Below are 72,089 nucleotides of genomic sequence, written 5' to 3' on the forward strand. Positions count from 1 at the left end.
GAGAGCCTGGTCTTTCAGAAAGATATACTGACACTTCCAAGACGTCTGGAGAGAAGCGTGTGGAGTAATACTCTTGGCAGCAACACAAGTGATTGTATCAAATAGAAATTTGTAGCTTAATTGATACTAGTTGCTACAAGCCGTACTAACAAAAGGAGGCGATCAAGTGTTGACATCAATCTGAATCTGTTTCTTTAAACCCATGTAAACAGATTCCTAAGATTATTATTATTCATTTTTTCATAAATGACTTCACCCCAATGGGGTTTGATCTGGATACCAACTTAAAGGGCACACTTAGCTGTAAACTAAATTATACGACTGAATGGTGATGAAACACATTCATTCTGGTGTTAATATTGACATTTCCTTCCAAAATTATATAAATATAAAGTATTTCATGGGTAAAAAATGGCAAAACAACACTGTTTTAATGTTTTTATGTGTGTGGGATTTGGTGGCATGTAGTGGTGAAGTTTCAGATTGCAACCAACTGAAACTTCTTCTGTGTGAAAATCGAGGAGGAGAATATGGAAGATGTGAAAACACGCATGTTCGTATCTAGAGCATCTGGTATGTCCGTTCTGGGCTACTGTAGAAATGTGTGTAAATATATCCAGGTAGATATAACACATTTGCAGCGTGCACATTTGCATATTTTCAGTGTTTTGCAAAGAATTCTGTCACGGCTCATTGACCAGGTGAATCCAGGTGAAGGCTGTAACACGGTGTTGCTTTCAGGAATTAAATCATCAATCAAACTACAACCAGCACACAGAGGAGACTGGAAATAGAGGAAAGGTGTAAGTCTAGAGAAATAGATTGTGTAAAACAAGGGTGCAAACTAAGTTTAGCTGGTATGGGCAGGAAGAGAAAAGGTTTAGTGATGAAGAGGGATGGAGTTTAAAAAATACTCCACTTCAGATGAGCATCTTTTCTCAGTCACTTGTGTAACATCAACTTTAAAAAGTGCTGATAAGTGTTTTAAGAGCAGTGAAAAGGTTCTTAAAACAGTTTGAATGTACAAAAACAACATGCACTCTAACTAACAGCAATACAAGGATACTCTCAATTTGGCCAAACTGCTGAAACTCTTCGATCCAGTCAAACTAACACTGCTATATTATAATCTTCACACGTGGCATCGGCCTATATTTTACGTTAGCCATCTGTGTGTACAGGTACATGTTGTCCTCACAGAAACACACACACAAACACACACACACACACACACACACACACACACACACACACACACACACACACACACACACACACACACACACACACACACACACACACACACACACACACACACACACACACACACACACACACACACACACGATGAAGGGATCACCTTCAGAGGTCATGACTGTCCCACATCGTGCGACTGCTGGATTAGGGAAAAGGGCAACATTTCCCTAATGGCCTAATGTTGTTTTTGGCTGTCACACACACACACACACACACACACACACACACACACACACACACACGGGTAGTGACACCTGCAGTCTCACATGCACCGCACCCCCTGCCTTGTCCCTGTGTGGTTCTACTGGTACAGTGAGGCACTAACAGAATAAGGAGCACCATTAAAGGGTCAGAACACCCAAATTACAAGAGAAACCTACATTGTCATGTGGCTCTCGTGACCATGCAGTTTTATTTGCACGACGGGAACTAAACTCTGCAAGAGTCGAAACTATTTTCTCTCCACTGGAGGTACACAGAGCAACTAGGCCCACCAATCTTTATACATGTGTGTGTGTGTGTCAATACCTCCAGGCTGGTTCAGTCAAACCCTGGACTGGAATTCAAGACAACCACAGAGGGGGGATTTCCACGTGCCTCCAAGTCGTCTTGTTCGGAACACAGAGCCGTGCGTCATCCCGCGGCCGCATCCGCCTCACTTCCTCGTGGCTACGGGGCAAGAAACGCTTCAGCTGGCAGTGAAGTAATCCCTGACTCACACTTCAGGTAAAAGCTTAAATTGATTTATATCGTTACGAAGCGTCGCTTTGAAGTGAACGCCTGGGCTTCAGTGCCATCCAGTGGTGGTCGCAATTAAAGGGAGGGTTCACGTGTACGCTTTAAACAGAACTCACATGCCCATGAGGACATTGAAAGCACTTTTGAGATGTCACACAGCAGGGTAAACACAGGTGTAATTGATAAAAATCAATTATGGTTCCATTCTATCGAGCAGCGTCACAACGTTTCAGTGAGCCAGCATGCACACTACCACGGCCCTGGGCCACCTAAATGGAACAAGGCCTTAATTAATGCAATTAATTGCACCGGTGTTTAGCCTGCAACGACCTGTTGCTCCTCCAGTTTTAATGCCAGCGACAAGAGACACAATAACATTTGTTACTATTGCTGCATCGCAGCTCAGCTAAACTGTCTGTGAAAGCTTTGGATGATACACTTGATTTGAACTCATGTGTATGAACCATGTTCCTATTGTGTAGGAAACATGGTTCATACACAATTCTACCAATACATTTGTATTTGAGAAGTTTTTCTTTGACCGTCCGTGAAAAATAAGAATAAAAGGTCGGTGTCTGACGTTTCCCCCTCGAAGAGATCAACCAAACATCAAGTGATGTCACTGATGAACAATAACAGCAAACGATGCTTTCAATGGACATGTGGTTTTGCAAGTTTTGTCTGACAACAAATTGGAGGAAAAAGGATATTGTTGGATTTTGATAATGAGGGAAACGTGTCCAACATCCTGGACTTTAATGTCTTTAATGTCTTCCTCAATGACCCGATGGCAGCCGATAATCCTGTGAACACAATGAGAACACATTCTGCATCGCCAAACATCTCAAAGCTAAATGATACATGTCGCAAAATATACTCGCAACTCATCCAACAATGTTCTTGCAACTTTGGGCAATGTCAGAAGGCAATGTTGCCCAGGATGCTTTTTGACATTTTGTTTTAATGCTGCAGTCACACAGTCCTCATCACATGTTTATCCACCACCAAGATGCAGCCGACAAACACCAGAACACTCACATGTCATCTCGCAATATCGATAATCATACAAAATAAAAAAAAATTTCTCTTGATTATTATTTCAGTAATCCTTTTGCCTGAACACATTCTAAATGTTACAAAAGTCAAATTATCCAGAGGACTAATATTTTGCTCTGGTTTACCTGTAAAAAAAAAACCTTAAAATGTGTGACACGAAACCAGCTGATTTACTTTATTCAGGTAAATGATACATATAGATTAAAAACAACAACAACGGATGGATATGTTCATCTCAACAAACCATGAATGAATATCCACCATGAGCAGTCATGCGTAAACTAATCAATAAAGTTTGACTAAATGGACAAAATGCACTTTCTTTCAACAGGTGTTGAGTCAGCCCCGCCACCGTCTACTCATACCAATATGTCGGTGTTTTACCATTTTGTTTGCATTGACATATGCAGTAAACACGTACGAGCCTGGTTTGTGGTCAATTCAAGTTGAAGATGCCTTTCATCGCATGCTGATGTTCTACTTTAGGTTGTTCAGGTCAGACAAAAGGCAATAGAACACACAGAAGGGTCATTCATTGGATGGAAACAGAACTTCTTTAGTCTGATACTACAGTAGACACTCACTTAAAAGCCAAATTCCAACCACATTTCTATGAAATGACTAAAACCAATGAGCCCTAAACACACATCAGGCTATCAACAAAGATCTCAATGTTTTGTTTCGCAAACAGGACGGTATTTTGAACATTTAAAAAAAAGGAGGTTTATACTCATTAAACACTTCTATACCAAACTAGAACACAACATTTCAAACAAAGATCCCGATAACAGAGCTGCAAAACCAGCTGTTAGCGAGGGCGGATTAAGCGCACACGTACAAATAATAGAATTGTTCAGCTGCCGTACGATGAAATAAAAGCAAGAGATTCGCCAACAGAAAATAAAGCAGGTTAAAGTTTGATACAAGGAAAGTATAAGATTAAAAAAAAATTAATGTTAAAGGACTCAATCATGAGAAGTCGGCATCCTGCTCCTACTGAAACCTCGCTACAAAAGGGACAATAAAGATATTACAAATGTAATATTTAGGTAAATTATCAGGGTGACTTTAACAACCTAAATTAGTTGAAGAAGTTAAGCTTAGAGTCAAAGAATTTAAACTATCCTTTGCAGACAACAGGAGGGCTGAACCGAGCAATTTCATTGGTTAAAGATGGCGTCTAACAGCCAACATTCGGCTCATAAATACAGAATCACGACCGGATACACGATCGTAAACACGTAAGCACAGAGCCATTGTATGCTTATTGTCATCAGAGCACTGATATACAAGAGTGCTAACTATTATGGGGTTGAGTTCTTTATGGGGTTTCTGTAAAGGCGACGGGATCTTCTGGCATACACCTTATGATTATGTTGTAATAAATAAGACGCTCTGTGTTCATAGTCTTGAAACCGGGCATTAGAGTGCATTGAAACACATTAAAAACGGTGTTAATGTCACAACATACTCAACATGCACTGAATGTTACTTTACAAGGAACACATTGTAGTCGGGGCAGCTGTGCTGGTTTTATAGAGCCCATAATATTCTTCTGAATGTTTTTCTGTACTGCTCTTATAATTGTTTTTTGCAACAGATGATTTTGTAATCACTGTAATAAAAACTCAGGTTTTCACAGACGTTAATGGGTTTGATATGAATTCACGCTGCACAAAAATATGCGAAATAAGTCGAGTCAGCAGGTTCGTCACATCTGCAGGTTGAGATGACCCCGAATATAAAACTCATCTACTTCAACGTTTAGAAAGAGTATTAAAGATTAAAATAAAAACAATAAAATAAAATAACACTGTTGGGTGTGTCTCCAATAAAAATATGATAAAACTCAATAGATTGACAGGAGAAGACGTGTGACAGTATCCCTGCACGTATGTGTGGATGTAACCGTTTCTAGATCAACAGTTGAATTCTTGGGGTTGTTGGTTAAGAAAAAAACTTGACTTACTCTGATGAATTCCTGTGCAGCATGTATAGAGCAATTATGGCAAACAAATTCATACTACAATCTGTGAGCGGCTTTTTTTTTTCACAAACTAAAAAACGCTGAGTAAAGCAACCTAAAAACCTAAAAAAACAACGCAACACTTTGGAGGGAAAACATGTCGTCATCAGCTGTCTTTGTATATTCTGCTCAAATTCACAAAAGAAGGGGGGTCTCTGATTTACCTCAGTTTACAGTAGAGATATTTAAAGGCACATTCTGCAATATCTCCTATTGCATTGTTGACTAAGGACACACAGTGTCATGGATGCGAAGCACCTGAAACCAGGCTCGGCCAATACCATCAAACTGCTGAGCATGCGGCGACTATATCTTCTGTAATATGACGGTTACTCCACCAGCAGTTCGTTTTTACAGCGGATGCTTGAAGATGTCTATTTTACATCGTGTGTAAGATTTGAAATGTGGTCAAAAGAAGATACTGATATAAAAAAAAACTGATTTTAGCAACGACTAACTCGTTTGCTCTGAGAACTTGTTTTGTTGCCAATTTACATATCTGTTAAGTTCCTGCAGCTATATAAAAAATCTGCAGGTGCGACATTTATTGCCTGCAGGTGGCGCAGCGTTAAGGTTGCAACAGCTATTTCTGTACCAGACATCTGCGGGTCCTAATTGGTGGTGCCATCACCTCGCTGCCCTGTAGGTGGTGCAGACTGGCATGCGATGAAGGTGGACGGCATCCCACTGGTGGAAAACTCTGCTAAACGGGAATGAGTGACTTTGTGAGTGGATTACGAACAAGCTCCAGGAGGTGCTTCGCATCGAAGAAAAAAAACAAAAACAATGACACCTGCATCAGTAATGGCTTTACCCATTTTTTTCAGCACTCGGCCCTCCTGTTCACTCCAAGATAGCAACGATGACACAATAAGGCCAAGTAGGAAATCTCGCTGACTGTGCCTTTAAATGTCTTGCAGGACGCAAAACGTACACGGTTTGTTACTTCTTCTCAATCTTCAGTGTTTGTACAAAACCCCAAAGGTCCTTCACCACCTGAGGAAGGTACGGAGAGAGAGAGAGGGAGGGAGGGAGGGAGAGAGGGATAACAGCAGAAGAGAGGAAAGAAAAGAGACATGAAATTATAAATCTCCCAAATGAAGTGCTATAACAGCATTGGACATATGACTCACTTCTACTACAGCATGCTTTTGTGCGTCTCGCCTGTGGGAACGCTGAGTGTAGACGGGGCTGTTGGGGAACGACGAGGGGTTGGGTGGGGGCAGCAGTACATACCAGAGTGTATGACTAGGTGCTCCAGGTCTGACAGATCTCAGACCTTGGCTGATGAAACCAAAGCACTTCCACAGATGTTTCTACACACTGGGATCAACAAGCTCCCCCCCCCCCCCCCTCTACTCTTTTCCCTGTCCACCCAGCCCTAGTGCCGGGCTGAAGAGCTCTCACCTGCTCTCACAACTGTACAGTTAAAACGCTTGAACCCTGCAAAGCGATCACAGAATAGTGTTAAAATAGAACTTTATAAGAGACTTCTTACAAATACAGACAGCACAGCTCTACCATGTGACACCCTGCCTGGAATCACTTAGTCTGTTGCGATAATCTAAAAGGGTTCTGAGTGATTAATTCGTGCTCCACCAAACAAAGTGCAGGGTGCTGTTGTTTTTCTTCTGAAATGACAAGCAGCATTAGAAAAGATTTAAGTCCTGCATTTAGAAAGAGGTTTGGTCAAAGGCCTTGAATGTGAAAGAGACTGGTACCATCCACATACCACCAGTCCCTTCATTAAGGCTACAAAAGACACTCACGCCAGTAAATCACAGAGAAAAGAGTTCGCCTTTGGCAGGTGTACTCCCATTCCATCTCGAAAGAGCCCGCTGACACAGAATGAATATAATTCAAAGTGAACACGCTGTGCTGGAGAGACGTTTGAGGCCGAGTGGACAGAGTGCGGTATGAGGACAGCGTGAACAATAACGCATTCCTCCGAATCTATCACGGCAAAAAAGCTCTTAAAGCTCCAAAACGACGGTTGAAGTAAACGTACTGCTAAATGCATAGATCGCCCAAAAAAAAACAACCTAGAAATTGATAAAACTGCATTTTGAAAACATTAAAAATCTTCTTAGATGTCTCGTAATCAGGGCTCTGAAAGCCATGTGCATTCAATAAATATGTAGGCTGCATGCTACTTCAAACAGCTCATGATTACTTACTTTTTTGTCTGAGATTTTGAAAGAACTCTTCACGTAATTCTCAAACTTCTGCTCGGTCTTCGGTAGTGGTTTTCCCTAATGAACAGGAAAAAAAAAAAAGCCCGTTAAATCATCAGCTTACCCGCGCGACACACATTCAATTAAGACCGGTCATTTACAAAAGCGGATGACAGCCGTACCTCTTTGGCTGCCGTTGACAACTTGCTCTTAATCTCGGTCAGAGAGGGAGACTTAGACGGGCCGGCCTGGGGTTTGTCTCTTCCTGGGGCGGGTGTCTTAAAAAAAAATACACAAGATAAGAAACACTGATCGATACGTCAAATAGAGAGAGATTTATAGACATGTAGATCAAAAGAAACTTCATATTTTCTCTGTGTTCTCATTTGAACTTATTGCTGACGGGTCCGTTTGCTGACCAACAGGCCGGTCTGGACTACAGCCCTACCATGACCCGTTCAGTCTGGGTCTGTGTTTACGGGCTTGGCGTGGGCAACCAGCTGGAAGAGGATGAAAGCACGAGAACGGACAACAAATTCTAGCCTAATTACAACATTTTTTTTTTTTTCTTTTTAACAAATACATGAGGTACAAATTATGGTTTTATTGTTTGCAAGCAGGAGAGGGCAAGCCCCGACTCTCCAATGAGTAATAGAGATTGTTTGTCAAAAGTGTTTTTCCCTTGATGTCGAATCCTAACGACTGGACTAAAAGGAATAAATGTGCAATTCATGTTGAGCTGGTTTTTTTAAAATTTAAGTTATGCTCAAATTAACGACTTCCACAGGAAAAGATTACACTTCAACACTTCACAACGTTGACGGACGGTCAACACTAAAACAACGCGTCGCGAGCGACTCGTCTTCATCATTTCTAACATTCTAGCTGCTAGCGTGAGCGCTGAACCAGCCGGCCCACAGGTGTGTTCAGACCTGGGCAGCCGAGGCCCCAGAGGTCCTCAATTAGGAAGTGTCTGAATGTGACACAACAACAACACAGACACACACACAGACACACACACACACACACACACAGACACACAGCCATACGCCGGGCCTGCGTGTTACACAAGCCACGGAGCTTGTCCCTACATGTAAAGCCGGAGTGGAATCCAGTGAAATTGCAGGTTTCATTGATAGCCAGAGACGCATTTGAAAGAGGAACAGAGCCGACTTTAAAGCAACTCTTTTGCCCGAGAGCCGAGAAACAGAAGAAGAAAAACGCACAAGCAAAACGGAGAGCTGTCCAGTTATTGATTATCTTTTTGGTTGCTGATTGTTTATAGTTCAGAACATTTTACGCCGCAGTTTAGGAGCTCAGTGGGTGGAGAACGGCACAGATACTTTTAGGGTAAAGGTCACGCATTGTAAGAAGGTTTAAATATCATTTATTTGTATCAGATTTGTACTTACTGGGTCCACCTTATATATTATTATTTGAGTCAGAACCAAAGTATATTGAAAGCAAATAGCTGTTTATCTTCAGCAGATTTAGGCTGCCATAAACACTGACTTGTCATAAATGTAAGATGTCGGCAGAGTGGCGGTCAGTAAAGAATGAGTGAAATCAAAAAGCAGATTTCTTAATCTCCCACTTGAACTGGTTGTTTGGATGAAAGCAATCAACAAGTCATGTGTTACTACTTCTTACTTCAAACACCTTGAGTAACTTCAGGCTTTAAAAAAAAAAACAGGGAAAGACTTGAAATAGTTAAAATCAGGTGGAAAGTTCTGGAGAAAATAAATTCTCTCGCTCTCTCGTTAGGAAAAGAGAAGAAAAAGCACTCATCTGTCCCTGTCCCCAAGAGAGCAGCGTTTTATAGCACAGATCAAAAGGTATAAAGGGAAGAAACCCTGACGCACACATACCACACTACAAAAGAAACTTATGCTGCTGGCTCCCGGCCAGACAAATGTACTACGTATTTATTATTTATGGGAAGCTCTCGACTTCCAAGGGACAGCTGCGGACCTGAAACAGCTGATAAACACAAGCACAAGCGTTTTCATCTGGACCAGACACTGATTACAGATGCCACGAGACATGGAACTTAATCACAAGCACACTATCATTTGATGCAGTGGCTCGTCTTCAGTCCAGTGCGAACACATGGGTGGGACACCTTTTGCTCATCGGGTCTGTCCAGAGAACGACACTTGTCGCTCTGTCGGAAAGAGAGCTTTGGAGGCCCGTTGTGACTTGTGCATGTAAATAAAGGAGATGACAGTTTTCATGTTTCATTGTTAGAACCCCGGCATCCTTACACTCACGGGAAAAGTCAATAAACACCAAGAACATAGGCACCTGCTGCAACACATGACAATCAGTCGCTAAAAACAATGACTCACACCCTTTTGGGATCAGCCTGACACAAGTGGTATACACTTTACGACTGTGACGTGTGCTTGAAGGCATCGTCTACTCCCAACCCATCAATCAGAAGACACCAGCTGCGAGATAAAGTGACTTCAGATCAGTTAGCCGGTTCTCACGTCGAGCCTGTTACACGAGAAGGTGCAGCTACACGCTGGGCCGCAAAGAGGTGAGAACTGCGGTCCTGGCAGCAGATCTGACAAGCCGGTCTAATGACCAGTCACCTGCGTTTAGCAAAGACAAAAAAAAACAAAAACAGACATCCACGCCCGCTTCCTCGCTCCTCAGGGGCATCTGGAAGCGCAAGCTGCACCAGACATCAAACGCCGGTAATGGGGAGCAATTGGGAGAAGGTGTGTCCAGGAAGTGAGGGGTGTGAAGAGGTTGGAGAGAGGGAACAGTTGTTGTGGAGAGGTGGAGATGGGATGGGGCGGGGGGGGGGGGGGGGGGGGGGGGGGGTTCAATTGAACCCCCACGGGCCAGAGGGTTAAACTGGCGGGATGGTTTCGGCAGACCGGCTGCCCGTCGGCTAATCCCCCGGAGCATTTCAAGAGCCACTGTGTTGTGTCTGGACAACGGCCACTACAGAATTAGCTGCACTCTGCCGCACACACCAAAAAAAAAAAAAAACCCTGGGGGCCCTAGGGTTCCCTAGGGGGGCATCGCTTCATCGCCTCAGAAATTCAGCAATCCAGAAGCTCAGTGTTCAACATGATAAAAATCACAGAAGCTGTCTATCAAAAAACGTCAAGACAGGAAATGACAATGTTCTAACGGGTGTGAGATCACCGCACGTGTTTTTTTAATCAGACAAGCGTCCGACATGTAACGCCTTATCTGACTCCGTCCGAGTCGTTTTTTTTTAATCACAGTAACATAACTCGTGAAATGTGTAAACTTGCAGAGGCGCTTGCCAATTTGTTTTCCCCTCCTGTGTTACATGTGCAACGGGGAGTTGGAAGGGGCATCAAAGGGGGCTGCAACTCAAGACGTCGGGGTCAGGCCGAGGGGTCACGGGTTTAAACCCTGCCCCGGGAAACCCGTTTGGAGGTCAGGTGTGTTTGCTTAAAGAGAGCCAGAGATCAAGCTGTGGGTTTTGAGAGGCGGCCGTCCGAGACATTCCATCCAAGAAATTAACTATCAGGTTGAGCTAATTGCAATGTGCATTTATCACATTCCTCGGCTGTGGAATGGGAAGGGGTTGTTTTTTGGGGCATGTTTTAATTGTGAAAGCCAATAAATGCAGACAATTACACCCTTTGTCTTCTCAGGCTCAGGTTTGACCAGAATTAATTCAACACAAAAAGGATTTTTTTTTGTTTTTTTTTAAGTGCTCTACATTGTGTCGTGCATTTTGCCTGCAGGCCGTATCAGGATTTCACTTCACACATACTGTCAGAAGTGAGAGGTCCACGTCTGTTTGCAAAGAAGTACGAGGCTTTACATGTGTAGCTCTCCACTGGTTTATTCTGTGAAGGAGTATCTATTCTCTGCTCGACAGGACACAAAACGTGAGGTAACACCGTATCCGTCCATCAAAGCTGCTCCTTTATAATCCAGTATACGCCTTCTTCTTTGTCTGTTCTTCTTTAAAACTCCACCATTACTTTACATAATTTTGAGAGCGACATGACGTCATTTATTACGTTGTTTACATACAAACAATAACAGGTTGGTTTTCACCCGTGCTACAGTATAAAGGCCGTCAATCAACGAATTAAATAAGCACGAGTGATCAACGCTGAGCAGCCGTTCCTACCTTAACCTGTGGTTTGGCGGCTGACCCTGACGGTTTCCCTGCGGGGCCGTTTTGTTTCACCGGAGTCTTGTTGGACTTCTTGGCCGGAAACGGTGAGCTCTGAGAAAAACGAAGAACACAACCACGACGTGTAAAGAAGACGTCTCCAGTACGACACCCCTGTGTTATCAGGAAACTGCTCATTACACCTGTAAATACATGTGTTTATGTGAAAAAGGATAAACAAGAAAACACGCACACCTTTCTTGCATTAAAAGCTACTTTTTACTTTCAGACATGTTATGTTGAATAATAAAATGATTGTTGGTAGTTGTGTCATGTTGTTATGAAAACTCCCATATCAAAGCTGTAATGGCCAAGCCTCTTTTTTCGCTGACTAATTATATTTGGCATGTAACATAATGTGAACCACATTTGTAGAATTTGCAATTGTGGTTAATTTTCTTCAGTCTTTTGCCATGAGGTATTTATCATAACGTCATGATAATATCAACGCTGCACATGTGAACTAAAAGCATTTTAACCCATGAAGACAAAAGCGCACATTCAACAAAAAGCAACAAGTAGAACATCATGATGCCCCCCCCCCCCCCCCCCTCCATTGGTCAGCACTGTTGCCGCCGTTTGCACTGTTGGTTTGGTCTGTTAGCACCGCTAGCTGCTAGCCCCCGGCTAAGTAATCGATCATAAGATATGCTCTGAATTTTGAATTTAGCACCTTTAAGATTTAATAGTTTGTCTGATTAAGTATCTCAGTAAAAAGGTTTGTGCAATAAAAACAGAACTGTGACCACATCAGACTGAAATCATCTCCCCGGTATATGAAATGACGAGGGAAGCACGAGACGCACTCGGTGATTTGTCACCGATCAGATCCTCGTCACTGCTCTCCACACACTGGAGGCCTTCCTGTCAGGTTACCGTTGCTCTCAGTCACCTGTGTAATTACCTTGTAATAGCCGAGGCAAGTACCTGCATTTCCTGAGCACCAACCCTTCCCTTGGAATGGGCTACAAGTGTAATTGCCTGTGTTGACATAACTGCTACAAGGCAATTACACATGTTATTTCCTAGAGCCGTGCCTGGTAGTAGAAGATGCTGTGAGGAGGCTCCAGCGTGGATGCCAAACTTCTTTTTGCAAATCAGAGGGATGTGAGTCGAGTTTTTAGATATGATCGTCTCCTTGGGTTTTAGTCTCTCCCTTCTGTGTTCACTATAATTCACCAGATCACTTGTGCTTCGACCACAAAGTGAAGCGCATCACTGAAAGACTGTTGTTGAGGTAGGAACAGAGTCCTTGTGCTGTTCGTGTGATGTTTGGATGGAGAAGTTAAGAAGTAGAAAGCTTTGCCACAAACGCTGCACAACTGTCGTAGTGAGGACCTGCGTATTTGACTCCTTTGACAAAAAAACCACATTGAAACAATTAGCAAAAAAAAAAAACAGCTTCAGTAACTCACTCATTATCCCACTTAAGAGTCCTCGTCTTGTTCTCTGTGAGACTGGTTGGAGGCTACATGACTCAAAGAATGCTGAGCACAAGGCGCAGCGGTCCGGACGCTCATGTTGAGTCTTCTTCGATATAAGTTAACTCAATTTATTTTATTTTTCTTGGGCTGCTCTGTTGTCAAAATTAAGATAATCATCTCAATTGAGGATGTGAGATTTAGTCATCATGGCAATGCCGTCAAATTGCAATTGGAACATCTAAATACAAAGGCACACACGGGACACACGCCTCAGGCTCCTTAATTTATAACACACACATCCAAAGTGGTCCAGAACACATCTGCATGAACAGGTTCGCTCTTCACACAATGGAAGTAAACATCAGCATCATGTGACCAACAGAAATCAACACAAGCACACTTTCAGTTGAGTGCAGTTGAACTTAAAATTGAGCTTCAATGTTTGTCGATACCAGTGTCGCTGTAATACTGTACAAAAAACGACATCAGTCAAACTGGAAGTTCAAAAATTAGGTACTACACTGGATTAAGAATCTGACCAAACATTTGATCCCAACTGTCCATACACAACGTTGTGGTTGGTACTTAAAACAGTAATGTAATGTGTAACCACATAAAAAAGGTATAAAAAAAAAATCTACATAGACATATTGCTGATTTAGCAGTCCAAACCATAATAATTGCTCCCAGCCCTACTTTCTTGCGTTGAGTTCTTTCACGACTAAAGCATGAGACGGGGATAACTACGGAGCTAAAGAGAGGACGGGTGAAGAAAAGGATCACAGTCATGGGGGGGGGGGGGTTAGGTATTGGACGAGAAGACAACAGAATAAATCAACAGGTGACAGAAACGCTCAGCTGTCATCTGACCCCGAGGCGAGGATCGGCGCTCACGTCGCAGGTATGCGCATCTGCCCGGCTTTGATCTCTTGCCTGGCACAGTTTGCACTCGGATAGCGTGTTTTAAAACACAACAAAAAAAAAAAAAAAAGAAATCACAAACAGACACCGACGTAAAAAAAAGCCAGGCAGATACACACATGCACCCACACACTTGCAAATGATTGCGGTAACACGCACAACAAGTGTTCAAAGGGAAAAGGCCAGGTGCAGCGCTGAAATGGCACGAGAGACGATAAAAAGGAGCAATCATATTAACAGTGGGATGACAGAGGGACGAAGATATGCAGTGTTGCAGAAAAATGGGGGAAGAGGTTTCCCATAACTGGTGTGTGTGTGTGTGTGTGTGTCTGCTTGCTTCTCTGCATATGTATTGTAGATATATCCTGTTAATGTTTGTAGACCGTGTGCATTTTTGCAAGTATGCAAGTGTGCTTACACATTTACAGTAAGTGTACATGTCTACAGTGTGTGTACACACTTCTGTGTGCGTGTGCGTGTGTGTGTGTACAGGATAACATAGTGCCGTCTTGTTGGTGAGACGGTGAGAATTCAAGCAGATTACAGAGGAGAAATCCGATCATTACGCCACACAGACCCTGTGTTTTACTCGGGGAAAACAGGTGGGTACATGAGCCAACAGGATGGAAAAAGTTCCATGTTGCGTCTCATACAAAAAGGTGGACGGTCAGTGAGTGCACGAATGGGAAGGGCCTGCTGGAATGACATGCTACTATAGGATACGGTCTGTGGGAGTTTACGCGGTGTGGTAGAAACACAAGGGGAGCGGGCCGACGGCAGCGACGCACACAAATTCCTTTTACACAAAAACATCAGCTGAGGGGAAGACCTTGAATACTCTGACACCTGGTGGACGACTGGGGACTGGAGACACTCCAAACTAACTTCATCTGCTGTAAAGATTAGAGTTTAGAGACCTGATCGTGACATGTAGTTTGGTTTGAACCGAACTGAAAAGCCTCCTCAAAAGTTCCACAGTGATTAACGGACGTTTATTCAGGATTGACCTCAGAATCATGATTCTTTTATCTGTAAAGCACTTTGAACAGTGCCGGACTAATAAACTCTCCTTGCCTAATGTTGACATAAAGAAATGACAAAAGACCACGCTTACTTTTTTGAGCTCTTTTCCGGCATTCTTCTGAGGCTTCTCATCATTTTCGTCACTTATGTCATCTTCGTCATCACTAAAAGCAACGAGGAAGAGGAACATGAACTCTGGTAAAAGGCAATATGACAAATTATAGAAACAAAGTGGAGAATAAAGTGATTCCTGATATTATTTGTGCATAAAACTTTAATTTTAGGGAGATAAATGTATTCTTTTAAGGTTTGCACCATGACAGGATAAAAAATCAGTATTAAAAGACATACTCGTCATCATCATCGTCACTGTCCTCTTCATCATCGTCAGAATCCATCTTTAGTTTCTTCTACAAGGAAAATGAATCATTGGCAACAACATTAGCGTAACAAACAAGCACCAAACTTATTCAATCTTATCATGTAAACTTAAATAAAGTTTAAAAATAGAGATTTTACTAAAGCAGCTCTGTGGCTGAATGAAAACACTGAGTCAGCTACCAAAGGAGGCTTCTTCCCCGACATCAGGCTCGCTGGCCGCTTCACCGGTGAGCTGTTGTTCTCCTCCTCTTCATCGTCTGAACCCTTCACGCCTACAAAGCAAACGCTGGTTACTCGTCATGAATTCTGTTTCACTCAGATTTACCTGCAGCCCTGTTATGGACTCAAACATCACTGGAAACAGAGAATCACACTTCGTCCACAGCAAAAATGCTAAAATTCTAACAATTAGAAATGCTACTTTCGACTGATATAGTGTGAAGTAGGTAAGTACTTCTTTATTATGATGTGAACTGTTAACCGAGTCATATTTCGTCTGTAATTCCAGAGGAAGAAAAGTCAGCAGAAGCAACTAGCAGCTCAACACTCACTGACAAAATGCTGCCCGCTGATGTGAACCGGTCCAGAGCCGGACTGCAGACGGAAGGTAACTGGAGGTGTGATCTCAAACCCACCTAAACTCATCTGGACAAGAAGAAGACCACAGTCACAACAACAAAACATGCAATTTAATCACCGTTAATATACTATGTACACCCTTTTTCTTTTTAGCTTTCGTCATTTCATTCAGCTTAAAAAGGTTGAAAGCTATTTCACTTTTACTATTAGGAGTTAACAAAAGAAAACTAGATTAACTCCTGTTATAGATGAAACATATCGCCTAATAATTCTTCACATAGACACCATTGAGTAGCCCCTCAAACACTTCACAAAATGATGCCAGCCACGGCGTTCACTCACAGACGGCAGGACGGACGGTTTCAGGACGACCAGCGGCACTTTGGTAGATTTCCCATCATACGTGAGGCCCTCGATTTCCACCATGTGGAACTTATCCTCCGCCTCGGCTCCCAGACACACCTGGAACAGCAGCACAGATGACTCGTACAACACCTCCATGTCTGACATTTTTTTCGGGACCTTTTCCAGTAAAGGTCCCGAACATTTTGTGGGGACACGTTGTTATAAACGAGCACCCAGATTGTATCAGTACGGCTCTAATTTTATGGTTAACGGGTTTCTTGCTTTTCTCTGTTTCTCATACATTTGGCCTATTTTATTAATTTTTATTTGTTTTAGATTTGACAAAATTATTGATAAAGTATAAAATAGAAATAGATTGCTGTGTGAAATCATGGAAATAACCAAAATAACATGTGTAACTACAGTCACATGGACATCAAAACAAAGACACATTAACTCTGTGTGTGTACAAAACATTAAACTATTCTATCAGAGATTTAAAAAGCACTTTTTCAGGCTTTATGACTCTGCATAGTAATGAAAAACATCCTTTTCTATTAGTGGAAAGACAATAAAACTGCATAACTAGCAGCTCATTTGGTTTAACTGCTGCCACAAGTCAAGAAAGACGGATACCAAAATGACTAACACATGAATAATGTACCACAAATCTGTAATTACTATGTGTAAACAACAAGTCTTCCTTACTGCTTTGAGTGACAGCTGTTGCTCCGTATCATCGTCGTCTACGTCAACTTTGAACTCCCGTTTGTCCGATTTCAGGGTACAACCTGGAGAAAACGACACGAGCAACGTGTAACTAGCCTTGCGTTTGCACAAATGCATTCAAATAGTTTGCACACAACACATGCTGGGATTCACTCCTTTTCTATAGCTGTTGTATCTCCACGCTGTGCTCGGCTAGCTAACAAAAGAGCTGAATTGGCGCGAGCAGAGGGGCTATTTTTAGCGTAACTTCCTCCAGCTAAAAGTGGATAAATGGCTAATTGTGCGTGATAACATGGAAGAAACGCTGTTTGTGTGACCGATATTTTTTATATAGGTTTGCCAGAATAAGCGAGCTCACCAAACAAGTACATTTGTGGTCTGCTCAAATCTGAGATATCGTCCTCCATCTTTGTTGTGGGTGGTTACACTTCCGTAAACTGGTGTGACGGACACGTCGCCTAGCCAATGGGAGAGCAGAACGTGATTGTTATTTGTAAACGCTGGAGCCAATAGAATTACAGACGGGGCGGGACAAATTACATTGTGTGTTCTCATGGTTGAACACTAGATAGAGCTCTCGTAATAAAGATTGAGTAAATAACCTATTAACAAAAAAATGATGACTACAATAATCAGGGAGGTTTGAGGTCATTCATTATCTGTTAACAGAGGCTATTACAATATTATATATTTTTAGATATGTGGTAGTTAGGTGCTTACTCATTCAAAAGTGTGCAAGGAAAAGGAATAGTAATCCTCTTCATGAGGGTCAACAAGAAGGTGGCAGAGAAGGCAAATAATGTTCAAATGTTTGATTATCAACAGGCTATTACATTTGATTTAAGTAGATATATTTGTACTTTGAACGACCCCCAATTTTCTCAACATCCGCACGGTCTTTATACAGTAGTTTGTATTTTCCTAATTTGTAATGGCTTCCTCAAATAAGCTTTACAGCTTTTATATTAAGATTGGGATATTCTCCCTTATGTCTATCACTTAATGCGCTGTTTGGACTAAATAGAAGAGGCCTTTGGTCAGTAATATTAAAAGGGCAGCCCAGGGGGCAGTTGCAGCCTTAAAAGAGTCTTCTGTGGTTGTTGAAAATATTGATAATAAAAACGGAGAGCCATTGCAGTCTCAGATATTACAGAGAAGAGAAATTAACCAAGTATGAAACTCACCAAACCGCACACAGAATAATTTTTAATAATTGTAATTGTTTGTTTTAGGGGGGAAAGCCCCAAACAACTTGTACATGAATACATTTCTCTTTTTGGTTTGTGATTTTGTGTTTTGGAAATGATATCCTCTTTTAAGTAGTATAATAACAATCCAATGATTAAATATATATGTGGCTAAAAGACTGAGGATGTCAGTTATACCATTACTTTTTTGTAAAGACAATATTTTTGTCACTCTGGATTCCTTGTCGTACTCTCAATATACTCGTAGTTCAGCACTGACAGATTTTTTTTGTGCAGCCTTTCACCTTCACTCCCTGACTACTTCACTTTGAAAAAAGTCTGTTGCATGAGACACCATCTCAGGAAACGCTCGTGGCATCTAGAACAAAACATCTGAAATTGTGCAACAGCAGCTGAGTTGCTTAATTGTGAAACGTCTTTCTCGGCCAGTATTGAGCAGGTGTGGAGTCAATGATCCGCAGTGCCAGTATAAGGCACCCTTAAGGAATGAGTTGTCTTCATGCATGCCTGAAAGCTCGAGAAGACTTTAATGTGTCACAGACTGCCAGGATACGTCCGCAGATCCGTTCTCATGGCAGATATGATGTTGTTGCTCTTGGACTTGGCCCATTTACTTTAGTGCAGATTCCTGAATCTGAAGGGATATGAGAAGTTCAATTATGTACTGTTACACATTCATCTTCTATCACCACAGAGCCTGTTTATGTGTTTTTATATTCTGTTCCTTCACTCACTGTCAGTGTCAGAGTGAAATGACTCATCATAATTGCCTCACCACTACTTTCTACATTCTAAAAATGTTAATAGGAAGATGTTCATATCTCTGTGCACCTTCAGTCCCTCCATGTTCTATTGTATACAAACACGCATCACTGTCTGTACATGTTCATGTGAGTGCATTTTGTGAGTGTGTGAACGTGTGTGTGTGTGTGACTGAAAGAGTGTGAGAGAGGGTCATGTCGGCAGGTCGAGTTAGCTCTGAAGTCTCTGTCATGCTGTCAGACTGCAGAGAGAGTTTCTCATTCTTCACTCCACTCGAGGATTTTCCTGCTACAGCAGCTTTAATAATCATCACATCAAACCGTGCATCCAGAATATGATGACTTACAGTACAAACCCATGTGAAGGTTTCGTCAAACGTCCCCTAATTGTTCTTCTATTTACATACTTGGTATGTTTGTATATTTAAAAAAATAAAAAGGAAAACAGAAACAAAAAGTGAACCAGTTACCAGTTGAACAAAACAAAATTTTGATCTTCATTTGTGTCCATTTGAAGATTGTCACAACTCTGGTTTCACCCACATGTAAAAGCCCTGTTTGTACTGCAAGAGCACTTCACACCTGACCAAACATCAGAGGGGAACTGTGCGGATGCTTCCACGTCATACCGGAGGCCTGCTCTTGTAGGATTGTAGATTCTGAGGCAACAACACAATACTTGTCCCTCTACAGCAGAATTCCTCTGTCATATGCAATCGCTGTTTTCCAAGTAACTCCTGTAATGAACCATGGCAGCGTTTTAAAGACAACAACCTTTCGACAATAAAGCCTCACATGTCAACGCATCAGCATCGATCTAAAAGAGTTTGGCAGCGTGAGGCTGCCGTTGCTTACTTCTAAAATCTGGTGGCTTCTGCAGCTGTCATGGCCTGAAAACGGTTGTTAGGAAAGTGGACCGATATTATTATATATGGTATCAAGTAGGAAAAAACAAAGACTTTTAATAACAGGCTTGGGCTCGTAGTCAGTGGTGGAATAGATATTCAGATGCTTTACTTCACTAAAAGTACTATTACCACACCGCAAAAATACTCCACGTAAAAAGCCTGCATTCAGAATAAAATAAAACTATCATCAACATCTAGTTAGTGCAGTAAAATGTAAGGCCGTGCAAATGATTTACTGTTGGCCAGTTTAATCTATAGCAATGCTTTATATTCTATAACATCGTGATATGTTTTTAGCGTCGCTGTCCTGTGAGAACCACGTGTCTCTCAGTCAACTTTTCATGAGCTCAGAAAAACAGCCCCGTTGTCAGCTTTGTGACGATTCATTTTTCCAGCTCATCCAACATGGTTTTTAAATAGTTTATTTGGATTTTCTTCTCAACACATAAAGGACAAGGACATACATGGTTTTCACTGGACAGGAAGGGGATGAAAAACTGCAAACTGCAAAGTAACTAAAGCTGTCGGACAAACTGGAGTAAAAAAAAGTACAACTTTCCCTCTGTTGAGTAGCGGAGTGGAAGTATGAAGCTGCATTAAAGGGAAAGTAGAGTGCAATTACCTTGACTGTGTACTTAAGTACGGTACTTGAGTAAATGTACTTAGTATTTACCAGCAGTATTAGTCATGTGTTTTACAATTGTGGAGGTGTTGAAGATAATAATCCTTTGGCCATCGAGTCCCAGTTAAACAAACATGTTAAATCAACCAGACTAATCTTTATTTAAACAGTATTCTTGTGCTCTTTGCTTTATATGAAGTAAGAAATGTGTCACTGAAATCACTCTTCATCTGGATTTTGTCCTGGGATGAAATCTTACTGCTACTTTGTTCCAAGTACGCATGAGTTTACTGAGTTTGTTCTGGTTTGACTTGCTTTTGTATAAACAATCTCTCATATGGTTATGTTGACTGTTTGAAGCTGTTGTCGCATTTGTGTTGGGTAATCTGTGGGAATGCAGCACATGACACATTATTGCACACCTTGTTTGTTCCTATTAGTATCGAATACACTGCAAAGTGACCATTTAATATGAAATATGACATTAGCTGGAGGCCTAAACCAGAGTAAATGAAACCTGCCTGTGCTCCGCTCTCCGTGAACATTGAAGTCTTATATGTCAACTGATTTTTCTCAAGAATGGAAACAACTGATAGGAGCAGGCGGAGCGTGTCACGGAGCACAACACAGCGAGCGCTGGTGAATAGTTTTTGTTGGTGGCCCGGTTCAAAACACAGCGCTTGATAGGAAGTCTGATATACCCTGAGCCTCTCTTGTTCATCTTGTGTGGTGACATTTTATTGGATAAGGACAGGGCCTTTTGGCGGTGAGAGAGGGGGGGGGGGGGGGGGGGGGGGGGGGGGGGGTGAGAGAACAAAAAGCCATGACAAGAGAGGAGAAAAAAAATAATCTTTAAGCACCTGTAGTGAAACACAATGCACGCTTTTGAAAACAGTAAAGGGGAGGAATTTTTCTAAAATGGGCCAAGTCACGTCTTCAAGGCATCCGAGACAGAGAGATGAAAGCAGCAATGAGCGGAGGAAATGGGGGTTGAGGAGGCGTCACCTGGAGAACTGCCTGCTATTGACAGGATCCCAACCAGGCGAGACGCCCCAAAAACTGACTGAACACAGGCGCTGTGTTTTAGAGAAGGCGGAGGGGTTGTCGGGGGTGGCTGCAGCTGCAGACAGCTGTTTCCAACCAGATCTGATGTGAGCAACAACTTGGATGCTCGTGCACCCGGATGCTGTTTGGAAACAAGATGTTTACCCTGGAGTCTGCAAACCTAAGCACGTCATAAAGGTGAAATGTATTTGTCATCAGCATTAACGAAAGGCTGACAACACGCTCACGATCCAATGAAAAGCAGCAGTTCGATGTTCGAGGAGAGGAGGTGGGCCCAGAGCGAGGCCCGATTTACTGTGACGTTCATGGTGGCTAAGGCTCATTTACGAGCAAGCAACGTGAATGATGTGTCTTCCTGTGCTCGTAGATAGGTCGTTTTTGTTATGACTTGGCCGATAAGCATTTTTCCTGATAGGGTGGATGCGGTGATAACAAATGTTTACGGCTGTCTGGTGTCTATGTGCCCATGATTCACCTGGACAACAATGGAAGGCAATACCAAAAATGGAGTGGGCGCTCCCATCCAAAAATGGGTGTTTTTTTTCTATTTCTAAAGAGAAGGCTGGTGTCATTTAGGATTATTTTATACTGTATGTACACATTTAGTTTACATTTTTTCCCAGCATTTAAAAAAGAAAAAAAGAAAGTTCTACAACCAGCTCAAAAGAAACTCCTGTCTCAACAGAAATATACAGATGTGATGATAAAGTTCGTCATGTGACAGTTACAGAGGGATTGTTTCCATTCCTCCTGTAGGCGTCAGCTGATTGACTGGAAACAGAGCTTATTGTGAGCTTCTTGCTTTCTATGACTAATAATCTGACTCAATTGTTTTTCACACGGTCCAAGAACGAGGGCAGCGATAGACGGCACGATGAGGAAGAAAGTCAGCCCACGATAAGTGGATATATAGCTTGAGCCATGTGCTGACCGTGTGCAAAATCCGACAGGAAAAGTAACAAGTTGAGGCACAACCATGACAAAACAAACTCAAAGTGAGCCATCCTTTACTAAAAATCACAGGAACAAAACAAAAACATAAATAAAAACCAGGCCGCTGCATTTAAAGCGTTCCCTTGGCAGCTGCACAACGTGCACTTTACTCTCATTCTAATTTGAGCAGGCATCAGTCCTCAAACCTTTTATTTATCATGGGAGGGTTTTGCTGAGCGCGCTTGCTGTTCTTTTCGGCAACGCACCTCCTTCACACTCACACCTGGGAGCTGTAGTCATCAGTTTTTATGGATGAAAAAAGGTATTGCGCTGTCCTTCTGATACATTTCGGTGGTATCTTACCTTTGGGTGGTTTGAAACTTTAATGTGTAATCATAGCTAAATCCCATGAGGCTAACTAGCCAGCTAAAAATCATAAAGTATTATTGCGCGGTTTTCATAATGGTGACAAACAACAGAAAGGGCAGTGAGTGAAGGAAGCCAGCGAGACAAAGAGAGGGGAGAAAAACAGAGAGGTTTGTCATCTTTTCAAAAAGTCACAATATCATTTAATATAAAACACCTTTAAATTGAACATAATGAGGAATTCGTCATCGGGAGTTCCACCAATCCACTACCACTCGAACACCGCAGACCACCTCGGCGGCAGCCGACGTCAATGGTACTTCCGAGTGCACACAGAAAAGGGGTTTGAAACATGCATTTACTACATTGTACAAAGTCGAAAGCGAAAAAAAACAGGAGGTCTTTTTTTTGTTGCCGTTACTGGCAGAGAGTCTCTGCCGCCTCGTGAGGGATCCGGAGGCAAGAGGAAGGGGGGGGACAGTCTTGATAGTTGGGCATGTACAGAGGTGTCCATTTGTTTCCTGGCACTTATGGATAATGTGCCCTCCTCTCTTTTAGACCGTCAACTGAAGGGAAAGCGGAAACTTGGTGTAAGGCAGGAAAATGACTCAACATACTTTAGATATTGAAGATAACAGTTGTTTAATTTGGACAATGTCAGTGCGGCTCCTGTGCTGTGCAGTGTTCTGTGGGTGTTGGCAGTAACAGATATAGCTGTCTCTCTCTACACACTCTCCCCCACCATGTTGCTGGTAACGATCAATGAGTGAGGAAGCACAATGTCCATTCAATATATAATTTTTTTTCCACCCGCATCTATGACAATCCCATAATGATGCTGCGTTTTTGAACGTCAGACATGTCAGAAATAGTCTGAAGAGATTCTTCCCTTTTGTCCTCTCACACTGACGACACTTAGATAAACACATTTCATTCAAAGCTCCGTCCCTCCCTCTGCCTCTCCCTTCCCTCGCCTACACACACACACACACACACACACACACACACGCTCACACTACAGATGCCACAGAGGTGACAGAGGTCACCTTACTATCGTCTGCCCAGGGCTGCAGGTTCTGCAGGGCGTAGAGGGAGGAGTTGTGCAGGCAGAGGGGGTCCGGCTGAAGAGGCTGGCTCAACGTCTTCTGGAAAGCTTCCTGCTGAAGCTGCAGCATCAGCCGGTTGGCCTGCTGCCTCTCAGCCTCTCTCTCCTCTGCAGTCTGTCTCCTGGGTGGAATGGGGGGGGGGGGGGGGGGAGACAAAGGAGGAAGAGGAAGATATAAGACCTTGAAAGTGTGTACTCTTATGGGGCATGTACACAAGATTTATTAATGCTGCATACCGCAGCATTTTTCGCAATTTTTGTCTCATGTCCTCAGAAATAACATTTCTCTTTTAACATTTATATTCAAGCAGCGGCTCCCACACTGGGGGTCAAGACCCCACAGGGGGTCCCAAGTTAAAGGGGACATGCTCATTTTCAGGTTACTTCTTGAGCTTCAAATAGAACATGTTAAGTCTGAGAGTTGTCCTTGTTTTCGTCTAAACAATTTCAGAGCGTGTTTTCACTTCATGAAAGTCAATTGTAACATTTTGGTTGCCTAAAATTGTCTCATTCAGCGCTTGGTTGTACTTAGCTCCACCCTCTTGTGTCACTTCTGTTTGCAAAAAAACAAGATGGCGATGCCCACCATGCCAAACTTGAGGCTTCAAAATGGCAGTCCACAAGCCAATGGGTGACGTCACGACGACTACGTCCATTTCTAATGTACAGTATATGGGAGCACCTCTGCAAAGGTAGCAGAAATACTCAGAAGTGGTAGTATATTCTAATTAGACTGCATGTGACATAAGTAGGGGAGACAAATTGACTTTTTTCACAGTTTGTGGGTTGGTAGGCACTCCAGATACCCAAATGTATATGTGCACAAGCACTGAAAAAGTGTGTGTTTCATGTTATGTCCCCTTTAAATCTGTGTGATTGTGAGATAATAAATGCTATATATTTTTCTGATTTCCCAGAAACCATTGCATTAAAAGAGGTCAGACAGAAGAGGATTGGCAAATAAATGTTGGGTGTTTATTTCTTTTCTTTGGCAGCTGGTCGTGGCCATCACCGTAACATGTCAAAAGGCAGGGAAGCCAAAGCAGTACAGAAATCAATAAAAGAGCAGTTAAATGTGTCCCTGAAGTTTTGCTGAAACCTGTTCATTTGCAAGCTGTCTGCTTTTACTGTCTGCTCCTTCAACACCTGTGCCAGATACTTCAGCTTCAGGCTAAATAACAGCTGATCGGGATGAGTGACAGGTGCTGGTGGGGGGACGTGACTAACAGCGGGTGGGGGAGGTACAGTACACAATCTGCCTCAAGGTGAAAGGTAGCAGAACAGCATATGTTACCGGTAACATACATCCTACATTGTGTGTCAGGGCTGCGTTTTCCTGAAACATTAAAATGATACATGCTTTTGATGGAAACCTTACGTTGCTTTCCGGAGAAAAGAACAAACAACAAGTGAACTTTCAGTGATCGACATACTATGAGTCTGCAGGAAGATGTTAATAAGAGTTGATTAAGAATAAGTCAATCTTAATCAAATCCTGTCAGATATTTGCATGGTATTTAGGACATTTCCCCATCTGTGTGTTGGTGCTAATTTCAGCCAAGAAATGCTGAGAAAAGTCCTTATCAGCAACGCAAATTAAGGAAGAATGAAGACCGTACTAGGCTTTTTTGAAATGATGGTGATGTTGCTATAAAAACAAAACCACAATAAATAAATGATTGCCATCAAAATAAACTGCAAAATACAAATGGCAGGTAGAAATCACAGGAGGAAGCACACCTCTAAAACACTCTTTCATGCACACCGACCTCCATCCATTAGCCACACATTATTGTTAACAGCATTATCATAATCTGATTCCCTGGCTGTTGATTCGATCATCCTCTTGTTACTAGCGTAGTCGTCACGCAAAGACATCCCTCATGCTCATCCTATCAGGTGCACACTACAGGGAGATGCATAAATCTCAGCAAAACGAAGAAATCAGAAAAACCAGTTAAGCCAATTCCCTTGTTACTTGTGACATGCTGTTTAGTCTTGGATTTAGTTTGTCAGGTTTCATTTCCTTTTTATTACATCTTTTAGTGAAAAAAAAAGACATCCTAGTTTTTCACTGCTGCAGAATGTGATTGGAATTCAATAAATCACTTTTTTGAAGGGGATCATCAAACTAGGAGCCAATAAACTAACTTAGAAATGTTAACCAGCCCAAGTTTTTAAGTGTTTTCCATGTGTATTAAATTCAAAAGTCATTCGAAAAAGCTTTAGGGTCGTTTAAACATTAAAACCCTGAAAGGTAATTTAGCTGTTTGTAATACGCTTATGAAATATGTGTCCTGTCCCTTTAACTAAGGGCAGGGCTTCATAATTTGATTTCCTACTCATTTACTTCCAAATGGCTATAAACAACAGTTAGAATGAAGTGAAGGTGTGTGTGTGTGTGTGCGTGTTGGTGTGTGTGTGTGTGTGTGTGTGTGTGTGTGTGTGTGTGTGTGTGTGTGTGTGTGCGTGTGAGTGTGTGTGTGTAAGTGTGTGTGTGTGTTTTCTGTCTATGGACTTGGCAGTCAATTCCTCCTGTGAGTGTTTCAGTATTGCTTTGGACAGCAGCTTTCTAAAAGGCCTTTCAGGAGGCTCAGGAGTAATTGTGCTTGGTCAAGTGAACTGGCCTCGACTGGCAGCTACGCTAAGCAAAATAGGTGTTGTGTTGTACGACGCCCCGACTGCTTCAGCTGCGGGCCATTTTGCTCGCGTTTGAAGTAAAACACCGGTAAGCATTTTGGACCCAAGAGCAAAACACACAGATGCGTTCAGTGTCGATTTATGGCCCAGGAAAAAAAATTGGACGGAAGGAGTGGCTCTTCTGAGTGAACATCCTGCCCTCACAAAGACTAACGGCTTCGGAAAAATCCACCACGGCCTCTTTGTTTTGCTTAAGTACATCACAAGGGAGAAGATATGAGCAAAAATTTGGCATGTGGAAGAGAGAATTACGATGCTTTCGCTTCATTATTCTCTGCTCTCATGCCAGATAACACTTTAAGTGAAGGAACGCCCCCCCCCCCCCCCCCCCCCCAACTCCCCCCATCTGTAATCTTACCGCCATTTTGTCCGTCTGTTCTGAAACCAGGTCTTGACTTGTGCGTCCGTCATCTTCAGGGCCTTGGCCAAGGTTGCGCGCTCGGCTGACGCCAGGTACTTCTGGCGATGAAAACGCTTCTCCAGCTCGCAGATCTGCACCCGGCTGAAGGAGGTTCGAGGCTTTTTCCTCTTGGGCGGCGTCCGGTTCTGGTAAGGGTGGCCGATACGACGGGTCACGGAGAAGGGCGACAGGGCGGCTGAAAAAGAGGATTGATAAAGTTGAATTATTGTTCAGCAAACGGTGCGTCAAACATCATGCAATCATTCTTTAAAAAAGTCCAAGTTAGCATTAGCTATGAGGTTATTGTAACTAATTGGGACGTTTGGACTCCAAGATTAATACCTGCTAGTTTAAGAAGCTACTTCCATTTCTAAACCGCAGATTCTGAAATATAAACTTATTTCCCTCGAGGTTTTCTGTTTGTCTACGCTCATGTTATAAACACAATTTAGTTTTCCAGCCCTTGGTTAGATAAAATTATTGTCTATTTTGTTCTAACTCTGGAAAAGCCAGTGTTGTTTGGGGAGTCTAAGAGAAGGCCCAGAAGCTGCCAATTGAAGAAGATAAATGTAATTACAACTAATATTCCCCTGCCAGATTTTGAAAACCAAACAGCAGGTTTGTGCGGAGAGGACGTTTAAGGAAAAGTCAGAGAGCGAGAGAGACGTTTAGAAAGCCGGGATTAACAGCATCAGCTCCAAAAAACAATTCAAGAAAATATATATATATCGCTTTCAACTGCAATAAAGTCATGGGAGAAATATTTAAACTTCTGCTTTAGCAATATGTTTTACATAATTCACACAGACAAAACAAACGTTCAATAGCTAAGCTGAACACAAGGAATGCACTCAAAAATCAGGTGTGACAGATGTGTGAGGAGGGGAGGGTGGTTGGTTGGTGGGGGAGGAGGGGGTGACTCACCTGGGCAAGCCCCCTTTGGAAAGGGATAGTCTAGAAGGCCACTGCTGTCTCGCAGGTGAGCGAGCTCGGGGTAATAGCATTTGGCTAATGTCTCCACAGTGCTCCAGACAGGGACCCTGCCGATGTCTCCCTTGGGGAGAGGACAGAGGGACCCGACGGGCCCCGGCCCCCCTGTAGCCTCTCCGGCTCGGCTCTCCTCTGCCTGCTCCCCTAAAGGAAAGGGAGACACAGTAAGGTCCCACATCTGGAGCACAGCGGCAGATGTGTGGGCGCCAAAACGCATAGCAGCTAATCACATGAAGGCAGCCTGAACGCTGAACAGAGTCTACTTTAATGTCATTTACTGCTCGTCTCTTAAGTTAGCGTTAAATCCAGCATGCCTGTCAGCCAATGAGAATCAGGCAAGCAGGGTCAGTACTACTGACAATGTGATGAAGGTAAAAAAAAACACTATAATAATATCAGCCTACTTAAAACAATGCAACTAGCAATCTGTTCACAGTCTGGCGCAGAACGACTTTGGAGAGTCACATTTTTATAGTTTTATAAGAATTTTTTGGAACAATCAGACACAAAGATATTCATCACATCTTCCACACAAAACATTAAGCATTTGTCACTAAAACACTAAAACATTACAAGATTGATCATGAAACACTACAAAACTTCACACACAGTAATTTCAGAAAAGACCTAATTTACAGCTATTGCAGTTGAATTATTATTTGAAATACATTATATATACATATATATATATATATATATATATATATATATATATATATATATATATATATATATATATGTTTTGCCCAGACAGTTTCGTGTCTTCCAAAAAATATGAATATGAATGTGAGCTTACATTGTGTGTTTCTGCTCTCGGTGCCCGGCGGCTCACTTTCACATATCACTGTATCTGGGTATTAATAACAACTTATCTCCTGCATCATAAAATATCTATGAATCCTGTCTATTTTGTCAGCCATGGGTAAACAGAAGATCGATAACTGTAATGAGATCGTTTTTGGCCATAGATCCACTCCCCAGCCACATTCTCAATTTTGGAGGCAGAATGGAAATCAAGGAACAGGAAAAAACAGGAGTTTTTGTCTCTCTATGTGTCTCTGTGTCATTCCTCCCCAGCAAGCTGTTTCCCCTCCTGTCTAACAGGGTGTTTATTTGTTTTTGTTTTGTCAGAAAAGCTCACCAGAAGCCAAAATGAATATGAAAAACATCTGCATAGGTGTCCCCCGAGGGGCCACGAGCTGCCGCTCTCAGAGCTCCAGCGACCTGAAAAATTCATTTGTCACACAGACGACGACAATCTGACAGTAAAATGGAACATCGTCCCCTGATGGTGCTGAACACGAGTGGCAAATTGAGGCGTGCGCAAGCAAATGATATGTAAAAATAAAGATGGATAGCTGCAATGTGCTGTTACAGGAGGTCACATTAAGTTAACATTACCTGAGTGTATATTAGCAATGCAGATTTAGTGCTTGAAATGAGAACTCACTACCTTTTATTGTGTTTTGCTCTGGATTTATAGTGTCTGCGTCTTCTTTTTCTTCCTCTCATTATTATCTTTAATCTCCTATGGTAATATTCCTATATATCATTGTCGGGTTCCACATCATGTGCTGCTCTGGTGCTCAATAATAGTAAAACTGGTAATGCTATCCCTCTGATATTCCTTTCGGGACTTAGACAGGCATCTGTGGTATTTAATCATGAGTTTATAGTGACAAAATTCCCATGATGTCTCTGATATTTAGGTGCTCACAGCAGACTTTGGCCCTTTATTCTGACTTTATGGTGACTTTATTGCACTTCATGGTATGTTTTTGAAACCTCTTATGATGTCTTGTTCCTGTGTGACTTTTCCATGATGTACCTTATATATATATATATATATATATATATATATATATATATATATATATATATACATTTGTAATTAGTCCTCTTTGGTTGGCGTCTTGTTGCCCCATGTGCAGCCTTACGGGTCACATGCTGAGAGAGAACAGGCCTGTTGTTGCTCCCAGCGGCAGCTCTGGCTAAATGATACTGCATTAGGCTATTTCAGGCCATCTGTGGGCTAACTAATGGACCAGGCACATACGAGCACGTTCAGAAGCAACCCAAGTGGAGCTCAGCGTGCAGAAGGAGCCCTCGGACCTGCCAAAACTATGAAAAAAGCTTGGCCTCACAGCGTGCAGAATGCTGAGAAATATACGATACAGTGATGCTATGGATGCTGCGTTGGTCATGTCTGATGTTTTGACTCAGCCATCCGATATGCATATCAGGTTTAGCCATGCTATTAGTATTATTATTAGGAGTGCAAACTATAAGAAATAATGTAATGTCTTGATTTTAAAACCAACATCAAATTAAGACTCAACTGCATCAGTCCTAATGAAATGATAGAAATGAAACTAACCCATAATGTTCCTGTATTCTTGTATTTATGGCACTCAAATGTGTTCATTGTACCTTTAAATTAAGCCAATTGTTTCTAAAATGTTGGTGTTTTTTAAGGTGAGTTGGAAATGATCTTTCACTGCAGCACTAAAAGTATAAACATGTATATGTCAAAATCTATTTAGAAACTCTCATAATACTGAGATTAATGTCACAATCACACATGAAAAGTCTACATATAAAATATAAATATATCTAATTGTAGCGCATGGATCAAGCCTGTAATTTCCTATAATGTTGCTGGAGAAATTCTAAATCCCACGAGATAAAACGCGATTGTGGTGAAAAATACAAATTGGTACGTCAACATTTTTTTTCTCGCATGTTATAGGATTTTAATCATTTTCATCATGAGAAGAATAATTTATCAGTAACATTATCTTAAACAGCCTGGAAATAACAGTTAAACTGTTGATGCAGCGTTTGATCCAGATAGTAGACGAGCATTACAACTGAACCACATTGGACCATATATTATTATTAAAAAGAGAGAAAATCTTTTATCCCATAAAAAAAAGAAAAAAGAAGAAAAACAAAACGATCTGACTTGTTCTTCCTCTCCCTCAAATGAAAAAGAAAAATGACTGAGAATGCTAAATCTGCTGCCTGTGTAATACGATTTAGCATAAGCATATAGAGAAAATGCTACCACGGAGGATATGTTTCCCCATAATAAAACCACCTATACTTAATAACACTTCCCGGTGACAGCGCCTCCCTTCCCCACTGCGGATATTACCTCTGTAGCAATCTAATAAATATAGCCGTGAAGGATTCTAAAGGGGATATTGAAATATAACATGAACATATATTGCTATTTATTACACTATACGGGACAAAAGGCAGGGACACTGTCTTCTGTCACACCGAGAATCAGAGCAGCGTGCAAACACGAGGAAATAAAATCGGATTTCTTGTCCTGCTCTGCCGTTAACACACATGAGAGATTTATTGGAGAGAAAACGTGTTTAATTATGTTTCATATCGGTGCTAGTGGCTCTAGTGTGGCTCTGTTTATTGTCAATATGCCCAAATGGTCTACTTTATTTATTATTATTTATATTATTATTGTTATTATTATATGTTGTTATTATTAGTATTATTATTATTGGTATTATTACAGTGCTCTTTTCTTTTTTATTTAATGTATTAGTGTTTGTCCATCGTATAGGTTTGATGATCATTTGTATGAATTGAAACTTTCCACATTATGTGAAAACACATTTTAAAAATGTGTTAGAATGACTAACAAGTTGATTTTTATTAGATAATTATTATATAATATATATATATATATATATATATATATATATATATATATATATATATATATATATTTGCAACAGCTGAGCCACTACTTAATTTCTTCTGTTTTACGTTTTCTTGTTTTACATATTTTTTGTTGGTTTTGTGTTTTTTCTGTAATCACAATCATTGCCGAGCATCGAGCAGGTTTATATAAAATAAATATGAAATCAAGAAAAATTAAGTTACCTTTTTTAAGCAGAATGACACAGAGAAATAACGCTGATGTCGCCAAAATCTACCACTACTGCTGCTGCTGCTGCTATTACTATAGGCTATAATAATAAGGATAATAATAATCACACATTTGCGGAGAAATTTGGAATGGGATAATAAAAAGAATAATGTAAATATAATTAATTTGCCCATAAGCCAAATACACAGAGGAGCTGGTGATCAACATAAACCACTAGTGAATAAACAAGTATTAGTTTCATTCAGAGATGGATTAAATGATTTATATAACGCCCTGAAGCTTAAATCCGTTGTGTCAGTCCGATACAACTTCTCGTGATTTATAACGTGAATTTAGGCCACAAGGACGCGCGCCAGAGTGAAGAACGAGAGAAGCCTATTGTGCAATTTAACAGGTTTCGTTTACATCCCTTCAAAATAAAAAAATAAAAAAGACTCCCATGGCTACTGAGCTGGAAGCCTTTGGCTAAATGTTTAGCTGTTTAAAGCAGCACGAGGCCGTTTTTTCTCCTCCGGTTTCAACAAGAAAGGTAAAAACAACAACAACGGAGAGAGAGAGAGCGAGAGAGACATTTAAAATGGTGCTCTGCCCATCAGGATAGATGATAGTCCATTTGATTTACGGCCTTCTATAGGAAACAGAGCAGGCTGGATAGTGAGTGGGCTACGTGTGTGTGTGTGTGTGTGTGTGTGTGTGTGTGTGTGTGTGTGTGTGTGTGTGTGTGTGTGTGTGTGTGTGTGTGTGTGTAGGTGTGTGTGTGTGTGTGTGTGTGTGTGTGTGTGTGTGTGTGTGTGTGCGTGTGTGTGTGTGTGTGTATGTGTGTGTGTGTGTTTGTTTGTGTGTGTCGCTACTGTAGCATGCTGCTGATCCTTGGCTGATCAATACAGTGGAAAGATATAAGCTGCGAAATAATTACAGCGACACAAAGCTGGGAGAAATTAAACGAGAGGCCCTCGGTGACTATGAGCAGAATTGATAAGCCTATTTACACTGTATCTTTTTGCAGTTGACATATCGTCCCCCAGTATTTAATAATTAATCAGCTATAAGAACGGAATAGTGAATATTTAATGCGTGGAGTGGTGGGGGGAGATGGGGGAATCTATGATGCTCTTCATTTTCATCTTCATAAGGATGAGGTCATGAGAAACAGACCAGTGGCACCATCCCCTCCCAAAACTAAATGAATAAAGAGAATAAAACACAAGACATGATGCTTCACTCGAGAACTCAGAGGAATAGTTGTTTTATGCTGAAGGGAGGATGGCTAATCTAACGTCTGCCGAAGGGAAACACAGCCTTTTGGCTAACACTGCCACATTAATATTGCTGTTGATCAATGGCCATTGTCTCTGTCAAAATAAATAAGTTCATTTAAAAATGGAAGCTATATAAACGTCTCAAGACCACGTGATATAAACGCCTGGTAATAATAAGAGTGCATGACAATTCGGTAAGTGTCTGAGTGTATTTGAAGCTGAAATTAAATGTAACAAAAAGACAGAAATAAATCCTATCATATTACTTTTTTATTTTAGAGAAGCAGTTATTTGTTTTGCTTGTTTTCTTCTTTATTGTCTTTTTCAAAAAAAGAGTAGCGTAAATGCTAAAGGTTATTCATTTAAAAATAAAGTCTGCTACGTTGTATTATTACTGCACTATGAGTATTAATAACACCAGGGCAAACAATAAAAGAAACCAGAACCAAATGAGTGTGAAGAGTTTACTATAATGTGAATTATGCAGATTTAATTTTGAGAACATAATTGAGGCATTGCTTTTAGATAATATATATCTTTAAATTAGAACAACATTGCCACATTACTCTTAGTGGCAAATATTGTGAATGTATATTAATAATAAAAATAACAACAATAATAATAACCCACTGTTACATACATTTTAACCTGCCACGTGTAATCACTATTATGACTCATCTTCCTGCTTTCTCAATTGGCTCGCAGACGAAAAAAAAAAATATCATTCATCCTCATGAAAAGCCGGGGAACGTCGTTATCCGTCATCCGCTGTAAATGGAGAGTGATGGTCCAATACTGATTCATCAGCACGTCCATGTCAATTTCTCCACTCGTTTATCAGACTGCTCTTCCAGCGTAATAAAAGTGACTCTGCGTGCGCGCATATACGATTCGTTATAGATTACAACCTAAAGATGAAACCAGCTATTAGGCCCAGTTCATCCTGCACACATTAATATAACAAAATCCCAGCTCACACATGTAAGGCCACGAGGATACTATACTATAATGCTACTCTTCTTTTGGGCTCGTTTATAAAGGTGTGGAATGCAGGTGAAGGTAAATTATATCTGTTTTAAAGTGAAACACATATCAGACTTCAGGGTGTTGCAGGGTCACGAGCACACTCTTTACCTGTTAGTCTGTCCTTGGCAAACCTCCTACTGCTCTCCATCCACGGGAAGGTGAAGTTTGACGCGTTCCCCATCCCCATGCCGGGCATCGAGGCGATGCCGGGTCCGATGCACGCCGGATGCGCGGAAGGGGGCGGATGCGGCGCAGCGGCGGCGGGCGGCGGCGGAGGCGGCATGGGTCTGTGCGCCGGCACCCGGATCACCCCTCCGGCGCCGCCCGAGTTCACGTTGACGTTCATGTTCATGTTCATGCTGACGTTCATGTTCATGTTGACGTTGTAGGAGCCGGCCAGACCCGCCGCCATGGAGCAGGCCGGGTTGTAGACGCTGTTGTACCCGTTGCTGTAAACGTTGGGGGCCAGCGCGTAATCCGGGTCGCCGGTCCGGTTGGGCAGCATGCAGCCGCTGGACTGGTCCGAGCTGTTGAGGATCTGGTCGATCCCGAAGCTGATGGGCTCATGCTGCTGCTGCTGCGTCTGGTTCACCTCCTCGATCCCGGTGTGCTCCATAGTTTTTATTTTGCCGGTGGTGTGTTTGTCAGATTTTATCAGCTCGGATGTATTTCTGTCATATGGCAATTCAATGAAATGTTTGTATGTGCGCTGCAGTATCGGACAGTGTTTTTTGGATTTCAAGCATCGACACAGGCCGGATCTACTCCCAGGAAACCAACAACGTGTCCAGCGCTTTCCAAAATCTTGCCATTATTTTAGTCCAGCATCGGGATCAGGTGTTCCCTAAATTAAATGCCTATCCATCGGACTAAGTAAAGCGTATCCATCTTTAACAGCGCGTTCTTTCCCAGAGAACTATACACATACAAGGAAGCAACAAGAAAAAAAATCACACCCAAAGATGCCAAATGGTTATCCTGAGTACTTACAGAAGACAACAACAAAATCCGTGATTCAGTTCTCTGGAGAGGTTTGATGCGCTTTGTTCGCCGACTCTGGCAGGGACGGTCCATACGCTGAGGGCACAGCAGGATACCCAAGCTCGTCGCATCAAAATAAAGCCACAGACGAAACAAAACGAACCCAAAGAGGCGACGGGGCGCAGCGCTGACCTCGCCGGCGTGGATATTAATTGGAGGTGAGAGCGAACGGAGGGCTCTGTTGTGCTGAATGGTGAAGAAGTGCGTTTCAGCAGGTGAGACAACCCTCTGCGTAAAAGCTGCCATTCGGTCATCCAGCCAAACCTCGCCTCCCTCACTCTCTCTCTCTCCCTCCCACCCTCCCTCCCTCCTCCTCTTCGGTAGGGCAGTTTGTTTTTGCTCGGATTTCTTAAAGAAGCCGCAGCTTTTCTTTTTTTGGCAGCTTTTCTGGCATTACACCGGGAGGTTGTGTGTCTTTTAGTGGTGCTGAAGGTCCGGGTCACAAACATTTGCGCGTCTACATTACATGGCAGAAATACTGAAAAGGGGTCAATATATAGGAGTTTAGTGTAATGTTCAATTGCATATTTTAATTTTCAGTTTACCTTTAACGATAAATATTTCTCTCCTGTTGTCAGAAAGGATACCTTTTAACTGGATAATTTATCCAGTTAAAATGTAAAATGTAAAGGATGTATACATATATATATATACACATATATATATACATACATTTGTTTTATGTATTCATTGTTGAATCTTTATGTTGTTTATTTATGAGTCTGTTACATGTAAATGCTCAGTTAATTTAGATATGTGTCCATCTTACTTTTGTAGATATTTGTTTAAAAAAATCTTAAACGTAATCTCAAAGTGATGTAATGGATCATCGCCTTTACATTCAAGCCTCTGGAGAATCTTTGATGATGATAATGTTTGGGAAGCCTCATCTCTACCACCCTGTTTTGACATGATTTGGCACAAAACGTGACAGCAGGTGCGCACTTTTGTTATTCAATGAAATATGGGTGTATATGTGTGTGTGTGTGTGTGTGTGTGTGTGTGTGTGCGTGCGCGTGCGTGCGTGCGTGTGTCTGTGTGGGTGTGTGTCTGTGTGTGTGTCTAAGGACCCCTAGAGTTTCCCGGTACACCACTTTAGGATCCACCAATATTCGGATCAATGAACACTGAGCGAATATAAAACGAAATGGCAAGCAGCAGATGATGCTGGAGAATGGGCCTGAATGGGATCCCCTTATTGTTAATGGCAGGTTACATCAGTACACTGTGTCCTACAAGATACAACAACTAGTGCACCAGATTTATATGTGTGTGTGTGTGTGTGTGTGTGTGTGTGTGTGTGTGAGAGAGAGAGAGCGAGCCGCTGAAGCAATAATCTGTTGCACACAATGAAGCCATAAATCCAGTGATATTGACGGGAAGTGTGCAGACTACAGGCCTGATTTAAAGCCACTGATAGGCCCATTCCAAACAAAGTAATGAAATGTAAAGCAACCGTAAGCGATATTTAGCCTGTAGGAGGAAACAACATGTAGACCCAGGAGTGATATAAAGGTTTTACATCTCCAAATGAAGAGGCAAGAATAGATAGATAGATAGATAGATAGATAGATAGATAGATAGATAGATAGATAGATAGATAGATAGATAGATAGATAGATAGATAGATAGATAGATAGATAGATAGATAGATAGATAGATAGATAGATAATTAAACAAATAAATAGCAGCTGGAGTCCCATCGTGGAGCCAAACGCGTTGCTGATTTGCACAAATTATTTAACCTTTCTCGGCCCGGAGCAACGACGTGGATCGCCGGGGTCTCCATTCAATAAAATTGAAAAATGTCTCACAATAAAAGCGCGACACGGGGAAAAAAACCGGATTTAATATATCACCGTTTTATTACGCACTTATTTCACTTTCCGTGCGAATAAAGATATCTCTCAACTGCACAAGGTGGCTAGGGGGAAGCATAAAAATCAATTGTGTGAATTCAGGGGCCATATCAATAACGTGCGGGGGACGAGAGCGGCGCGAGTGTGGCTGCTATTAGGCCTGTTTATATTTGCGCGTTACAATCAAATGAATAGGGACGAGAGGACGCGCTGGGCCGCAGATCAGTTTACTGACAAGGCAATTGGCCGTTTATGCAAAACCAGAGAGATCTATGGGCCTGAAACCGGAAACATAATGTTTGGAAGCACCTCTACAGTAACACATCTCTCCTTGTTGTTGGCGATGGTGACGTCTGACTGTGTGCGACACAACCCGAGTTGTTTACACCAACACAGGGGTTCCCAAACTTCTGTCTGTCTGTTGTCAGTAGTTCACGAGAGTTGGCACAGTTTTCTGTTGTATATTTGAATACATTTTGTTCAGGTTGACTTGTTAAAAGTCATGCATTGTCTTAATTTTACTCTTTTCTTGGTTCATCGTGCATCGAACTGTTATGACATGAAGTTTAAGCCTATTTCCTGATATGGACATTTATTATATTATATTCTACTTTAGGCGGAGGCAGTGGGGGATTCCCCAAACCGTTTCCATATCATAACACCCACAAGAGGTCACATGTTAGGCCATTTTAGATTCAGATGTGGATCCATATTATTATCCAACATCGGTAAATTCGTTTACCGATATGAGGACACGATAAAAACAATGGTACAACAGATACAATCAGACGATAACACATACGGTATATCCTAAAACACATTAGATCACATCGAGACTGAGACAGAATATACAATATACAACAGTCAATCCACTTTAATCCAATTCAAGATCAAATATGACAAATATATATTATTTTGTATTATTAATTTCAGCCAGACAGCACTCATAACTCTTCCATACATTTCTTTAACTGTGCCAACATATAAGAACAGTGAACGGGGTAATTAACGTCACATTCTTCAGAAGGTGCCCTCTTTGTTGTGTTGGTATATGATTCTCATTTGTAACTGTGACAGCAGTCAAAGTTATATATCTGCCCTGTGCCAACTCTATTTAAACGTGAGACCCCACATTTATCAACTTAAGGACAAACAATTTATTTATTTATTTGATACACTTGGTTGTTAACTTAATGATTTTTTTTTTTAACAGATACTCTGCTATTTGGTAGAAAGTAAAAAACAAATAATCATAACTCGAGTATCGTGAAGCAAGACATTTCACTGAATTCTAATCCTAAAACCTTCCCATTACCTCGTTTCATTACGTCCTGTTCATGTGAGGCTATTTGCCAACATGTTGAGCACTTTGGTAAAACTGTAAACCTCTAATCATCAGGACCAATATCACAGTTCTCTTTATTGAGCCTGACAACCAGAGCTCACACTCAACAACACACCAAGTGTCTGGTTTCATTATTCCCAACAATTTAGGCCATTCACTGTGATTAGTTCCCACGAGCTGCTGTTATAATGAAGCATAAGGGAATTAAAATGATTTTTTAAAGTTATCTGATTTCTAATGTGCAGTTTGGGACTCTTCAGACTGATATGTCACATTTAACTCCATGAAATGTCTCATCAGATGATCTGTTTGTATTATGGACTTATACACATCAGAACAAAACAAAATCATTACTAAATGATTCTGTGTTTTTATTGAAACTACAACTACTACACAGGTTTTTAAAATTAAAGCCATGAAAGCCTTTTTTACATTTAAAGGTGATGTTTTGATCAGAGCTCAATAAGAGCATGCAGTGACATAATGCTCAGCCTAAATGTATTTAAACACCTTTGGCACCAACCTGTCCACATAGTTAGACATCATTCTGCAAAGGGAACCTGCACTGTTTGTGGATTTAATGAGGTTATTTAGCATGAACTGCTCATGCTCCCCGTTTTCTCTAAACGCTTTGTGGAAGTATCTTCATTTTGCTCCATCTCTCTCTCTCTCTGCTGCATGACCAATGTTTCCCATCAGGATCATTAAAATTCCATCTAATAAGCTATAGCTGCAAAACATGAGGGACATTAAATGATTATTATTATTTAAATAGAGATCCCTGACTTATTATGGGCTGCCACATCAAAACTAGTTATGAAATAAGAGGTCTACCTATATAGCTTTTAAATGCAAACGTGACATTATATTGTGCTGGATTGTAATCAGCAATTTTACTAATGCAATGAGGCCCCATTGACAATTAAGGTACACCCTCCTTTCACAAACACACGTGCACACACACACACACACACACAAACACACCCGCGCACACCCTCTCTCCCTCTCCCTCTCCCTCTCTCAATATGAAACCCCCTCGCTGACTTTGCCCAAAGGCGTTGTCTATGGTTGCCGGCTGTGCGTGATGAATCGTTATCTCCAGGCCATGCTGCTCGTCTGGGTAATAAAGTACCAGCAAAGCGGAGACAAAAGGAATTTGTCACAGTTGCCTCCCCGATATATTAGCGACCTACCGGTCGGTTTAGCTTGCGTTTGGGGGACCAGGGGCCTGCAAACCAAATTAAAACGAAGAGAGAAAAAAGAGGAAAGCGTCTCTCGAAATGTTGCAGAGCAGAAGGAGCATCAGATGGAAACAATATCTGAATATTACTTGAGTAAATGTGCAAGTGTTATAATTATGAAGATGATTACGCCTGTTACTGATGTTAATTTTGTTAGACGTTGTTGTGTCATTAGTTTGTGTTTGTTATTGGTCATTGTTCACTGTTCATCATGGAAAATGCTTCCTTGGACTTTGGTGTTCACTAATTGTTTCTGTAAAGAGAAATAATGAGGGGGAACACACGTATTGGTGCGGGCAATGATGTGACGATGCGGCAACGCAGGTCTTCGTGCAATTGTTGTTATTCTCGAATTTGTCACTTCTGCTTAAATAACTATTTTGTTGCAACATATTTGGCTCACTCAGTAGAACGAACTGACATTTAATACAAAAAATATGGATGTGTGTATCAACAAAAAATGGACGTGCATGGTTAAACTCCTTTACATGCTGTCAGCTGGTTGTTTGTGGAGTCTTTTCCAAATTGTGCGTAAAAAAAAAAAAAAAAATGGCAAAGGGGCCCTCCAGACAGTAGGGGCGTCCGATAATGGATGTCTAGCCGCTAAGTTGTCCGATAACGGACACATTTTAATTGACAGCTGAAATGATCCCAGACCTGAGGAAGGCTGAGAGAAAAAAAAGAGAAGAAAACTGCCTCTGCAATCAAGGATGTCACAGATTAGTTTGACAAAGCCTGTCATCCTCCCTCCCTCCCTCCTGTTTGGCTCTCTGTCGCCATTAGGTTGAGCTTCAGAATTTACACCCAGAAAACAAACAGTTCAGTGGTCGAGGAAGGAGCTCGTTGAACAAATGGGGTTCTCAGATACTCATTTTTGCTGCTTGTAATTAATGTATTGATCCTTCAGCATTCTGTTGTAGCCTGTTAGCCTTTAGAAATACTGAGATCAAGAAGCCACACTGATCCCCAACCCTTCACATACATCTCATTGAAGTGGCAATCCTTATGAGTCCGTCCTGGATGATTTAGAATTTCTATTGTAGTGGAAACAATGGATTTGTGCTCACGGTTTAGCAGTCTGGAGTCTTTGGCAGCATCTGAAATCCCACACTATCGTTCTTTTTTTCAGAATTGTGTCCACATTCCATTGTGTGTGTGTATACAGTAAAACTGTAATACAGCATTATTTTTCCGGGAATGTCTCCACAGATACCCAGTTCCTAATACTGCATGTATGAATATCGCTATGCTTTTATCAGTGGACCATATGCTGAATCACCATTATGTTCATTCAGCAGGCAGTGACTTAAGAGACTTTTATTGAAACAAAAATCTTTGCAACTGCCATTTTAACTGTTAAATGAATGCCACATGTATGTCTTCTGTAAGCTTTATCGTCCAACCAATCTCTAAATGCTCGTTCAAAACCTTCAGGAAAATGATTGTGAATGAGAAATACAGTCTTATTTATTATTGTTGAGATATTAATGAGTCTAAAGATAGTGAACCTCAGCCTAATAAATTCCCCCATGTGTTACATCAGTGTCATGCAATAGGAACTAGTTTTTGTCACTAACATTTACAAAGAAATAAACTGACCTGTATTACCAGGGCCATGCTTTAAATAATACCTGATTAAAAACCAGCAGGTCAAATCATTTAATGCCGCTTTCATTGTAAAGTGAACATGTATCGTTGCTGCAGATTATAATGTCTTCTGCTCTGTGCAGCAGCCCAAAGAGTCACTGTGGGATTGTGTTGTCTTGATGAGAGTTTCCATTAAAGGAACAATCACTAAGGTTCTCCGTGGAACCAGTACAGTGAGGTTCTACAGAGTTAAATCAGTGAGCAATGCCAACTCTATTCTTGCTGCGATGCAAGAACCATTTACTGGTTCTACCAACATTTGTACTGAGAGTGGACTCTGAGGTGTCCTAACAATCATTGTAAAAAAAGAAAATCTGTTGTTGCAACATTTAAGGAAGTAAACAATAGGAGAGAAGACTTCTGTCCACTTTATTGGTATTTCATCGGAACCATTTGGTTGTTCTGAAACCTTGAGATGAACATTTAAGGAATCGCACAAAAATCTGTACAAATTATTTGAACAAAAACACGCTACATGTTATGTTTGTCAGTTTGAATGTTTGTAAAGGAGCACGGACTCTGAGATTTCAGAAGTTTGACCAAAAACCGTCACCAAAACCTTCCCAACCTCCAAAGTAGTTCAACTTGATATTGATGCCAAACAAGTGAGACAACCAGAAAACAGGCGAGCTGGCATTTCAGAAACGAATACCAGTCTTTTAGTTATTTATTCCTTCATTTATTTAATTATTTAATTGATGTTGTAGTGTATGATATAACATTTTGTTACAACCTGGGTCTTATTATTGAGCTATGCAACTAAACCAGCTGGTTAGAAGTGAAAAACACAGATTTTAACAATAACATTCAACATTTAAGTGTCACCCAAACTCATCTTTGTAGAGCTTTAACAACCTTGACTCCATTCACTTACTGTAGTTTTTCGAAGGTGCTTTTATGATAGTTTAGAATATGTTGTAGTTTATTTATGTACCATTATTATTCATGCAGCCTGTGAAACCTCTTTTCTTCAGAGTGTACAACAACCAGAGCTCTGTGATAGAAGACGCGCCATCTTTCTCTACCCTTCAGGATCTCTTTTCCTCGCAGTGTCAGCAGCTACGAACCCGTAAAGAACCGTTCTGCACCGTGGAACCCTTTTTACTGAGAGTGTAGAATTACATTATTCTGCATTTGGAGGGTTCAGTCCTTGACTCTTCGCCTCCCTCAGGGGAAAACCTGGCGCCTCCTGCCCGGATCAGACGACTCGAAACTGGACGGAGTGGAAAGGAGGAGAGGGGTAGAGAGGAGGAGGGGGGGGGGGGGGGGGGAGGAGGAGGAGGGGGAGGAGGAGGGAGGGAGGGAGGGAGGGAAAACAGTAAAAAAAAGAGTAGAAATCGCTGAAATGCAGGCTTGGGGCTGGAAGGATGGAGGGATGTCATGTCGCAGCACCGAGCGTTACAGGCCGCATGAGCTGCAAGAAAAACAGGTATTTCTCTGTGTAAATATTGATCTAATTGTTACTATTATTATCATTATTATTATAATTATTATTACAATTATTATTACAATTATTATCATTGTTGTTGCTGTTCAGAGTTAATCTTTATTGATAAAGAAAGTGTAACTTTTCCTCTTGTGATTTCAGTTTATTTGGGAAAAATAAAATCAACAGAAAAGGTGAAATAAAAGCCGTCATTTCATTACTCAACGTCAGATTTCTCCACTTTATATTTTCCACTTTTCCTTTTGAATGCAAACCGATTCATTTTGCTCTTCAGCTGTTTGCCTCAGATAAACCTATCGATTAGACATCAGTTAGATTCCTAGCCAGGGCTTTATTGAGTAAGTTGGTGAACCTTAAAGTGAATTACAGGAACTGCTCTGCCCCTCCGGTGAACTATTTAGTTGAATCTAATTTACTTTGATAAACACCATCTATTTTATTCACTCTGATCGCCATTTTCATCGGGGGTTTATTGTGAGGCTGCGAGGGCAGAGTTTGTGCAGGATTTTTGGAGAGGAATTAGAGAGATTGAGATCATGGATGTAGCTTCGTTTTCAGAATTAAACTAAACACTGTCTCTGTAATCTGTCATAATACATAGAAAATCACACCAATTTATGTTATTATTATTATTATTATATGTATTATTATTATTATTCCTAAAAGTAGTATCGTCTGAATATTTACCATCATTTTGCAACAGATGCTGAGTCAATTATGTCTGCAAAAGCCATTCATATTTTCTAAATACATTTTCAATCAATACATTCTACAATTCATTCACCTTCATTGTAATATGCTTTTCTCTTTTGTCTGCAGGAGTCACGACAGTGCTGCACAACTGCTGCAAGATGCACCAGTGAAGGGAATGCTGATTATTTTGGGGGTCTATCAGGACCGTCAGTCTGCATCCTGCTTTGTAGGTCGACTATTGGTGGGGTTTTCTGGAGATCATTGATTAATCATTTAAAATGTATATTTCATGGGGTAATGCATATTTTTGGGATGCATATTTTTTTACATAGCTTACAGTTTAAACCTTTGATTTCTCCTAATGCAGTTACTGAAGGCAAAACATTAGGTCATCATATCATTATATTTATATTCACAACCTCTTTTTCTCTCTCAATGCAGCTGCAATTTCGTGCAAACTGCTGTCAATTTAAATAAATAAAAATGATTATAAAACGGTGACGAATCTCTCCGACACAAATAAAAACAAAAGAAATGTCTGTGCAGTCTGTTTATGCTCCTCTCCAACCCTGATTCCGCAGTCCGCTCTGAGAGCCTGTTGTACACATGCGTCGTATTTAAGCGTAATTGGCCGTATCATTGGCTTTTGTCTTGTTTACAAAGCGGGCAACAGGAGCGGTAATTTAATTTCCTCTGCCGCATTGAAGAGCCACCAGCCGCCTGTCAGCCCGAGATCGGCCTCTGCAACCCCGGGCAGCGGGCAGGAGACTGGCCCGGGGCGATTCTGGAGAGAGAGGAAGGGGGGAGGAGGGGGGAGGAGGAGGGTGACATCTGCCTGCAAACAAAAGTGTATATGAACGAACCCCTGGTACGTCATGGAGGATAAAGCCACTCAGTGTCTGGTGACATAAATCCATAACCATTTATTCATAATCATCAATAAAGGGGCACAAGAAAGAGGGCTTAAGTATGTTTTGTTCTTAATCTATGTCAGTGTGTTTAGTTGTATCCCTCATCCTCATAGTCATTTTGTTTGTATTACTTCCATTAACACATATTAATATATTTAGTTGTATTATGTTTACATGTACTGACACAATTTGATATTAATTTCCCCTTTTTTTGGACCACTTCTATTTTTTACTGCCTCTGCTACTGCTTGACTCATGTTTATTTATTTTTTTGTGTTTCCCGACAAAACATTTTAATTTGTTGCTGCAACAATCTCAATTCTCCATGGGGCTCAATAGGAGAGCGAAAACCCAAATAAATGATTTTCCAAAAATTGCTTTGGTGTATCGCTGTTATTTAGGTGATGATGATGAGCTGCTACATTTTAATCTCCTTTAAGGGACGAACATTCACAGATCACATTCATGTAGACACATTATGGGTTATCAAATCATCACAGGGATATGGAGTCTGTGAAGACTCTGTGAGAAATACTGCTGATTTTCTAAAATACAGGAAATTAGGATTCTGTTTTTAATGATGATCACCAGAGTTTATCTCCCTTTTCATTAACACCAAAGACGGTAATGGAAATGCATTATTTCCAGAGGAGAGACTGGAAGAGAGTTGCCCCGTCTGAGGAGCTGACGTACAACAGCGAAAGACTAAATGACAGCAGCCCTTTTAAACTGAAGTCCCATCAACATGAGAGCAACGCTGACGGTGTGTTTACACATGGCTCATTTATTCTTTAGGAAATGAAACACACTAGATTCAGTCACTTGATGCGATGGGAAATGTGCAATGTGGGCAGCGGGGCTGTAATGGTGTGACCTGAAGTTAGTGATTATTAAAGACAAATGTACAATATGATATAATAAGACAATATTAATCTGTACTTCCCCCCTACACAATAGCTAACCCTGATTATGTCCAAAATCTATTAATGTGATCTTATTTAATTATTTCATTAAACAAAAACCCTTTAATTCACTGGATCCTTGTATATATTCCTGAAATTAAATAATATACGTTTAAATGTATTGAAAGAAAAATGAACTCTTTGTTGACATCATACATGTCTGAGGAAGAATGAAACATGCACTGTGCTGTGTGTTTACTATCAGAGCATGGAGAGAGAGAGAGAGAGAGAGAGAGAGAGAGAGAGAGAGAGAGAGAGAGAGAGAGAGAGAGAGAGAGAGAGAGAGAAATGGCACATTAGGCCTGAGGGTGCATCATTATTAGAGTGCCTGGCTTCCCTCCCTCTTTCTCTCTCTCTCTCTCTCTCTCTCTCTCTCTCCAATCACAGGGGCGGTTCGAAGGACAAACAGCAGAGTCGAGCCCGTCGTGCAGCAGCTTCCGTCCGGGGCGGCGCAGTTCCTGCTCTCTAATTACGCCATGATACAATGCAATATTCCTCTGCAAATATTCCCACATAAATTCATTTTGCAGCCCATTAAAGATACAGCGGGTGAGATCATTTATATCACCGTGTCCCAGTACAATACAGCGCGATTTCGCTGGCGTTTACGCCGCCGCCAAATGTGCCAGGTCCCCCCGGTTGAACGGCAACCTGGTAGGCATTAACTCAACATAATGTCTCACAAATTAAAGTATTGCTGGGGCTACCACCGTGGCGTCAGATAAATGTGCTCTATTAGGAGGCCTCAAGCTGTGCGCAAAACAATTGATTGCTTGTTTGTGTTTTCATATGGCGTCCGCGAACACGCAGAGTGATGGATGAGGGCCCGCCATCTCCAGTTGCTGTTAGTCGATTGCTGTTGGTGTTTTTCTTCCCTTCCTCTAATAGGAGAGTTGGTCAGTCCACACACACACACACACACACACACACTCACACACACTCACACACACACACACGCTTAATATTTTCTTTATTGAGGCTGTAGGAAGGCTGAGCGGGAGAGACGTGCAGAGGGGGCTGATGGGAGTTGAACCAGGGCCAATAAGGGCAGATGTGATTGCAGAGACAGCAAGGTGTTGACTGCAGTAATGTTCACACTGCAGGACTTCATGTTCAGTTTCTACTCGCTGCTTGTGTCAGATTATATTTTGTTGTTTGTTCATACCTTTTTACTGATTCCTGGCAAGGTCAAAAAGTAACAACAAAGTTAAGGTGTCACTTCTGTTTTTCTATCAAACACATTTCATTCACTTTATACTGATAGTACGAGCCAGTGGGACCAAACCGATCTCCCTGAATCACTGAAGATAAAGCTATTTAGTTTTCTTTGTATTGTCTCACTGTCCAACATGCTAACACAGGCTCCGTGAAGCTACTGTGAGAGCAGAAGTAGAGACTCTGGTGTCTCTGGTGAGGAACTACATTTATATTTTGTTACATTCTAACTTATATATATATATATTCATGACTCTGAAGCTTTCTGCCGTTCACCAATACTGAACATCAGTGTCGCAACATTTTCAGACTCGTTTGAAGGAACATGACCTGTTCAACTGCAGTTTACCCAAACGGCAAGAACAGCAGTCAGATTACAGTAAAACAAAACTCTTGAACAAAGGACCTGGAGCAGTACGTGTAGCGAACTACTGATGGGGTAGTGAGAACAGGTGAGCAGGAGGTCTGGTGAGTGGGGTGCTAACAAGGGACAGGTGAAATAATCAGGGGGGGGGGGGGCAGAGAATCAAAACTGGCAGGAAAACACACACAAAGGCAGGAAGTGAAGTGATCTGAAATGAGAGAGAGAGAGGTGCGTAGGTGAGTATGTGAGTATAAAACAGAAAACACAAAACATTAAAAAGATATGAATAAACACACACACACACACACACACACACACACACACATATTGTTGGTTGTTGGCACCCTTCCAGTCCCACCCAAATGTCCCACATTAATACAAAAAAACTAACAGGTCATGGCAGCAGTAGACCTGCAACTTCCATGTTCTCCAAGCTAAAACTAGAGTTTCTGTGAAAGGAGCCTTGTGGCTTTGAAGAGAACGATATAACAGCTTCACTTCCCCGTCGGAGGTGAAAATATTCTAAATATCTAAATATAGTGTACACTTAAAAGGATATGACTATTTGTGTTGTCTAGAATACATTCTTCTGCTGCTCCCATCCACAGCCGCTTTATCTTGCTGTCAGATAGCCTTTTTGACTTGGAGCTGAAGCTTCATCACTTCATTGACAAAAAAAGTAATTTGACCTTGTAGTGTGCAGGACTAAGGGGCCACACAACCCCACATCAAAACATCCAAACTAGCCTGTTCAGTTATTTCCAAACTTCACACAGCTTACGTTGACTTAGACAGTGCCAGCGTTTACATCATTCATATATTTATTGGTTGAATTACTTTGGTGACCTACGTCACTGCTTTTTGATAACAACTGAGTGGACGTTTCCATTTAAAAAACATTGGCATTTAATGTAATCCAGGGTTTTGCAGAATCATCATGTGTCGACGTTCTTGTCTTCCAAAACAGCCCATATGAGTGTTTTCTGATTGGAAGTCCTCATACCTATATGATCTGACCGATGTATGAAAACAATACATGAAGCGGCTGTTGTTTAGCTACATTAAGGCAAGTAGAATCACTTGGTCAAGGTTAGGAAAAGATTGTGGTCATGGTGAAATTAAAATCCTTTGTACGATGTTTTAAGCTTTTGAAAATCAACCAAATTCTGCGACTTTGGTGGTGAAGACAATCTTACAAAAGATTGAATCTAATATGTGACCTTTCAGGTCCAGGACAGTCTCTGCTCTTGTGGACTGAAATCATGAGAATGATCTGCGTCGTTACTTTCAATCTGTGAACTATAATGAATACCTACTTCAAACTGTAATCATCCACTTAAACCATTTGGATTCACCAACTCAAACATGTAATCTCATTATGCTCATTTTCCACTGGACTGCAACTAGCTTAGTTTGAAGATAATTTCGTAAATGCAGTAAATTATCTGACCATTGTTATTGTTATCAACTACAGCAATGATTTCAATCTCAGAGGATTGTTCAAAAAATGTAAAGTTTAAAAACAAAAAACAATAACCCAAAGCCCATTTGTTTAGGTTGCATTCACGATCTTTGGTGGTTAATGCCGTTGCGTTTCTGGACGAGCTATTGCACTCAGCCAGACTTCCTGTTGCCAAACTGCATGCGCAAACTTATACAAGTCATCTATCATTACAAACTGTAAAAGGGTCTATAAACAAAGACGTAAACAAACCAAAGACGTCTTGTTTTAGTACTCGTTTTCCTGAACATATTTCCAGTACAACACACCAGAAGATAGATGTATTCCCCCCCCCACGATTGCAGATTTGCATCATGCTGCTCAGTAAATTAAATCCGTTCTCACATCCACTCCGGATTAATAGAAAACGCTAAATCTAAACACCGTCTTCCATGAGCGTCTCCTGATTGAACACGGTCATTACTGGAATCAGAAGGCTGCTGCAGTGAGTCCAGGTGAGAGCGAGCCGGGTCTCCGTGAGGATATCACGGCATTAATTGATGTTTAGCTCGATCCGTCTCATAGGTGCTGATTGCAGGTGCAGCGGCAGAATTGATGAGAATGCCCTCCCACAGCTCTTTGCCATTACTCACTTCCACCACCACTATCGCCCTCCTCCGGCCCTCCGGCCGCCCATCACACACCTCTGCCCGGTGATAAACACAAATACATTGGCAAACTATGACCCCCAGTGTGTGGTCACCATTAGGCACACAACTATGTGTTTATGTGTTGTACTCCCTTAGCAGGGAACTTCATTAAAACAAATCGGCAGACTTCCTCTAGAAAGAGGAAGAGAAAGAATTCATATCATGAAGGTACATATCAGCTTAAATCCAATTTTGCAACATTTACAACATCCTGATCACAGAAAAGCATGTTGGGAAAACAGAAAGAAAGGGATGATGTGTAACCGGCTGCAGCATTTCATGCACTCTAGATGCTGAGTCTCCCGCTGTAAACTGGGTGTTTTATCTTGGGGATGTGAGCGGCCAAGAGGAGGCCTGGCTTGCAACGCCAGCCAAGGAAGCTAATTACATTTTCCATCTCGACAAGAATGGAGGATTCCTTCCTATGTTATTAATCATAATGAGTGGAATATAATAAGCTACCATACATCATGCTGTTGACAGTCGTAGTTTACCATTTGCAAGCCCAAGCATTCTTCTTCTTTTAATGGCTGTAAACTGAATTAATGCACACCGTGTTCGATGGCCTTAATCAACTGTGGATGGACTTTTAGCCTGACCCGCCGAGATTCTGGTCGGGTATCAAGACTGTGACCGTCCAGGAATTAACTATATGTTTGTATGTTGTGCATGCATCAGTGCGTCTATGTGACAAATACAACTGTTTTGTATACAGTGAATACATTTTGGGTGAAACAAGATGCTGCCAGAAACCTTTGCGTTATCAACAAAATAATCATATTAAACACGTTTTTCAAAATGCATGTCATACTGTGCATGGAAAAGGTTGTATTTGCTAAATGATCACTGCCAATGTTTTTAATTTCCCTACATGGCAACCAAAACATGATCGGGGTATTTATGATTAATAGAAGAGCATTGATTTTCTATTTTTCTTATTTACATTGTAACAAATAACATGAGGAAAGTTGAACATATATGTAGTTCATAAGTTCTGGTGTTATTTGCTTATGATGCCAGGCCACTGCCCGTCAAATCTGATTAAACCGCACCCACACGTGTTGCACTAATAAATTACTTTATATATATATAATATTAGGTTGACATTTTGGGAAATATGCTAATGAGCTTTCGATCAGCTAAATCTCTCTGACAGAAAGCAATGAAGAATGTTTCTCAAAATGTCAAGCTATTCCTTTAAATGCTAATTATTTAGTCACAGTCTGATGTTATAGATAAACACTCACTTTACACTCGCACTCTCACTTTTTCTCTCTGCACTATATAACTGTACTTCCTGGATTGTCTCTAAATGTTGCCCATAAGCATAAGTCACTATTACAAATGTGTAGATGTCTGTGTGCATGCATGTGCAGGTGTCCACTTGTTTCTGCAAGTGTTTTTGTCCCAGATATGATGTTGAAGGTGACAGTGAACCGCAAACAGAAAGCCATGTTTCTTCTTTTGTAGTCAACCCTGACATTTCTGAATCAACTAGGGGAGGTCGATTCTATCACTGTGTTTAATAACGGCACGAAAAATGAAAAGATCCTGAAGGTAGCTATACCTCCTGAACGGCTATCTGGAGAGAGAAACAGCACTGCAATGTAATTTATCGTGACTGAGCTCACAGCCCCCGGGCTTCTCCTTCGAAAGGAAAAAAAAACCTTAAAAACTAACAAATAGGAAATAAAGGCATTTCTCCTCTTAATCCCCCTCACCTCAAGGGTGAAAGACACAGGTTAAAGACTTCACAGCCGCGCACAAGCGAGATACGGTCTGAGTCAGTTTGGTCAGTATTTCGATAACTTCATCAATCGTGGAAAATGCAATCAGATACAGTCCAACTCTTCGCTGCTGTTGCCCTCTGGGAGGCTGAGAGAGACATTCATTTTGGCGAGGAGGGCACACAATCTCCCTTTTGTAATTAAGAGTACCCAAATAAACTGTGTGTGTTACCCCTGAAGTGGAACAGTTAGAAACAAATAAAAGGCTAATGAAGAAATGATTGCTCTCTTACAGGAAGAGGGAAGAGAAGGAATCTTAAGGCAGAGAGCTGCTTGTGTGCAGCACTCCGAACTAGCTTTGCTCGCGGTTGAAATCAGTTGAAAATGAGGATGTACATGTGCATGTAACGTAGTTATATTTAAGAGCCGAGTTAACGTAACTCTGATGATCAGCATACATCTATACGTCTGTTGTAATGGAAAGGTAAGTAGCATGTATAGGTAGTCGGTCAGTGGATCCTATATCAACTGTTGCTCAAATGACGAATGATTGCAGATCCGACATCCCTACGGAGAACTCGACAGTTCAGGCAACAAGAGCTTTAGCATTATGTTAAAAGATTAACTGGGTTTAATCGCTCCAAAGCCGTTGATGGAAACGTGTGTAATCGGGCTGGTCTCATCCAGCATTTGTAGCTAATACCTAAAAACAATTCGCCGTAAAATGTAGGTATCCCACAAAATAATTGTGTAATCCACGTCAGCATGAACGAGGAAGTATAAAGAACACAGAAGCCCACGCTAGGCGAGCGGGAGGATGATGGGTCCAACAACCAGCGATCTTTCAGCCAGTAGACCGCTGTTTGGTTCCCCATGTGAAATGAGAAGTTGATTTAATTGTCACGTAACTTGCGTAATGTAGTTACAGTACTTCCGTTAGTTATTTTAGCCCAAGTGACGATCTTTTCCTAAACCTCACTAAGTAGGTTTGTTACTTAAACCTAACTACTTTCTTTCTTGTGATGACGGAAGTTGTACGAGGATGCGTTGGTCTAATTGACCCTTGACCCTCAGCCCCACCGCGCTGCTACTCCGTCAAGCTGTCAGAGCTACCACGGAGCCCACACTGTCACTCACTGCACTCCCTGAAACAATATCATCTAATTTAAGAAAACAGACAGAATCTACAATATGCGTTTGAACGATATACCCAGCATGTCAAACTGATTCAGCAATCAAAACACAGTTAAAAAGAAAAAAGATAGAAGCCGACGCTACGCTGTGATTGGCCAGTTTGTGTTTGAGTGGCGGGACTTAGCAAAGGGTCAATTTGCACATATTTTTTTGCAACATTTCAAATGTTTGCTTAAAAATAACTTGACAATTGAATAGAAACACGGCTACAGATGACTGACAGTAGACAGGACGCAAACTTGTCATGACCGTGCCTCGGTCTCTCCCTTGTGTTCCTCACTCCTCATACTTCTATGTCCCTGGCTAGTTTATGTGTGCGTGTGTGTGTGTGTGTGTGTGTGTGTGTGTGTGTATAGGCGTGTGTTTGAGTCTCTTCCTGTCTTGCTGTCAACCTGGGCCCAGCCTACCCTTCACACCTGCCTGCGATCGGCTCATCACCTCCCTCAGCTCACACATCTGCCATTCATCAGCTCATCAGCTCTGCAGCATATCTACTTCGGCTCTTCACCCACTCACCGCCAGATCGTTGTTTCAGCTCCTTTGGTAGAATCACGTCTCAGGCTTCTCTTTAGTTTATTACCGTGAGAAAATATTATCTTATACTCAACTGCCTTCCAGTCTGTCAACCACCTTCCTCGCCCCGAGTCCAGCCACGCCCCGGCGTTCCTCCATTCATCGTCATTCCCTCCTGCAACCTCCGGACATCAGACCCGTGTTTCAAACTTCTACCTCAGCAATAAATCACACTTCATTTAAAACCTCACTCCCAGTGTTTGTGCCTGTGTTCGGGACCTGACTCACTGATTGTAACAAAACTGCGATAGTTGATGTCCATGTTGAGCTCATTGTTGGGCTTGACCTCCTCCAAAGGGGTTTTGTGAAAACAATGTCACGTTGCGAGACATCTTTGGTGAAAGCTTCAAAAAGCTCAACCTTTGAGCTGAGATTATTTTGCATTCTGTTCCCAAAGGTCATAAACGTTTATACTTCAAATGTATCTTTTCAAACGTTTCAGCAAATAACACGATCACAGAGAACAGTTCAATGCATTGAGCATAACTTTGTTTATTTAATATGTGGTTTATTTTCTTATGACCGTATCAGAGAACATTCAGATTTCAGAACAGCGCTTATACTTTTGCTTTTCATACTTGAATAAGTTTTCTTGATAATACATAATGACCTGAAACACCTGACTTTTTGTATCTGTATTTTCTTTTCTTTTTTGAAAGGATCTGAATACTTCTTCTGTCTGCGTCCACTCACGGGTGGAGCTGTGAATCACTCGAGCACGTTAAGCATCCAGGAGCTTTTCCCATAATTAAAATGTTTCTCAGTGTCTCTGTTACCTTATATTTCTCTAAGTGTGAGCAGTGTTTACGTTTCTCGGCAGATAACTGACGGCAGAGCAAGACGCTGAGCCACTTGCGATGAAAGGTTTCGACTGCAGAGATGAAAGTTTGCGAATTCCAAAGTACAACTACGTCTCCGGTTACAAAGCGAGGTCAATCCACTTGCGGTGACAAGATTTTAGTGGTGAGGGCGCCATAGGTGGATGAAAACACACAGCCACAGCAGACATGTCAGCTATTTCAAGATTTCAGCTGTCTCGCCATGTCGACACATTTAAATAACCTTTTTTTTGGGTGGTGGGGGGGGGGGGGGGGGGAGGCCCTGAGAAGAATGAAATTTGCCAATGTGTCATCAAAAACTTGATCGCCCGTGGAAAGCGTGGCACATACCTTTACACAGAGCTGTTGCAGAGGCTTGTTGGGGATATTGGCGTATCAGCGCTCATCTGAAATGTGATCTTTCACATCTGCGCCGTTTCCACCGCGGCCAAATTCCTGTGCTACTGTAACTAAGGGGATTGTTGTGTTCCACGGCAGTGCAACTTCGCCTCTCCTTTGACTGTCCACACATAAAAGTGTCAACATCGAAATGTCTGGATTAAGAATGAGTGAAGCGGCTGCCCATTTTCAACAGCTTGTGTGAAGCGCCTCTGTCGTCGGCAGCACGGCCGTCCAGCAGGAGGAAAATGCATTAGTCCCAACGGAGCGTAGTCCTCCGGAAACCAGATATGGTGCTTTTATTAAGAAGGACACAAGTTAATTTATGTCAGAGCTTAAAACGGACCCGTTGCTGCCTCTTACGTTAATGATGAAGCAGGTGTTTTGGGGTTTAACCTCAGAACAAACAACTGGCTCTGTCTCAAGGTCTGAATCCAAGTGTTTTCATTTCCAAAGATTATTAGCGGTTTGAAGGTTTATATCACTCATGTTTTATTGGAACAAACCCTGAGGGAGCTTTAGAAAAATAAATACAAGAACATGCAGGTACAAGTGTTGACCTCTTGCGAGAAGTCCCGAGAAAGGAAAACATACGCAAGCGTCACACAAGCAGCAGAGTCAGAGAAGGAGCGTGACTCTGTTGAACTTTGCGCGGCGTGTCCGTGCACGCAGAGGGCCTCCGCTTATATCGACACATTCCCATCTGCCATTGTCTTGGCAGAGCAGGAGCTTGAAGATCACAGCTTGGAAAGAAAGAAAAAAAACAGCAGCCCAACATCTCCCCCACTCCCTCCCTCCCTCCCTCCCTCCCTCTCCCTCACTCACAAGCAATGATCGACACAATGACTCAAGGAATGAGCACTTCAACTAATGCTGAAAAGAGGCATCTGGATAGCATCTCTTGTCTGGATCCTCTGAACTCTCCAGCCTCTTGAAACGTTTTGTCGCCATGCTGTCCAGGCTGTGCCATTTTCATTCCAGTGCAGCCGCTCTGCTCTTCCACCTGTCATCTGCACTCTGAGCTCCCTGCGGCCGACCTGCTGACAGCCTCCTGAACGTGAGGGGAGTCACAACAACAGCGCCAGGGGAGCAGTGCGTTGATGCAGCCTACATACTGTATTTAGCTGTCACTATATGTTCCTCTGCTGATGGAGGACTCAATATTCTCGCACAATTAAAACTAACCTTTTGTGGGGACTAATCGTTCCGCAAGTTACTGAAGGGAACAGAATTTTATTAAGTAGAATATCAATAATAGTTAAGAGCTTAAGCCCCTGATGTCAGCGAGAGGTAACAGCTCGGATAAATTAGAGGCTTAATCATCAGAAATAATACAGTCTGGAGCACTGCAGCAAATCCTTTGCCTTTGTTTGTGGTCCGTTTTTGCTACATAGTGCATTTATTGTACGCCCTTCTATTTGAGTGGGAGGAGTAGTAAGTGTAAAAAAGTGTAAAATGTCATAACATTACACTATTAAATTCAACAATAAACGTAAATGTTGGCTTATTTAGCAATGTATGTTATACATACAACCCGACTTTCACCCAGGAGGCCGCTGTTCGTGTCCCATGTGTGTCCTAGAAGTCAAAACTTTTGCCAGGTAACTTCAGTAGTTATTTTAACCCAAACGTAGAGTTATTATAACTCTCATACTTACATAAAAAATATTTAGCAAGAGCACCTCCCTCGACCACCTCGATATAGTTCAGAGCACGTTGTTGATCAATTGGAGGGTTCAATCCCCGTCTCCCTTCATCCATGTCAATCCTAAATTCCTCTCAGTATGTAAGGAAATAAATGTAAGTTGCCTTGGAAAGCGCTGTCCAAAATAATGTAATATACAAATATATGAGTTAATAAATTTCACAACATCCCAAGATGTTTTTTTTTTTTGTTTTTTTGTAACACATACCAGATTTCCCAGGGCCCGGTCTTGTGGGCACTATGAGCACTCATGCACTGCTGGAGACAGTTTGTATTTCACTCTTAAATTTCAATTTGTATCTTGCTGTTTCCTCAAGTGCCAGTACTTGATGCTATAATTACATTTGGGCAACGGGGTCTACGGTATTTCAATTAGGAAGAATGGGGCCCGTTTCACTGTTGCAGCCCCACTTTGTGTTTCAGGCTGACGTGAATGCAGCGATGTCATGTGATCATATGATAAAGGCCAGCCGAGCAGGACACCCACCTGGGTGTAATTTTACAGCAAAAATATTGCCTAGTTAAAGCACTACAGCAGCGAAATTTACCTTGGTGCAAAACTTTAGTAATGAAGAAACTGCATTACATGGCAGTCTTATTCCAAATGTTCCATGTAGGAATAATTAGAAATAGAATAAGCAAAAAATTAATGTCTGTCTCTCTGCAGGTGACAGTAGATTATCTTTGCCGTGGTTCCTCGGTGAAAACACAACATATAAAAGAGGAACAATTACACACAAAACAAATACATAAAACATCTGTTTAAGCCCTCTCAGAATCATCACACTCAGCATGTAAACCTGCAGGGGTCAAACATAAATTTCAGAATCTCATAAGAGTATACATCCTACAACACCATGAACAGGACAAGATGTGCAGTCATTAACGTTCGCCTCGATCAACAGGGAAATAAGTTTGACCGGTTGCAGTTCCGTTACTGTTATAGAGCCTCGATACTGATCTCTTGGTTTTCACAGGATGTCTCCCTCACAGCGTGTGAGAACGCCCTCAGCCACCATCGGCGAAGACGTGATATGTGTGCGGCTCAAACCATTGATGTCGGCCCATAATAACCCCCGAGACAAAGCTGAGGGTGTTTGGAGAAACACACATACTACCACCATGGCTTTACTTTCAATAAACGCCGGCCCGGATTCATTCAGCACAGCTCTATCTCTGATCTCCTGCTTGAGTTGCATTCCCCTCACCTAGACGGAGGCTGAGGGGAGATCAGGTTAATGGCCAATAACGGTGAAGATGGTAATACCGGTGAAACCTCTGATCTTCTCTTGATAAGGCTGAGGACTGTTGCTCCAGCGTATCTTGTTGACGACAGTGTAACCGTTGTGTTTCATGGGGCGGAAATCAGACATTTAGTTTTTCACAGTCAACATGTTTACAGGATGGAAAGAGTAATCATGAAGTATTATAAGACGTAGTGCTGTTTCTTTACTAATATTGAGTGTTATTGCAACATGTCTGAGCTTGCACACCGCGAATAAATCAACCGTAAGACTGTTGACTACTTTCACCTTACTTTACTAATTTGCATATTTAACTAATGCCACGTATGTAAGACCTTTTACTAAACTAAATCACGTAGTTCCCTGAACAGGAGAATGCACACAAATATGAAAAATATCTATAAGATATCTTATGATACGGTTATTTTAGCCCTTATTTTGTTAGATTGATGAAAAATAGGATATGTTAAAGTAACTTTCTATCGGTTTCTGGGTCAATGTATAGCCTAATTTTCAACATGTTTACAAAACATTAATAAACTGTAACCTAGCTGGTAGTTAAAGTACATTGACATAAGTCGGTTTAGTCTGTAGTCTGACACTCTCCCCTCTTAACATGTTGTTATAGTCTAGATTGGCTAATCTGAAGAATCTAGATAAGAGCAAAAAGCAATACTTAGGGAGGAAGTACCCTTATGAGACCAGCGAGCAGAGCAGCCAGCATCCTCCCACTCTCACATCTCCAACCGCTGCAGATCTACAAACTGAGAGGAGATAGGGGCCAGAGGAAGGCATGTCCAATTGCACATTTGACTTATGACTCGCCCTAATCGTGCAATCTACTTTGTGAAGGATGGTGGTTAATGGGGTGTGGATGGTAGTTTCTCACTAAGTGCCATCATTCATACGTTTCAAGCCTCAGTAGCTTCGCTTCAACTGTCGGAAATGAAATGCTTAATTGTAAAGAAAAAGCAACACGACGAAGGACGACGGTCCACATTCAAGTTCTTAATCCCTGTAGAGGAGCACATTGTTTTACTTTAGAAATTGTGCAATGCACCAGTGACAAGTGGTGAGCTCAGAACCTAAGCTTTTAGGAATCCATGTTTCAGTTAGACGGCTGAATGGTTGACAGTCAAAATGGCTTCTCCCCGTTGCTAAAAGTAAGAATGCATAGTCAGCAAAGGAGAAAGCAAACATGATTTTGTTCATCCATATTCCTCATATTGTATTTTTCTATATCTTAGCCGTTGCTGTCAAAACATGTAGCTTCAGCTATAAAGTGTGTTGTTGGCCTTTTGTTGAAGGAATGAATAATTCAACAGAAGAGTACAGAGCACAGAGTCCAGTACAAAATGGATTAAAGTGACAAACAATAATACAGAATTTCAAGTCATGCACACAATCATCTAAAAATAATAATGAAAGCGGCAAAACTAATTCTACAACGTATTAGAAAAAAAACCTGTAATCTGCTTAAAAATTGTTGTTGTGTAACTATAAAAAAAACACAAACACATGATCGTCACGAGGAACACAACTATTCATTTGAGGTGTTTGCCCGGCAGCAACAGTAAGGCTGAAACCTGTGTGATACATGATTATCTTCCATACAACCAGATTCTCATAACAGGATAAGTAAAAGCAGCCGTCTCCTCCCTCGGTTACCTCCCCGCTCCCATCCCTCCACTAATTGAAACAACAACCAAGCTAACTTTTTTTTTTTGTCAATGTCAGCAACATGAGTGCCAAACCAATTGCATCCAATCACTTTAATTCGCATTGGGCTGTGGTGGCGGACTCACGCTGATAGTGGCCTATTGTTTGAAATGAGTCTCTGAATCTCTGCCCTTCCTCCTCTTCCTCTCCTCCTGCTCAAGCCGGAGAGCTCTGCTACTGAAGAGATGCACTGCAAGAAATGGGTCTCAACAAACAGTGTCAATCTTCTCTTCTCTCTTGCAAGATTAATATTGTTTAAATGTGTAATAAGACAAGGTGTTGGACAATTTTGTTTAATTGGCAAAGAAATTTGTCTTTTTTTTTATTTACACTTTACACAAACTATGATGATATCTTAGAATAAAGCACCAGCTGATCATGTCATCGCCTTACCTCACCTTAATGGCAGAGTATTTGGCCCCAGAAAAATAGGAAACACTGATTAAATGACTTCAAATTCATATAATTCAAAAGCAAAAATGTGAACATGCTTCAGGGACTTTTCATTTTTACAGATAATGTGCGTTAATCGTCGGTATCTATTTCCACAAAGGAAAGGTTGCATTTTTGAAACAAGCTTCTTATTTTTTTTGCAGCGTGTTCGATGCCGCACAGTTGCTGCCTAAGCAGGCGGATCCTCTAATGAACCAGCGGGTATCAGCAGATGTGGGTCTATAACTTAATTTCCCCCCTCAGCTATAGAGCAGATCCTATGGCGTGTAAGTGGTCTTGATGGATGAGCACTACAGCTCATCATACCCCCACCATCAGCACCCACCCCCAGCATCCAGCACCCTTCAGCCCTGTCTTTACTGTCCCACAATATCCACGTTACTGCACATTTTAAATGTTTTCTTACTCACTTTTTAAAGGGGCCTTGATTTGATTCAAGATAGTTTATTTGCATTCTTGTAAAATGGAGGACAAAATAGTGTTAACTGCATTAACACAAGCCCACATAAAGAAAAGAAATGAGGTGCCAACCCACCTCATCAATGCTGGGAACATCAGAGCATCATCACTGTCAAAAGATCCATGACGGGTAAGCAAACACCATCTGTGGATAGAAAAAAAGCCGTTGAAAGCTCCAGAAACAGTAAGGAAACCTTGTGTCTGAGCCAAGGCCAAGAATGAACTTTCAAGCTTAACTTACAGCATAAAGCTCTACTCGCAGGACACTAGTATTACCAGGAGACCTCATGTGATTTAGAAATTAGCCCCCACGTACGTCTGTGCTTCATGCAGCGCATTCTCACGGGATAAGTGAAGTCTGTATTTCACTCAAATTCACTGGCATTATGCCCAGGATATGATGTCAATGTTCTGTGTAACATCTGTTTATGTTATATACACTATATGATATTTATATTTGACATGATAAATATTATTAGATTATGCCTTTTATATGTATATAATACTCACTAAGACCTCTAGCTCTGGTGCGAATGAGTCGCCATGCTGTGTAGTGAGATGAGCCTCCTCAATTTGCACCCAAAATGCCGTAAAAGCTTTGATTTATAATCGCCAACGCAGCCTCCATTACTGTGAGGCAAAATAACATGCAGAGAAAAAAACCAAAGTCCCCCAAATCACAGAAATGCTGACTTCCACCGGACTAAAATGATCAAATGACAATATATGGTAGGTAATTTTGGGTGGAATTTATACATAACAAATTCTAAACATGGCGGATTTGCACGTGATTAAAATCACAGATTACTAGAAGTCCCCAAGTAATACTAGTCCCCTGCAAATAGGGCTTAAAGCAACATGAAAAAGACTCAACACAATCATAACAGAACCATTGTTGCCAAAAAAAACAGGCAAATTAGGCAAGTTTCAGTAAACTGGTTTGGAGAAAATAAACTGTGAATGGCTGTAATCTAGCAGAGTAGAAGAACTAGAGGTTGTGAACTCGAAACAAAACAAGTCGCCCTCGACATCTAACCCACCTACGAAGAGACGTATTCAGGAATTTGTGTCAGCCATGTTTCATGCTGTCCGGAGACAAATGAATGCAACGATAAATGCACAGGAATATCTGGGAACACAGTAACAGCAGAGACGGCCAATCAGTCATATTCCAACCAAGGTAACGTTTCCAGCTGCTCAGATCTGCAGATCAACCAGAAAACTTGTGCTTCATTGAATTTAACAGATACATTGAAATATCCCGTAGAATCTGATTGGAAAGAGCCCAACCACAAGTCACTCTTGTTGCTGCTTGTCAGAATACGGTTGGAAGGAATAACTCATCTTTCGTGTGGACACATCATCACCTCAGAGAGGCCCGTCTGTAGTTGGGTCACTGACTCAGTTTGTCTTCTTTAACACTTTTATAAAAACCATCTCTTCCACTATCTTCCACCAAACAGAAGACGGACAAAGTTAACACCTAGCGGGTGAACATAGTGGAGATGTTTGCCTCAGGAGTTGGAGGAGACCAAAACAAAGCTAAAAGAAGAGTAAATATTAGACTTGATATTGTGTTTGCTCTGTCTGCTGTATGTATAAAGAGGGTTTGCCAACATCACCAAATCAACTTTGTAAGGATGAAGGCTTAACTCTTGGCTAAATAATGATTTAGGGGATGTTAAAGGACCCATGTAATGTTATCTTTACTTCCTTAATATGAGGTGGGGCAAAAGTTTGGTTGGAGTTTTGTACAGAAAGAGGTCATCATCAAGAATCTCTGTTTTCCAGGAACTTTAAGTGTGCATTTCATGGTGTCTGTTAAGTTTCTAAACCACGCCCACTGCTGGATGTGTCCTCCTGTGATGCATTTGGTCACACCGATATTTTTACCAGTCAAACCTTAAACAGATAAAGTCATTCAAATGTGTAATCTAGCATGACGGCCCGCAGTGTGAACGAAGCCTGAGAGGTTGCAGAGAGGCCAACTAAACACACACAAATCTAAACCCACATACATTACACACAGCACACACAAACACACACACACACACACACACAACGTCTTCTCAACATATCCTCTGTCCCTCTCAAGGGCAGCGAGCTGTGGTTGCTGCTGGAGGGCCGAGGGGACCATGTGGCGAGGCGTCCATATGGGGTAACCCGAGTAAACGCAGGGTAAGCCCACCGTGCGTCGGTGCACTCTGTTGACTGTTTCAACAGACATGTTTTCCCAAAGCAAGAAAAAAGTACACTAAGAGGGGTGCCTTAAGTCACGGCTCAGTTCACTGAGCTATCTCGCTTCAGGAATCTGATCTCACTCACTTAAAGACTGTGGCTTCCCTCAGCTGGACTGCTTCAACCGGCTCCCCTGCTATCGATTTTAACCTTAACTTTAAATGTTAAATTAAGAAATAGGTTGTGCAAACAGAGAGGAGGAAGTTTACTGATTTGCACGAATGTCTTTTCTTATAGAAAAAGAAACATTTCCTCCGCCGCTGCACGCTTCTACAATGTGTAAATGAAGTTTGGCTTCCTGTGTTCTTTTATCTTTCCCTCCCTTCAATTCACCTGCGGATGCAGTTGCAATCAAAAATGCTAATTACCCAAGTGGCTTAATCAACATTAGAATAATTACGCCATTAGAATACAAGCAAGCTGTGATGAATATGGGTTGGTAAACTCGTGTAAAACATGTGCTGTTTATTTGATTAACATCAGGATGCAAAGATGGCTCCCCAACCAACAAAACAGGTGATTGATTGAGACTGAAAAAAATAAATACTGGAGTAGCAAAGCAGAGGCTGGATTCCTTTAGTGCGAAGCAACAAATAATATACTTCATACGTTTGCTACATTCCCTTTATCTGGTGTTGCTCTTTTCTGCTCCCAAATTTACATCTATTTCTTACCTGGACAAGCCGAAAACATCGCTGTACTGTAAGTGTTGAATGTAGTAAATGTCATTGTGTGTCTGCTGCCGCACACAAGTCGTAAACAGACAGAAACCCAGTTCGGAGCAGGTTAAGTCGGCATCATACCACTAATTGAATTCATCTTCATACTTTTAATTGAAAGTTTGGTCTTCATTGTTGTAATCTCTAAGGTAGTCACATTAATTTACAGCAACAGTTTTTGGGACCTGAGTTCTAAACTACAATACCCATGACTTACAATTAGCGCCTATCAGCCATTGGCGGTGCCGAAATGCATCCTGGGAGTTGCAGTTAGCTTCACTCGAGATTTTATGAACACAGGCTCGTACCCTTGATGTTTTAGCGATGAACTAGATATAATCTAATGCAATTGTTAATCATTTGGACTCGTTAAATCAGGAGAGTTTCATGGCGGGAAAGCCGGGAAAGTAACTGTAATATTGTCCATGGGAAAAATAAACGGGACTTTTACCTCCAGAACAAGGGGTGCATGAAAGAGTTCACTGCGGAAACACAACTTTAATTTTTTTTAAATCCTTTGGCCATAAATGCATGAAAGTAAACTCAAAATATTAATATCTTGGACATAAAACCATCTAAAAAAAGACGAAGCTTTTCAGTTAAAAACTGAAAATCACCTCCATTTTACAAAATGAATGAGTAGCCCTACTTCCCTACTTCTCTTTTTTTACTAAAATAATTGATTTCCAATTGAATGGGAACTAAGCTGAGCCACTCGGGTCATCATGAATATTTAAGTGAGCGGTGAATAAGTGGGATTTAAGCACTGTTTTGCTGACGTTTTGACCTTAAGTGTCTCATTTTGGAGACAAGGAGGGGAGCGTTTTGAGGGGGGGAGGGGCACGTCAATATTGAGACACACACACAAGTCAATTAATGCCGTAAAGTGTCTTTTTCTCCTCTTTCTCTGTTCTTCCTGAGTGACAGGCTGAACTCTGAACACCATCTGCTAAGAAATCTCCCTAAACTTGACCCCAACGCCCCGAGGGGGTGGCCGACCTCTGCCGCCAGGTCCTGCTCGCCGGACCATCCAGCAAACAGAAACCTGGACTTGTGTCAACTTGACGTGGAGTGAGAGTTCAATGATTTATCGCGTCTCGGCCTGGAGAATCACAACCTGCATTCAGCAAAAGAAAAGCAGCAGGAATACAGCGGGTGAAAGGGGGGGGGGAGGACATTAACAGCCCATAAATCTACCAGAGAGGTCCACAAGTGTTCTGTCTCTGCTGCTATTTAAGATGACGGACATGAGGGCTAGACAGCACGTTACCCAGAATGCATTCCACACAGGCGTCTGAGGAAGGTGCACTTGCACTGACTCGCAGTTGATTATGCAGGATCTGTTTTTCATCTTTTCTCACAGTTTGAGACGATGTCTGAGACGCCCACGGGCTGCAGACCAGCTTTTAATTATATAGGGAAATGTTTTACTTTTCTTTATTCAAAACAGGAAAGTAATTCATTGTGTCTTCCGTATTGTTTTAGAAAAGGCGAGGATGACACGATACTCATTAAATGTAGTTATTTGCATTTTTCTCTCCTCTGGGGGCATGTGGGGGCAATAGCTTTCATATAAACATTGATATACAATTCTTTTTATTACTTCTGTTGATGAAAAATGAGGGTTAAAATGCATTTCACACAAAATCTTTGTTTACTGAGATTGCCCTCATGAAGTTTGAATAAAGTTTGAATCTCTTTAAAAGTTCAGAGAGCCGGGAACATTTGTTGTTTGACAAATAAACCACATATCATTTGAAATCTTCTGAAGGGTTTCACATTTGTGGGCAATTTTCTAACAACAGTGGCAAAATGTTTTCTGTTAATGAATTTGGTAGTTATGATTGAGGACTGAGGTTGGTTAAAGGATTTAACTAAAAGTGGAATATTATATTAACATACAGTATAATCATTTCTTTCTTTAGACTTCTTTAGAGAAAATGTTTTATTCAGAGTTAACCCCTTGTTCTTTTTATCTAAAATCACCAAAAACATACTTTGTTGTGGTTACATTTGACTGCAGTAAGAGATCTACTCCAGATCTGTCACAGATGAGTTAGGGATCTATCTGGACCTGCAGGACTCTGTGCTGGACAATAGATAACATGCTGCAGCTATTGATCTCTGCTGGTATTTTAAGTTTTGGGTGAGGGGCGCTCTATCGGGTTTCCAGACACAACTGCTCAGTCTACCCGCTAGCTGCCCCATCTTTAGAGCCCCCTTATGTTCCCAGAGCTGGTCAGCGGAGGGGCCTCCTGGGGTAGCAGGTTAACGCTGACGAGAGTAAAGATAGATGCACAAAACCCAAAGTTCAATCAGAAATAGCCATGCCCTTAACAGTCTGGAGGGATCAAATTAACTTGTTTGCATTTGCCGACAGTGTCGCCAAATCAGATCTTTGTGTCCTGTCCAATCACAACTTAAAAAGCGTCCAGTTAAATAAAAAACAGCCCAAATTATAACCTTGTCAGAAACCTGTGTAAAACCGTACCATTACATGCGCAATAGAAAACATATAAACATACAGAGCTTCATATCTGCATCAAATAACCAAAGATAAAATGGAAGATATAAAGGCCATCGCAACCCACAAAGAGTGCAATCAGAGAACCAAATACAGAATTCCCATGTCATTGTCAATGATGATGACGTCAACAGCTTGTTTGGTAAAGTTGTTTTCACAATATTTTCAGAAACCCAGCCGAATGATGCGAAAATTTTATGCAGCCCAAATTTCATCCACCAGTCCAACGCGGCCCAACTTAATCAAAAGTAGCCCAATTGGGCAGAAAACAGCCCGATTTGGCAACACTGTTTGTCAATCGTCCAGTTGTTGGCAAATTCTACATCTCAAGATCTGTCTTACAATTTTCAAATCTCACTTAGAGTTATTTCTATCCTCTATCCTCTGCCTTCTATGAACAACAGATATATTCTCACAAATATCTAGAATAATCAACTTTTGTCACAGCTCAAGATTCTGTGTAAATTGTTAAACTGATTGCGTTTTAACCAATAACTGCATTGTGTCCTGCACTGAAATCCAGATCCAGACACAAACACATTCAAAACAATGGGAAGAATAGATGCTCTGGCTAATTTGAACCCACCACATCAGCCACCATTATCACAGTAAGAGACAGAGACCCTGGCAGAGGATCTGATTACAAATACTCCGGTGTTATTTAAGAAATTGCTCATTTGGCAAATGTTCGTGTCATCTGAAACCTAAATGTTCATTTTCATCGATGTGTTCCATGGGATTTGTTTTTAATTTAAACAGACAAAAGAGAACCAAAAAAAAAGACATATAGTGGGACACATAATCATTGATGCATAACCATTCGACAGTACAGTTGAGCCTCACATCCAACCTTGATAGACACATCCCTCAAAACAAAAACATACGACTCACAAGGGAAATAAGCAACAGTGAGCCTAATGATGGAAACAACTTAATGTGGCAGCAACATCGCCCAGACTCCTCCCCGGCAGCGCAGTTTGGCACCGTGTGCATGCGTAATGTCCATTTGGGACGGGCAAGCTAATTTAGCGCGAACAAAACCGTGCGCCCTAATGATCACCGAGCCGCCGGAGCCCGCTCCTATCACAATCATTCTGTGGTCCAGTCGCAGCGCAGGCATTGCTGCAAAGGTGGGACTCGTTTGAGAAGTGAAGCCGACATTTGGAAAAATGACCTTTCCCCATTAGACAAGCTGACAGGAAATATGTGGACGATGAAGTGCACTGACGTTAATGAGGCACCTTGCAGCTGTGGGGCGAATCAAAACTCTCTGGGTCCTAATTTATTGCCCTGATATTCCCTTTCTTTCTCTCTCAATCCCTCAGTCTGTCTTTGACTCAGTCTTTCACACATGCACAGGAGCACATGCATACCCACAACTCGGACTCCTTAAAAACCCTGCAACTAAAAAAAAAGACAAAGCTGTGGGTGAGGATACTCGTTGTCACGTCAATTGAGCCACATGAGAGGATATTGATAGACAAACTGCGACTCCTCCAAAACCAGCACTTTGCTAAGGTGCTGTAACTGATCGTGTGAACGATGAACCCCCGGACTGGAGTTTCGGCTGGCGGCGGTGGTGTGTCTCCAAAAGTCTTCCCCAGGGAAACATCTTCTCCACCTCGTGCCACTGGCCTTCTCTGTAATGCTATATCCACATCAGAGAGGCTGGCCCCATTGATTTAGCACTTAGCTCCATCGTCCCATATGAACAGTTATCATTTTTGGCCGGGGGCCAGGGTCCAGGCGTCAAAGTTACTGATCAATGATCCGAACTTTGGAAATGGGGGCGGCAGAGTTTTGGATGAGGTGTAGATTACAGGAAATATGGTATCGTACTGACCTGGCTCACCGGACATATAAGGAGGCAATATGGACGATTAGTCACATCGATGTTGTTTAGAACAGAAAACATATATTTTTAAAATCCTTAAAAGGTTTTCAGGTGGGGGAGAAGATGGAAAGAGTGCTTCAAATAATTAAGTTAGAAGATTTGACAACAACTGGTGAAGTGTGAAAGTGTTATGTGAGTATGTTACTCTATTCAAATTCTAGCAAGGGTGTGATTGAGTTCAACACGCAAACCGTTTCAGACGATGATAGCAGACGTTGAGAGAAAGGTACATTTTCATTTTACGGGTCATAAATTGCATCCCAAGTATGTCATTCCGTTTGGAAGATTAAATCAATCAAAATGTCTCGTATTTTTACTTTGAGTGATTTATTTTGACGTCATGTCACAGAGTCACATGACGTTACGTCAGAAGCTTACGTTCATTTTCAAGCGTAGATATTTTAAGCCAAAGAAATTATGTTTTTTCCAACCCTAACTAAGTACCTTTGTTACTTCAACCCAACCGCCACTGCTTCACAACGTTAACGAGTTGTTATAACGTTAACCAGGATCGTTTCACAACATTAATGACGTTAATGACTTCAAGGTAATATGTTACGAGTAGGGATGAGATCACGTTGTATTTTTTCACTGTGTGTGTTGGCCATGTGGACTTTTCTCAACCTGATTGCTGGACAACAATGCCAATATTGGACAATAACGACAAACTATCAACAATATCTGTGTTTCATTTGTTGAAATGAAAGATTGCGTGAGAGCAATGAGCATGCAGCCGTATTAACCTGTTTGCCAACTAAAATGCTTGGTTAAGTTTGGGAAAGATCACAGTAATGGTTGAAACTTCTGTAGTTCGTATACGTCCCTCCACCACTTCTACACTCTTACTTTCCACCGACCTACATAAAGGATGCACTACTTCCTGCTCCAGCGCTGAATGTTGGCACTGGACGTAAATCATGAGGAATTGCAGACTTGGCTAAAATGGACTCTCTTCTGGCCTGTTTTTTCTCCAGGTGAAAAGTAAAGAGGTACAAATCAGTAGCTATCATCTGTAGACTTGTATGGTATCTTAAACCTACTTTACTACATGTGAACAACACTTTGGCAACACCAACTTACTCACTATAGAGTCTGAACTTAATTCAACAAATGTGTTTCTTTGTCTTCATCAAGGTGTATTTCAAGGACTAAAAGAAATGTAAAGTTAAGACGTACAGTTATTCTTCATGTTTAAGTTGAGCACCTTGTTGATTGGTGAAGTAGTGACAGTTCACTCTTTGTGAAAGCATGCACAATCATGCAGAAAGCCCTGTTTTTATTCATTGAGACTTTCTTGTCATGGCAACAGTTGAGAAACTGCTGGACAACTTTCTCCTTTCCACCAAGAGAGTTTTAGTTGCTCTTCCTAATTTCTGGACAGTCTGTTTAAGCGCTCTCTTGGGGCCGCGGGGCAGCATGGCAGAGCAGATGGGAAGTTTTGCTCAGAGATCATCTGCATGAGATGTGAGATCTGACCCCTTTCACAGGGGCCACCGTTTGTCTTCATGTTTTCATGTCTGACTTACTGAGTCGGTTTGTGTGAGCTCTGAGATTTCACTGACCAAGGATATTTGTTACATCCTTCAACAAAACCTGCTCCGAACAATTAATTAATTTGATCAAATTGGTTTAATTAAAGGCAATTGTAATGTTGTACCAGGCCAGGCTGAACTCATCCAGCATTCATGGCTATATACCTATCATGAACGAGGAAGACCACAAAATCACACAAAGGCGGGTGAGAGGGTCAGAGGACGGGTCCAACAAACACAGATCTTTCAGCCAGGAAACCGCTGTTGGTTCCCCGAGTAAAACAAGACTTCAACATTGATTTATTTGTCACGTAACTTGCATATGTTTGTGACGGCACTTCGTAGATATTTAACCCGAACGATGATCTATTTCTAAACCTAACCAAGTACTTGTGTTGCCTAACGCTAACTAAGTTGTTTCCTGTGAAGAGAGAAGTTTATTTTGAAAAGAACGTATGGATGTAACGAGTGGATTTGTTGCTGGACTTTCCTAGGAAAACATACAAAAAAATGTTTTCGTACGATATCGTATGAACCATTATGAGGATACATTGTCCAGGCAGCTCCACAGTTGAGCCCAGTATCCCAGGATTTCCTTTCATAATGGATGATTCTGCAGCACACAACATTCAGTGCCAAAGCAGGGAGCGGGGGACCCTTTATTTAGGGATGTCCAGAGTGTGTGTCCCTCTACAGATCAACAATTATTAATTGGTTTTATTGTTCCGACAATCTTTATCTAACCTGAAACAAGTCTTAACCCTAACCATCCAGCAGCTCTGGAGTTTGGTGTTTGTTGGCAGCCCTAAGTGGAATCAGGAGATAACTTTTAAGTGGTTCATTACAGTGAAATCTGCGATGTGTCATTAGTTAAATCTATATTTGCTCTATTAATTAACCAGGGAAGGGAGTGATTAAAAAGATGCAGCAGCAGGTTCAAGGATTGGTTGATTATCAGGCTTCCTTGCATGGAGCACTCGATTCCTGAGTAGAAGGTTGTGTATTTCCAGTCTGTCACAGATTGTCACGTTTACTTAAGTTTCTTAAGTCTCAAAGGATAGGTACATTTCTGCATTAAAATGTCTCTATTTGCTGCTGTCAAAATGCAAATCTAGTCCAAATAGATGTGCCACAGGCCTATTTTAAAGAAAGTCATCATTGTACAAATATAACAACCTGCTAAGTATCATTAGAGACTTTTAACTTCATGGAAAGCAGAGAGAAGTGCAAACAGTAGGTGTTAAACCGGGCTCTGCAGACTGCAGTTGAATGTTCCACATCATTTGAAGCACAGTACATTCAGTCGATTTGTCTCTTCCTTGCGGCGCATTTATAATTCAAATGGTTTGCATTTGAAAGCATAAAATTATAGTTCAGGCATTGTGTATTTCCACTGAATTCATGATTTAAAAGCGGTGACTCAATATTCATGTGAAAAATATGGCTATTTTGTTCTCAGGTTTTCCATCTTGGATAAATATCCCTCGGTATTCAGTTTAAAAATAAACACATTTCTCAACCTAATATTTTTCTCCCCAAAGGAAGCTGGTTAATCAAACGTTATTACCCGTTATTGGAAACGTTAATAACGAAGGGGCGCTTTCTGAGCGCAGTAATTAGCATCTTCTTCCCACGTTGTCTGAAATTGAGTAAATTATGTTATCATCGCCTTGTTAATTCATCTAATACTTTTTCATTTATTTAGATGATGAGATCTTTAACTCAGCTCACCCAGCTAATAGTCTACCTGTGGCTTAAACAAATAACATGCTTGGCAATACAATACTGCAGAAGCCTTTTTATTTTGAATGGTAGCTTGCAACATCTATATCTTCTCAGCAACTCAGAGATGGTTAAGAAATTCATATATAAGGATTTAAATATTAATTATGTGCTTTTTCCTCCCACTGTTCATCTAAAGATGTGTGTGTATTCAGCCTCACCTATAGCTGCCTTGCATGAACAAAAGGATCCGACTCACTCACCCTGCAGCTGCCTCGCCTTTACATTGTGTTTGCAGTTATATTTAAATACAACTGCACAATATGAACGACAAACTAAATGTAAACCTTCCAGCAAACAATGTTCAAGTAACTGAACTGAATAAAAAGTGGTTCATTGTCACATTCAGAGCAGAATGTGTGATAGTTTCCATAAGTTTGATTTAAGATGATTGTGGAGGTTGAGGTGGTGGATGGTTGGAGAGAGTTTGACTTTGGTGGCTATTTTCCTGTTCCACCTCCAGCTTTTAGCCATTGTTGACACACTGTTTAACCGTTAACTACCGTCTTTATGTAAACCTCATGTCTATTCATACTTTTGCATTGGGGTTAAGTTAGGTACTTCTGTATTTACAGTATGGCACGACACCAAAGATCTGCTCACAAGCTACAAGCTCACTTCGCTGAACAAACAGTGAGTACTGCCAATATAATTAGCGGTCCGAGTCACAACGGCTGTTTTGGTTTCTACTTCGAAGCACGATGACAGAGCTTTCCTTTGAAGAGTCACCTCGGTAAATATGACTAATAGGGCTCCTAAAGTTTTTGTTTAACAGCCTGCAGGCTGATTCAAATAATGCTCATTGTTAGCTTCCACCAGCTAGCAGGGACGGGACCAAGTCATTGTTTGTGCGAGACTCAAATCTTTGCACTCAAGTGAAGTCAATTCAAGACAGTCAAGTCCTGAATCAGACATGGCGACTGTGGCTGAGTGGAGAGCAGGGCTGTCTTTCAATCAGAGGATTGGCGATTCAAACCCCGGCTCCGGCACCACTGGTTGCATGTTGATGTGTCCTTGAGCAAGACACTTAACCCCAAAAATTGCTTCCGTAGCTGTGCCTATGGTATCATAGCATCTGAATGTAAGTCGTTTTGGATAAAAGCGTCAGCTAAATGACTGTAATCAAGTCCCAAGCTCATGAATGAGGGAAATGAATTGATGGTGGCACAGTGTTTAAATAACATACGTCTATGGGCTTGTGGGGAAGGTATCAAGTATTTTCTAGTCAAAAAGCTCGGTGTGTGTGTTTGTGTGAGTCTGACTCATCTGAAACTTACCAGCAACTCCATTTTTTTCCTCCACTTTCCTGCCATTTTCCTAAAGTCTCATTGCATTCACAAAGTGGAGAAGAGCTTCAGGACCTTCATGAATCTTTCACTCAAGCGAAACATTTTCAACTCAAACAGACATATTTTCACCTTTGATCCAGCCTCCACTCGTGTCTTTTCATTAACTTTGCATGCAATCATTCCATTTACAACATAAACTTAATAAGCTGTTGAACAATTGACCAATATTGTCTTTTTTTCTGGTGTGCACTCAATTTACCAATGAGACCTTGCAGCTTGCATTGAGATAAGCGACAAATTCCTCTTTGCACACATCCCACTCCATCATGCAGTTACTAAATAAAATACTTGCCATTTAATATGAAACAAGTAATATTATCAGTGTGAGGCAGCCAGGAGGGAAGCGGCATCATACAGCACTCCTTAACTCGGGCTGTACGTCTCCGTTTAAGAGGCCTCGTAAAGATTCGCAGAGTTTTGTGCTATAAGCCAGGAGAAAATTGGGTGCCATTGCAACAAATGAATACCACGGTGTCTTGGAGGCAAATGAAAACCCTTCACTCTGAGTGGATCTGAGCAGCCAGGAGTCATCGTCGGCTCTCCCTGGTGTCACCTCTAGCCTATTAGTCTCTATAAAGGATGATGAATTAGAGACAGAGGGGGAGGAAAGCCTCAGTACCGATGCCGAAGATGGGGGTCATAAGAATGATAAAGTGAACAGCATGAGCACTTTAATGGGCGACGCCAGCAGAGAGGGCGGAAAGAATGAGGAACATGAAATCTTAAAGAGGGGGATTTCCATGTCGTTCTCTCTCTCTCTCTGGTCCGGAGGCCAATAGGAATACGTGAGCA

General features: G+C 41.4%; 2 protein-coding genes across 2 annotated transcripts; both read right to left on the minus strand.

Annotated features, from left to right (window-relative positions):
- Positions 1–3,205: 3,205 nt before the first annotated feature.
- On the minus strand, positions 3,206–17,276 carry npm1b (nucleophosmin 1b). Its single transcript, XM_079167739.1, has 11 exons — positions 17,189–17,276; positions 16,810–16,892; positions 16,099–16,218; positions 15,729–15,822; positions 15,358–15,449; positions 15,148–15,206; positions 14,888–14,960; positions 11,384–11,482; positions 7,434–7,529; positions 7,255–7,329; positions 3,206–6,073 (listed from the first exon to the last, which is right to left on the minus strand). The coding sequence occupies exons 1-11, from the start codon at positions 17,235–17,237 to the stop codon at positions 6,020–6,022; spliced, it is 894 nt and encodes a 297-aa protein (XP_079023865.1). The 5' UTR covers positions 17,238–17,276; the 3' UTR covers positions 3,206–6,019.
- A 6,392-nt stretch (positions 17,277–23,668) lies between these two features.
- Positions 23,669–34,967, minus strand: tlx2 (T cell leukemia homeobox 2). Its single transcript, XM_079167865.1, has 4 exons — positions 34,201–34,967; positions 27,823–28,032; positions 26,857–27,094; positions 23,669–23,920 (listed from the first exon to the last, which is right to left on the minus strand). Exons 1-4 carry the CDS (start codon positions 34,706–34,708, stop codon positions 23,704–23,706), a joined length of 1,173 nt encoding a protein of 390 aa, XP_079023991.1. The 5' UTR covers positions 34,709–34,967; the 3' UTR covers positions 23,669–23,703.
- Between the last annotated feature and the right edge of the window lie 37,122 nt (positions 34,968–72,089).

This window comes from Pholis gunnellus, assembly GCF_910591455.1.
Source record: "Pholis gunnellus genome assembly, chromosome: 10".
Classification (NCBI taxonomy): Eukaryota; Metazoa; Chordata; class Actinopteri; order Perciformes; family Pholidae; genus Pholis; species Pholis gunnellus.

Bases quoted from the DNA above. Each gene is read 5' to 3' on its own strand.
- npm1b (XM_079167739.1), bottom strand. From the start codon at position 17,237: ATGGAGGACGATATCTCAGATTTGAGCAGACCACAAATGTACTTGTTT. The intron at 15,207-15,357 runs GTAGCTGACTCA...TTTTCCTTGTAG, and splicing joins CGGGGAAGAAGCCTCCTTTG to AAGAAACTAAAGATGGATTC. The intron at 11,483-14,887 runs GTAAGCGTGGTC...CGTTTTTCTCAG, and splicing joins CCGGAAAAGAGCTCAAAAAA to AGCTCACCGTTTCCGGCCAA.
- tlx2 (XM_079167865.1), bottom strand. From the start codon at position 34,708: ATGGAGCACACCGGGATCGAGGAGGTGAACCAGACGCAGCAGCAGCAG. The intron at 27,095-27,822 runs GTGAGTCACCCC...CCTCTTTTTCAG, and splicing joins TCCAAAGGGGGCTTGCCCAG to CCGCCCTGTCGCCCTTCTCC. The intron at 23,921-26,856 runs GTAAGATTACAG...CATTCCACCCAG, and splicing joins AACAGACGGACAAAATGGCG to GAGACAGACTGCAGAGGAGA.